General features: G+C 48.9%; 1 protein-coding gene across 1 annotated transcript; it reads right to left on the reverse strand.

Moving 5' to 3' along the window:
* Positions 1–19910: 19910 nt before the first annotated feature.
* Positions 19911–60411, reverse strand: LOC135532863 (receptor expression-enhancing protein 3-like). Its single transcript, XM_064960293.1, has 9 exons — positions 60321–60411; positions 57666–57888; positions 53624–53696; positions 50828–50904; positions 43588–43708; positions 43206–43323; positions 35480–35638; positions 27239–27375; positions 19911–21349 (listed from the first exon to the last, which is right to left on the reverse strand). The coding sequence occupies exons 1-9, from the start codon at positions 60409–60411 to the stop codon at positions 21275–21277; spliced, it is 1074 nt and encodes a 357-aa protein (XP_064816365.1). The 3' UTR covers positions 19911–21274.
* Between the last annotated feature and the right edge of the window lie 6128 nt (positions 60412–66539).

Here is a 66539-nt window from a genome sequence, read left to right on the forward strand (position 1 = left end):
CAAGCAGTACCGATGCACCAAGGCAAGCAGTACCTAGCACCAAGGCAAGCAGTACCGATGCACCAAGGCAAGCAGTACCTAGCACCAAGGCAAGCAGTACCTAGCACCAAGGCAAGCAGTACCGATGCACCAAGGCAAGCAGTACCGATGCACCAAGGCAAGCAGTACCTAGCACCAAGGCAAGCAGTACCGATGCACCAAGGCAAGCAGTACCGATGCACCAAGGCAAGCAGTACCGATGCACCAAGGCAAGCAGTACCTAGCACCAAGGCAAGCAGTACCGATGCACCAAGGCAAGCAGTACCTAGCACCAAGGCAAGCAGTACCTAGCACCAAGGCAAGCAGTACCGATGCACCAAGGCAAGCAGTACCTAGCACCAAGGCAAGCAGTACCGATGCACCAAGGCAAGCAGTACCGATGCACCAAGGCAAGCAGTACCTAGCACCAAGGCAAGCAGTACCGATGCACCAAGGCAAGCAGTACCTAGCACCAAGGCAAGCAGTACCTAGCACCAAGGCAAGCAGTACCGATGCACCAAGGCAAGCAGTACCGATGCACCAAGGCAAGCAGTACCTAGCACCAAGGCAAGCAGTACCGATGCACCAAGGCAAGCAGTACCGATGCACCAAGGCAAGCAGTACCTAGCACCAAGGCAAGCAGTACCGATGCACCAAGGCAAGCAGTACCGAGCACCAAGGCAAGCAGTACCTAGCACCAAGGCAAGCAGTACCTAGCACCAAGGCAAGCAGTACCTATGTCCCAAGGCAAGCAGTACCTAGCACCAAGGCAAGCAGTACCGATGCACCAAGGCAAGCAGTACCGATGCACCAAGGCAAGCAGTACCTAGCACCAAGGCAAGCAGTAACGAGCACCAAGGCAAGCAGTACCTAGCACCAAGGCAAGCAGTACCGATGCACCAAGGCAAGCAGTACCTAGCACCAAGGCAAGCAGTACCGATGCACCAAGGCAAGCAGTACCTATGCGCCAAGGCAAGCAGTAACTAGCACCAAGGCAAGCAGTACCGATGCACCAAGGCAAGCAGTACCGATGCACCAAGGCAAGCAGTACCTAGCACCAAGGCAAGCAGTACCTAGCACCAAGGCAAGCAGTACCTAGCACCAAGGCAAGCAGTACCTAGCACCAAGGCAAGCAGTACCAAGCACCAAGGCAAGCAGTACCGATGCACCAAGGCAAGCAGTACCGATGCACCAAGGCAAGCAGTGCCTAGCACCAAGGCAAGCAGTACCGATGCACCAAGGCAAGCAGTACCTAGCCCCAAGGCAAGCAGGACCTAGCACCAAGGCAAGCAGTACCTAGCACCAAGGCAAGCAGTACCGATGCACCAAGGCAAGCAGTACCGATGCACCAAGGCAAGCAGTACCTAGCCCCAAGGCAAGCAGTACCGATGCACCAAGGCAAGCAGTACCTAGCACCAAGGCAAGCAGTACCTAGCGCCAAGGCAAGCAGTACCGATGCACCAAGGCAAGCAGTACCTAGCCCCAAGGCAAGCAGTACCGATGCACCAAGGCAAGCAGTACCTAGCACCAAGGCAAGCAGTACCGATGCACCAAGGCAAGCAGTACCTAGCACCAAGGCAAGCAGTACCGATGCACCAAGGCAAGCAGTACCTAGCGCCAAGGCAAGCAGTACCAATGCACCAAGGCAAGCAGTACCTAGCGCCAAGGCAAGCAGTACCGATGCACCAAGGCAAGCAGTACCGATGCACCAAGGCAAGCAGTACCTAGCTCCAAGGCAAGCAGTACCTAGCACCAAGGCAAGCAGTACCTAGCACCAAGGCAAGCAGTACCTAGCACCAAGGCAAGCAGTACCTAGCCCCAAGGCAAGCAGTACCGATGCACCAAGGCAAGCAGTACCTAGCACCAAGGCAAGCAGTACCTAGCACCAAGGCAAGCAGTACCTAGCCCCAAGGCAAGCAGTACCGATTCACCAAGGCAAGCAGTACCTAGCACCAAGGCAAGCAGTACCTAGCGCCAAGGCAAGCAGTACCGATGCACCAAGGCAAGCAGTACCTAGCCCCAAGGCAAGCAGTACCGATGCACCAAGGCAAGCAGTACCTAGCGCCAAGGCAAGCAGTACCGATGCACCAAGGCAAGCAGTACCTAGCCCCAAGGCAAGCAGTACCGATGCACCAAGGCAAGCAGTACCTAGCACCAAGGCAAGCAGTACCTAGCACCAAGGCAAGCAGTACCAAGCCCCAAGGCAAGCAGTACCGATTCACCAAGGCAAGCAGTACCTAGCACCAAGGCAAGCAGTACCTAGCACCAAGGCAAGCAGTACCGATGCACCAAGACAAGCAGTACCTAGCCCCAAGGCAAGCAGTACCGATGCACCAAGGCAAGCAGTACCTAGCACCAAGGCAAGCAGTACCGATGCACCAAGGCAAGCAGTACCTAGCACCAAGGCAAGCAGTACCGATGCACCAAGGCAAGCAGTACCTAGCACCAAGGCAAGCAGTACCTAGCACCAAGGCAAGCAGTACCGATGCACCAAGGCAAGCAGTACCTAGCGCCAAGGCAAGCAGTACCTAGCGCCAAGGCAAGCAGTACCAATGCACCAAGGCAAGCAGTACCTAGCACCAAGGCAAGCAGTACCTAGCACCAAGGCAAGCAGTAACTAGCACCAAGGCAAGCAGTACCTAGCACCAAGGCAAGCAGTACCTAGCACCAAGGCAAGCAGTACCGATGCACCAAGGCAAGCAGTACCTAGCACCAAGGCAAGCAGTACCTAGCACCAAGGCAAGCAGTACCTAGCACCAAGGCAAGCAGTACCTAGCACCAAGGCAAGCAGTACCGATGCACCAAGGCAAGCAGTACCTAGCACCAAGGCAAGCAGTACCTAGCACCAAGGCAAGCAGTACCTAGCACCAAGGCAAGCAGTACCTAGCACCAAGGCAAGCAGTACCGATGCACCAAGGCAAGCAGTACCGATGCACCAAGGCAAGCAGTACCTAGCACCAAGGCAAGCAGTACCTAGCACCAAGGCAAGCAGTATCGATGCACCAAGTCTGGAACCAACAGGACCCTGAACAGCTTCTATCCCCAAGACATAACACTGATAAATAGTTAGTTAAATAGTTAACCAAATAGCTACCTGGACTTACAACTGACCCTGCATCTGCGTTGTTGGGAAGGACACATAAGTCAGCATTCACACCCGTTGTTTACCAAGCATGTGACAAATAAAAATTGATTTATTTATTTTATTTCACCTTTATTTAACCAGGTAGGCAAGTTGAGAACAAGTTCTCATTTACAATTGCGACCTGGCCGAGATAAAGCAAAGCAGTTCGACACATACAACGACACAGAGTTACACATGGAGCAAAACAAACATACAGTCAATAATACAGTAAATTTGATTTGATCTCGGTGTCAGACTGGTAAACTGGGCCCTTTATGGTTGGTGTCCATCACTAGGGACAGAAACTGGGCCCTTTATGGTCAGTATTCATCACTAGGGACAGAAACTGGGCCCTTTATGGTCAGTATTCATCACTTGGGACAGAAACTGGGCCCTTTATGGTCAGTATTCATCACTAGGGACAGAAACTGGGCCCTTTATGGTTGGTGTCCATCACTAGGGACAGAAACTGGGCCCTTTATGGTTGGTGTCCATCACAAGGGACAGAAACTGGGCCCTTTATGGTCAGTATTCATCACTAGGGACAGAAACTGGGCCCTTTATGGTTGGTGTCCATCACTAGGGACAGAAACTGGGCCCTTTATGGTCAGTATTCATCACTAGGGACAGAAACTGGGCCCTTTATGGTCAGTATTCATCACTAGGGACAGAAACTGGGCCCTTTATGGTCAGTATTCATTACTAGGGACAGAAACTGGGCCCTTTATGGTCAGTATTCATTACTAGGGACATAAACTGGGCCCTTTATGGTCAGTATTCATCACTAGGGACAGAAACTGGGCCCTTTATGGTCAGTATTCATCACTAGGGACAGAAACTGGGCCCTTTATGGTCAGTATTCATTACTAGGGACAGAAACTGGGCCCTTTATGGTCAGTATTCATCACTAGGGACAGAAACTGGGCCCTTTATGATCAGTATTCATCACTAGGGACAGAAACTGGGCCCTTTATGGTCAGTATTCATCACTAGGGACAGAAACTGGGCCCTTTATGGTCAGTATTCAAAACTAGTCCTAATTGAGATGTAGATTATTTTCAACCACAGATTAATTGGGGGGCAACACTTGTGCACTTCTACACCGATATACATCACTTCCATGCACCAATAGCTTCCCAGATGGTACTGAAACAGAATGTTCCGGTACTATGAGAGGTGAGGAGGTCTCCTGTTGACAGATTGAGAGGGATGGGATGACTCAAGGTGAATCAGAGGGCAGACGTGTGAGAATCCAAGGGCCTCTTTTCAAAACAGAGCATGCACCGACCACGACACGTCCGCTAGCTACTGGTTCTTCACAGTACCTCTCTCTCTCTCTGTCTTTCTCCCCCTCCTCTCGCTCTCCCTCCCCTTCTCTCTCCCCCTCTCTATATCTCTCTCTCCACCTTCCCTCTCTCTCTCTTTCTCCCTCCCCCTTCTCTCGCTCTATGTTCTCTCCCCCTCCCTCCCCTTTCTCTCTCTGTCCCCCTCTCCATCTCTGTCTCTGTCTCGCTCTCCACCTACCCTCACTCTCCCCCTCTCTCTTTCTTCCTCTCCCTCACTCTTCTCTCTCCCTCTCTCCTCCACTCTCTCTCTCTCTCTCCATCTCTCCCTGCTTGCCTTCCTGCCCATACATTTATCATGCAGTTTCACTTTTGTTAAGGCCATACATCATGTGATCACTCATAGCCCGGTGTTGGTTGGACTGTCAGCCATCTTTCATTGTCACCATCAAAGAGGGGAGAAAAGAGAGAAAGAGGGGGTAGGTGACAATGAAAGATGGCTGACAGTTCAACTAACACCGGGCTATGAGTGATGAATGTATGGGCAGGAAGGCAAGCAGGGAGAGGAGGCAGGGAGACGGGGAGGGAGACAGGGAGGGAGACAGACAGGGAGGGAGGCAGGGAGGGAGGAGGGAGACAGGGAGGGAGACAGGGAGGGAGGGAGACAGGGAGGGAGGCAGGCAGGGAGGGAGGGAGACAGGGAGACAGGGAGGGAGGAGACAGGGAGGGAGACAGACGGGGAGGGAGACAGGGAGGGAGGGAGACAGGGAGGGAGACAGACAGGGAGGGAGGCAGGGAGGGAGACAGGGAGACAGGGAGGGAGACAGACGGGGAGGGAGACAGGGAGGGAGACAGACAGGGAGGGAGGCAGGCAGGGAGGGAGGCAGGGAGGCAGACAGGGAGGGAGACAGGGAGGGAGGCAGGGAGGGAGTGAGGGAGACAGGGAGAGGAGGCAGGGAGGGAAGCAGGCAGGGAGGGAGGGAGACAGGGAGGGAGGCAGGCAGGGAGGGAAGGAGACAGGGAGGGAGACAGGGAGGGAGGGAGGGAGGCAGGGAGAGAGGGAGGGAGGGCAGGGAGGCAGACAGGGAGGGAGGCAGGCAGGGAGGGAGGGAGACAGGAAGGGAGACAGGCAGGGAGGCAGGCAGGGAGGGAGGGAGACAGGGAGGGAGGCAGGGAGGGAGGCAGGGAGGGAGGGAGACAGACAGGGAGGGAGACAGGGAGGGAGGCAGGCAGGCAGGGAGGGAGGGAGGGAGGGAGACAGGGAGGGAGGCAGGGAGGGAGGCAGGCAGGGAGGGAGACAGGGAGGGAGGCAGGGAGACAGGGAGGGAGGCAGGGAGGGAGGCAGGGTGGGAGGGAGACAGGGAGGGAAGCAGGGAGACAGGCAGGCAGGCAGGCAGGAAGGTAGGGAGGGAGGGAGGGAGGTAGGCAGGCAGGTAGGGAGGCAGGCAGGCAGGCAGGCAGGAAGGTAGGGAGGGAGGGAGGTAGGTAGGCAGGCAGGCAGGCAGGCAGGCAGGCAGGCAGACAGGCAGGCAGGCAGGGAGGGAGGGAGGGAGGGAGGGAGGGAGGGAGGCAGGCAGGCAGGGAGGGAGGCAGGTAGGCAGGTAGGGAGGCAGGCAGGCAGGCAGGCAGGAAGGTAGGGAGGGAGGGAGGAGGTAGGCAGGCAGGTAGGGAGGCAGGCAGGCAGGAAGGTAGGGTGGGAGGGAGGGAGGGAGGGAGGGAGGGAGTGAGGTAGGGAGGGAGGGAGGGAGACAGGCAGGGAGGGAGGCAGGTAGGGAGGCAGGCAGGCAGGAAGGTAGGGAGGGAGGGAGGGAGGTAGGCAGGCAGGTAGGGAGGCAGGCAGGCAGGAAGGTAGGGAGGCAGGGAGGTAGGCAGGCAGACAGGCAGACAGACAGGCAGGCAGACAGGCAGACAGGCAGGCAGGCAGGCAGGGAGGGAGGTAGGTAGGCAGGGACGGCTGGGAGGTCCTCTTCAACCCAGAACAGCTAATGGAAGTTCCAAAGCCACACCGTGTCTCAACGTTGCCTGGAGATCACTACAGTTTCTACTGGTTCATGGAGGGAATGACTCCATCAGCATGGAATCACTACAGTTTCTACTGGTTCATGGAGGGGAATGACTCCATCAGCATGGAATCACTACAGTTTCTACTGGTTCATGGAGGGAATGACTCCATCAGCATGGAATCACTACAGTTTCTACTGGTTCATGGAGGAATGACTCCATCAGCATGGAATCACTACAGTTTCTACTGGTTCATGGAGGGGAATGACTCCATCAGCATGGAATCACTACAGTTTCTACTGGTTCATGGAGGGGGAATGACTCCATCAGCATGGAATCACTACAGTTTCTACTGGTTCATGGAGGGGAATGACTCCATCAGCATGGAATCACTACAGTTTCTACTGGTTCATGGAGGGAATGACTCCATCAGCATGGAATCACTACAGTTTCTACTGGTTCATGGAGGGGAATGACTCCATCAGCATGGAATCACTACAGTTTCTACTGGTTCATGGAGGGGAATGACTCCATCAGCATGGAATCACTACAGTTTCTACTGGTTCATGGAGGGGAATGACTCCATCAGCATGGAATCACTACAGTTTCTACTGGTTCATGGAGGGGAATGACTCCATCAGCATGGAATCACTACAGTTTCTACTGGTTCATGGAGGGGAATGACTCCATCAGCATGGAATCACTACAGTTTCTACTGGTTCATGGAGGGGAATGACTCCATCAGCATGGAATCACTACAGTTTCTACTGGTTCATGGAGGGGAATGACTCCATCAGCATGGAATCACTACAGTTTCTACTGGTTCATGGAGGGGAATGACTCCATCAGCATGGAATCACTACAGTTTCTACTGGTTCATGGAGGGGAATGACTCCATCAGCATGGAATCACTACAGTTTCTACTGGTTCATGGAGAATGACTCCATCAGCATGGAATCACTACAGTTTCTACTGGTTCATGGAGGGGAATGACTCCATCAGCATGGAATGGTGGATTCCTGAAGTGCAGCAAAGCTTTCATCGTCTGCCACTTTATACCACTAACACCCTCATCTAAACTGTTTGTCCTTAACAAAGGAAGAACAACATCCTACTGGTCCTAGTGTATCTGGGAGGTGTTGCCCCCCCCGGGCCTGTAGTGTTCTGTTATCCCTCTCCCCCTCTGCCTGTCTCCCAGCATCGCTCTCCTTTCAGCTCCCTCTGACCGAGTCGTTGTCTCATAAAGAGGAGTTTATCAAGGTGTGTTTATGAAGGAGAGCCTCTTTGATCCCACTGCCTTTATAACGCTTAAAACCTGCACCTTCTGTCCCGACCAGAATCCAGTCCCACAGAGGACTGTTCTCCCTGAAGACCTGACTAACACTGTCTGTCCCGACCAGAATCCAGTCCCACAGAGGCCTGTTCTCCCTGAAGACCTGACTAACACTGTCTGCCCCGACCAGAATCCAGTCCCACAGAGGACTGTTCTCCCTGAAGATCTGACTAACACTGTCTGTCCCGACCAGAATCCCACAGAGGCCTGTTCTCCCTGAAGACCTGACTAACATGGCAGCTCTCTACGGCATAAACTCACCGACAACCTGGTAATGTTTGAGACTGAAAGAAAGTTTCCAAATAATGTCGAAACGTCACATGTATCTGAGACCCAGGTGAGACCTGTTGACCAGAAATCTATTATGCTCCCACAAAATGTCCATTGTCAAAGATTGACAGCTATTGTCGACCTTCAAATGTTTTAGGATATTTTCTCCCCATTAACCTGATATGTTGTGCTGCTGGTCGAGTTTGACCCATAGCCCCGTTTATAACTGCCACAAACATGCCTCCCTTGTCCTAATCTTGTTGTCACGCCCTGGTCTTAGTATTTTGTGTTTTCTTTATTTATTTGGTCAGGCCAGGGTGTGACATGGGTTTTGGTATGTGGTTTGTTTTGTCTTGGGGTTTTTCATAGGTATTGGGATTGTAGCTTAGTGGGGTTTTCTAGTTTAGTCTATGGCTGTCTGAAGTGGTTCTCAATCAGAGGCAGGTGTTTATCGTTGTCTCTGATTGGGAACCATATTTAGGCAGCCATATTCTTTGAGTGTGTGGTGGGTGATTGTCCTTGTTTCTGTCACTATGTTACTTTGCACCAGTATAGGCTGGTTCGGGTTTCGTGTTACGTTTCTTGTTTTGTAGTGTTTGTGTTTAGTTGTTTTCATTAAACATGAATCTAAATAGCCACGCCGCATTTTGGTCCGACTCTCTTTCACATCAAGAAAGCCGTTACAGAATCACCCACCACAACAGGACCAAGCGGCGTGACAACAAGCAGCAGCAGCAAAATAAAAACTTCTGGACTTGGGAAGAAATCCTTGACGGGAGAGGACCCTGGGCTACACCAGGGAGTGTAGCCGCCCCAAGGTGCAGCAGGAGACGAGGCAACAGGAGCAGCTCAAAGAGGAGCTGGAGGCAGCGAAGGTAGAGAGGCTCTGGTATGAGGAGGCAGCACGGCGGCGTGGATAGAAGCCCGAGAGTCAGCCCCAAAAATTTCTTGGGGGGGGCTCACAGGAAGTATGGCGAAGCTAGGTAGGAGAACTGCGTCGACTTCTTGTGGTGACCGGGGGGGTAGAGAGACCGGGCAGAGGCACCGTGTTATGCTGTGAAGCGCACGCTGTCCCCAGTCCGGGTGCATAGCACTAACATGCCACCCTTGTCCTAATCTTGTCCACATTCTGCTTGTCCCCACATTTTCAGAAACGTGTCTGCACATGGCGTTATAACGTGTCTCCTATCCGTTCGGCATTGTGACCACATTGTGGTGGTCCCTCCTTGTATACAAATGATTTAACAGCTATTCTTTCAAAACAATATTTATTTATTTTAAGGTAAATACTGATGCCATACGTCAATGGTGTCACCTGTCAATGATCTGTTTGTTTACTCCATGTGTAACTCTGTGTTGTTGTGTTTACTCCATGTGTAACTCTGTGTTGTTGTGTGTTTACTCCATGTGTAACTCTGTGTTGTTGTATGTTTACTCCATGTGTAACTCTGTGTTGTTGTGTGTTTACTCCATGTGTAACTCTGTGTTGTTGTGTTTACTCCATGTGTAACTCTGTGTTGTATGTTTGTTTACTCCATGTGTAACTCTGTGTTGTATGTTTACTCCATGTGTAACTCTGTGTTGTATGTTTACTCCATGTGTAACTCTGTGTTGTATGTTTACTCCATGTGTAACTCTGTTGTATGTTTACTCCATGCCTAACTCTGTTGTATGTTTACTCCATGCCTAACTCTGTTGTATGTATGTTTACTCCATGCCTAACTCTGTTGTATGTTTGTTTACTCCATGTCTAACTCTGTTGTATGTTTGTTTACTCCATGTCTAACTCTGTTGTATGTTTGTTTACTCCATGTCTAACTCTGTTGTATGTTTGTTTACTCCATGTCTAACTCTGTTGTATGTTTGTTTACTCCATGTGTAACTCTGTGTTGTTGTGTTTACTCCATGTGTAACTCTGTTGTGTTTGTTTACTCCATGTGTAACTCTGTTGTTGTATGTTTGTTTACTCCATGTGTAACTCTGTTGTTGTATGTTTGTTTACTCCATGTGTAACTCTGTTGTATGTATGTTTACTCCATGCCTAACTCTGTTGTATGTATGTTTACTCCATGCCTAACTCTGTTGTATGTATGTTTACTCCATGCCTAACTCTGTTGTATGTATGTTTACTCCATGCCTAACTCTGTGTTGTTTGTGTCGAACTGCTTTGCTTTATCTTGGCCAGGTCACAGTTGTAAATGAGGACTTGTTCTCAACTTGCCTATCTGGTTAAATAGAGGTAAAAAAAAAAAAATGTATTAAAAAATGTAGAGGGCAGGATAATGACGAGTAAGATGGTTTCACTGTCCAGCTCCGTCTATATGTGTAAAGATATCCAGACACAATGTGTGCCTGATGACCTTATGACGTGGGCAGGAAGATCAGATCACAATGTGTCTTTTACACATCTACAGCTGTCTAATAATGTGGCTACAATCACAATTTGCACCAGGGTATAAACGGGGCTATTGACAATATGTATCTGTATTGTATGTGTTAAGTTGGGATGAATCTGGTCATTAATCAGTGGGTCATTGAACCGAGTGAAGCATTAGGCCTTAATAGGTAATACATAAGAGTTAAGGTCACAGGAGTTGAGTTGGGGTCGGGACAGGGTCTATAGTTACTTAAATAGTTCTTGCACTAACGTCTTAGACTGATCACACTGCTACTGTTTATTATCTATCCTGTTGTCTAGTCATTTTATTCCTATTTATATCATAACTACTGTATCACCTCATGCTAAATCTTGCAGAATTTCTATATAAAAAAAATAGGTTTTAGGTTTCACCTAATGCTAGCTAGCTAACGTTTCCTAACTAACGTTTCCTAGCCAGCTAACGTTCCCTAGCTAGGTAGGTAGGGACAGAGGAGCGTGTGAAATCATCCAGTCATCATGTCCAAAAGTGAAAATAATCGTATACAGAATTTACCCGCTCTCTCCTCTGTCAACATATTTCACTTGTGAACAACGTATCTTTTGCACAATCTCTTCTGTCTGGCCTTTGCACACTTGCCATAGCTACGTCCATCCTGATTCTTCACGACGTCACGTTATGTCAGTTTAAACACAACATTCTGGGCACGTTCCAGGTGGTCTTTATGTCACAGTTGGGCTGATCTCACAAAATTGGGGAAATTCTCAGAAACCAGCGAACCACCCCAGTAATATGACTTGGGATCTTCAGATGAGGCCTTCATTCCTGGAATAAATAAATCCACCGATGCATCATTAGGGTTTCAAACGTAGGGCAAGAGGCATCATGGGAGATGACTGTGGCTCTGGAAACTCCCATTACAGTCCCTGGGACAGAGCAACAATGCATCACACTCAAACGTGACAAAATAACTATAGTTTAACTGTGCAACCATTGAAAATGAGGTTGAATGATACAATGGTTCAATATTAGACGCATTTGTAAGTGCATTAATAAATGTCTAACAGCTGGAGGTAAATAGTGTCTCACTATTTGGCAAGCACTGACTGGCTATTTCACTATTTTGACCAATTTGTTATAACCCATTTATTAATGGTTTATAATAATTTACTAATGATTAAATAACCATTAATAACATAATAACAAATCCTCTATAAACCCTTTACAAATGGAACCTCATTGTAAAGAATTACCAACATTTGATTTGACAACCTATGTGCCCCTACCCTCTTACTGAACCCTGGGTTGCCCTGCTTCCTGAGTCTCCACACACACAATTACCCTGTGGTTACCCTCCCGTTACCCTGGGTGAACTACAGATGAACCCTGCTCTCTCTCTCTCTCTCTCTGAACCAGGCAGCTGCTCATACATCTGAATCCATGGTTCATTTCCAGCCCCAATTCATCAGCACAACCTCTCTCTCCTCTATGATGTAACATCTCAACTGGCATCACCTCGCTCTGATCACTTCACGCTTGGAGGACCGGATTCTGCTGTGTTATGTCACAGGAAATGACTGTCAGTGTCAATTCACCCCCCTTAATCAATTCTTTGAAGCTCAGCTCAACCTCAGTCATACCCCCACCAGATATCTCTAGTCACACCCCCACCAGATATCTCCAGTCACACCCCCACCAGATATCTCCAGTCACACCCCCACCAGATATCTCCAGTCACAACACCACCAGATATCTCCAGTCACAACACCACCAGATATCTCCAGTCACAACACCACCAGATATCTCCAGTCACAACACCACCAGATATCTCCAGTCACAACACCACCAGATATCTCCAGTCACAACACCACCAGATATCTCCAGTCACGCCACCACCAGATATCTCCAGTCACACCACCACCAGATATCTCCAGTCACACCACCACCAGATATCTCCAGTCACACCACCACCAGATATCTCCAGTCACACCACCACCAGATATCTCCAGTCACACCACCACCAGATATCTCCAGTCACACCACCACCAGATATCTCCAGTCACACCCACCACCAGATATTATCTTCTCAACATGCACACACACACACAGCTGGAGATTGCTAATCTTTGGTTTCCTTCAAAATATCTGTTATGGTGTGGATTCAACTGTGTGTGAAACAGTGCAATACTTAGATCAGTTGAAACAAGTTTTTTTTGCCTTCTGCTATTGTTGTCTCCTGGCTGACCAATCGGTTGTTTGTATCTTATTCCAGGAATCTAACAATGCTCTCATCTGATCCGTTACAGGATCTGACTGCACCTGCACTACTGGGCCAGGAGCCAAGAAGCCAATATCCAGCCAGCGAGCTGCGGAGGGAGCAGTCTGTTTTACGGTCACTGGGTTAATACACGGCCACCAGGGTAGAGATGTCAGCTGCACAGTCAGAGCCTGGGAGACACTCTGGCGGGGCAGGAGAGAAGAGAAGGGGGCAGCAGGGAGGGAGGGAGGCAGAGTCACTGGAAAGGAAGGGGGATATGCTGGAGGTGCTGGAAGAAACTAACCCTAACCCTGGAGGATCCCCTCCCTGCTCCCCTAACCCTGGAGGATCCCCTCCCTGCTCCCCTAACCCTGGAGGATCCTCCCTGCTCCCCTAACCCTGGAGGATCCCCAACCCTGGAGGATCCCTCCCTGCTCCCCCTAACCCTGGAGGATCCCCTCCCTGCTCCCCTAACCCTGGAGGATCCCCTAACCCTGGAGGATCCCCTCCCTGCTCCCCTAACCCTGGAGGATCCCCTCCCTGCTCCCCTAACCCTGGAGGATCCCCTAACCCTGGAGGATCCCTCCCTGCTCCCCCTAACCCTGGAGGATCCCTCCCTGCTCCCCCTAACCCTGGAGGATCCTCCCTGCTCCCCTAACCCTGGAGGATCCCCTAACCCTGGAGGATCCCCTCCCTGCTCCCCTAACCCTGGAGGATCCCCTAACCCTGGAGGATCCCTCCCTGCTCCCCTAACCCTGGAGGATCCTCCCTGCTCCCCTAACCCTGGAGGATCCCCTCCCTGCTCCCCTAACCCTGGAGGATCCCCTCCCTGCTCCCCTAACCCTGGAGGATCCCCTAACCCTGGAGGATCCCTCCCTGCTCCCCTAACCCTGGAGGATCCTCCCTGCTCCCCTAACCCTAGAGTATCCTGCCTGCTTCCCTAACTGATGGAGGGAGGCAGGGATGGAGGGACTGAGGGAGAGACTGATGGAGGGAGGCAGGGATGGAGGGACTGAGGGAGAGACTGATGGCGGGAGGGATGGTGGGACTGAGGGAGAGACTGATGGAGGGAGGGATGATGGGACAGAGGGAGAGACTGATGGAGGGAGAGAGGGATGATGGGACAGAGGGAGAGACTGATGGAGGAAAGAGGGATGATGGGACAGAGCGAGAGACTGATGGAGGGAGGGACTGACTATGTACCGAGTGTGAAAACAATAGATAACATCAGGTCACCCACTGAGCAGGAGATCACCCAGAGCAGCAGCAGGCCAAATCACCCTCAGACCCCCAAACATGTTGTCTTTGGCCCGGTCAGCCCACACATCTCCAGTCGACAGGCCCCATGCCTTGGCCACACCACAGAGTGTCCTGGGCCCCTGACACAGACCTCAAGCCTCTTCACACAGGAACCCTCCTAGAACCCAGACCTTGATCCTAGAAGGTAAAACCTGCTGTCGCAGGGACATGGCTGGAGCGGACAGAACAGACAGAGGAACCAGGAAGTAAAGCGTCCGAACACACACCCTGTCATTGATCTGTGGAGGCGGTAGGGAGGTCGCAGGGAGGACAGATCAGACAGGCAGCCTCTGCCCTTGCTTTAAACTCTCACCCCCTCACCTCCACCTCCTCCTCGCCTCATCCCTTCCCTTTCCTCCCCCGACTCCCAGCCCCAAAGACACGAGCTGATTCAATCAGATTTGTCCGTTTTTAAGGTCCTGACCCCTGTGCCTTCGGGAATGTGAACTTTTCCTGTTTGTTGATGCTCGTCAGGCCAACGCTTGTGGATAACAGCTGTGTGTGTGTTTGTGAGAGAAAACGAACTCCATCTGTGGATAGCTCCTGTTCAGCCAATCACAAGCCCCGTCTCTGCATTTCCCCTCTGCCAGTCCAAGTTTCACACTTTATAAACACACAGTAACAGGTGTTTACTACCACCTCAAACATCCAAAGGAAAGAGATGGAAACCTGTTGGTTGACACCGGCCCTGGGTGAATACCTGAGACACCAGCCCTGGGTGAATACCTGTTGGTTGACACCGGCCCTGGGTGAATACCTGTGACACCGGCCCTGGGTGAATACCTGAGACACCGGCCCTGGGTGAATACCTGAGACACCGGCCCTGGGTGAATACCTGTGACACCAGCCCTTGGTGAATACCTGTGACACCGGCCCTGGGTGAATACCTGTGACACCAGCCCTGGGTGAATACACCGGCCCTGGGTGAATACCTGTGACACCGGCCCTGGGTGAATACCTGTGACACCGGCCCTGGGTGAATACCTGTGACACCGGCCCTGGGTGAATACCTGAGACACCGGCCCTGGGTGAACACCTGAGACACCGGCCCTGGGTGAACACCTGTGACACCGGCCCTGGGTGAACACCTGAGACACCGGCCCTGGGTGAACACCTGTGACACCGGCCCTGGGTGAATACCTGTGACACCAGCCCTGGGTGAATACCTGAGACACCGGCCCTGGGTGAATACCTGAGACACCGGCCCTGGGTGAATACACCGGCCCTGGGTGAATACCTGAGACACCGGCCCTGGGTGAATACCTGTGACACCAGCCCTGGGTGAATACCTGTGACACCGGCCCTGGGTGAATACCTGAGACACCGGCCCTGGGTGAATACACCGGCCCTGGGTGAATACCTGTGACACCGGCCCTGGGTGAATACCTGAGACACCGGCCCTGGGTGAATACCTGAGACACCGGCCCTGGGTGAATACCTGTGACACCGGCCCTGGGTGAATACACCGGCCCTGGGTGAATACCTGTGACACCGGCCCTGGGTGAATACCTGTGACACCGGCCCTGGGTGAATACACCGGCCCTGGGTGAATACCTGTGACACCGGCCCTGGGTGAATACCTGTGACACCGGCCCTGGGTGAATACACCGGCCCTGGGTGAATACCTGTGACACCGGCCCTGGGTGAATACCTGAGACACCGGCCCTGGGTGAATACCTGAGACACCGGCCCTGGGTGAATACCTGAGACACCGGCCCTGGGTGAATACCTGAGACACCGGCCCTGGGTGAATACCTGAGACACCGGCCCTGGGTGAATACCTGTGACACCGGCCCTGGGTGAATACCTGAGACACCGGCCCTGGGTGAATACCTGTGACACCGGCCCTGGGTGAATACCTGTGTATCGTCCCACTGTCCTGCTGTTGGCTGTTTGCGCTGAAGGCCTAACATGTGACAGGCAAGGAGGAGCCCAGGCAGTCGAGGGGGGCAGTAGAGTCAGTCTGCTGTCAGCAGAACAGATTTATGACGCCTCCTGTCACTTTGAACACTGCTCCTGTTTGCTTAATTAAAGACCCCTAACTACTCTACATGGTCTGTCTCAGCCCCTCAGCCCTCTGGTTCTCTACCCTGTCTCAGCCCCTCAGCCCTCTGGTTCTCTACCCTGTCTCTCTGGCTCAGCCCCTCAGCTCTCTGGTTCTCTATCCTGTCTCTCTGTCTCAGCCCCTCAGCCCTCTGGTTCTCTACCCTGTCTCTCTGGCTCAGCCCCTCAGCCCTCTGGTTCTCTATCCTGTCTCAGCCCCTCAGCCCTCTGGTTCGCTACCCTGTCTCAGCCCCTCAGCCCTCTGGTTCTCTACCCTGTCTCTCTGGCTCAACCCCTCAGCCCTCTGGTTTTCTATCCTGTCTCAGCCCCTCAGCCCTCTGGTTCTATACCCTGTCTCAGCCCCTCAGCCCTCTGGTTCTCTATCCTGTCTCAGCCCCTCAGCCCTCTGGTTCTCTATCCTGTCTCTCTGGCTCAGCCCCTCAGCCCTCTGGTTCTCTATCCTGTCTCAGCCCCTCAGCCCTCTGGTTCTCTATTCTGTCTCAGCCCCTCAGCCCTCTGGTTCTCTATCCTGTCTCAGCCCCTCAGCCCTCTGGTTCTCTACCCTGTCTCAGCCCCTCAGCCCTCTGGTTCTCTACCCTAGCCCCTCAGCCCTCTGGTTCTCTACCCTGTCTCAGCCCCTCAGCCCTCTGGTTCTCTATCCTGTCTCTGTCTCAGCCCCTCAGCCCTCTGGTTCTCTATCCTGTCTCAGCCCCTCAGCCCTCTGGTTCTCTATCCTGTCTCAGCCCCTCAGCCCTCTGGTTCTCTACCCTGTCTCTCTGTCTCAGCCCTCTGGTTCTCTATTCTGTCTCAGCCCCTCAGCCCTCTGGTTCTCTATCCTGTCTCAGCCCCTCAGCCCTCTGGTTCTCTACCCTGTCTCAGCCCCTCAGCCCTCTGGTTCTCTAGTCTCAGCCCCTCAGCCCTCTGGTTCTCTACCCTGTCTCTCTGTCTCAGCCCTCTGGTTCTCTATTCTGTCCAGCCCCTCAGCCCTCTGGTTCTCTATCCTGTCTCAGCCCCTCAGCCCTCTGGTTCTCTACCCTGTCTCTCTGGTTCTCTACCCTGTCCTGTCTGGTTCTCTACCCTGTCTCAGCCCTCTGGTTCTCTACCCTGTCTCAGCCCTCTGGTTCTCTACCCTGTCTCTCTGGCTCAGCCCTCTGGTTCTCTACCCTGTCTCTCTGTCTCAGCCCCTCAGCCCTCTGGTTCTCTACCCTGTCTCTCTGTCTCAGCCCCTCAGCCCTCTGGTTTTCTACCCTGTCTCAGCCCCTCTTTCATCCCCCATCCCTTCACCCCCATCCCTACACCCCCATCTCTTCATCCCCATCTCTTCATCCCTTCATCTATCATCCCTTCACCCCATCCCTTCATCCTCCATTTCTTCATCCCTTCATTCCCCATCCCTTCACTTCATCCCTTCATCCTTCATCTCCCATCACTTCATCCTTCATCCCCCATACCTTCATCCACCATCCCCCATCCACATCCCTTCATCCCCCATCCCTTCATACTTCATCCCTTCATCCACCATCCCTTCATCCTTCATCTCCCATCCCTCCTTTCCCTTCATCCTTCATCCCCCATCCCTTCATCCTCCATTCCCCATCCCTTCACTTCATCCCTCCATCCCCCATCCCTTCACTTCATCCTCCATCCCCATCCCTTCATCCACCATCCCTTCATCCTTCACCCACCATCCCGTCATCCTTCATCCCTTCATCCTTCATCCACCATCCCCCATCTTCATCCCCCATCCCTTCATCCCCCATACACTGCTCTTCATCATCTCATCACACTGCTCTTCATCATGTCAACACTCATCACACTGCTGTGAATAACACTGTCAATGAACCTCTTCTTTACTAATTGTTTTGTGTTGTTGATCGTACATCATCCCTCATAGTCCAGCATCAATCAGCACTCTAAACACGTGGTGGGTGTGTTTTAGTAATCAACAATATTTAATAAATCATTGACTGTTCCTCTGAATGAACTGATTTAGTGAAGGTTAACTCATGGAAGGATGTTGCTATAATCAATATAAATATAGTTAGCTGCACCATGTCATGTTTTAACAATTTGACTCTGTTTTATTCAAACCATGTTAAATGTGTTTCTGGTCAAGTTGGTGTACTATGGGAAATGTGGAATCCCAAAATTCGTTGCATTGAATACCAAAGTCCTCTCTTTTTTCTGATTTGAATGTTCCACAGCGACCCCTGGTGGAGGCGATTAGAACTGGGGAAATGAAATCCGTTGTGAGTGCCTTGAAGAGAACTGGCCAGAGAAGGGTACTTACCTCCCGTAATAACAACAACAGGATGACAAAGGAATATTCACACACAATACAAGTATAATAATAATAATATATAAATATTATATGGGGGGGGGCCCATTGAGGTGAGGAGGGAAATGTCCTAGGTGGCAAAGGTTCGGATGGATATCGTTATTTATCGGCGTAGTAACAAACCCACACCTCACAACCTATTTGACCCCAAACATGTTCAAACTATTTACACCCTTCCTGTTTGCAGAGAGAACATTTTGCCGTTTTAAAACAAATTTCCTGTAATTCTCCACATTCCACTATGTGTTGTGTTTGTATGATACCAGGGGTCGAAGCCCGACCAAGTTGGCTCCGTTCTGGTTCCGGACCGCGGTCTGCCAGCAGAGTATGGGGGCTCAATATAGTAAGCAGATACACCCTAAGGCTGGATGGTCTATGTGCTTGTTAATTAAGAGCATTGAGCTAGTAACCGGAAGGTTGCAAGTTCAAACCCCGAGCTGACAAGATACAAATCTGTCGTTCTGCCCCTGAACAGGCAGTTAACCCACTGTTCCTAGGCCGTTATTGAAAATAAGAATGTGTTCTTAACTGACTTGCCTAGTTAAATAAAGGTAAAATAAAAAATATGAATTTAAATAATGATTCCCAGATAGGTTGTCTGTAATACAGACATCCCCCCACCTCCAGACTTTTTGTGGCCAGAGCAGGCCTGAATCCTCATCTAGGCCTCAGCCAGGCCCCAGCCTGTGTCCTCAGCCAGGCCCCAGCCTGTGTCCTCAGCCAGGCCCCAGCCTGTGTCCTCAGCCAGGCCCCAGCCTGTATCCTCAGCCAGGCCCCAGCCTGTGTCCTCAGCCAGGCCCCAGCCCGTGTCCTCAGCCAGGCCCCAGCCCGTGTCCTCAGCCAGGCCCCAGCCTGTGTCCTCAGCCAGGCCCCAGCCTGTGTCCTCAGCCAGGCCCCAGCCTGTGTCCTCAGCCAGGCCCCAGCCTGTGTCCTCCAGCTAGGCCCCAGCCTGTGTCCTCAGCCAGACCCCAGCCTGTGTCCTCAGCCAGGCCCCAGCCTGTGTCCTCAGCCAGGCCCCAGCCTGTGTCCTCAGCCAGACCCCAGCCCGTGTCCTCAGCCAGGCCCCAGCCCGTGTCCTCAGCCAGGCCCCAGCCCGCGTCCTCAGCCAGGCCCCAGCCCGCGTCCTCATCTAGGCCCCAGCCCGCGTCCTCAGCCAGGCCCCAGCCTGTGTCCTCAGCCAGGCCCCAGTCTGAGTCCCAAATGGAACCTTATTACCTATATAGCGCACTACTTTTATCCCATAGGGCTCCATTTGGGACACACCTAGGCTGGGTGATACACCAAACCGTCTCTCCCGACAGATGAGGCCGGGAGGGTTTTCTGTGATTGTGGTCTGACCTTAGAATGGCCGTCATCATTCAGGGTCATGACTCTGTGTCGTTGGGAAAGAGCTTGTCAGTCAGAATGTCACTAAGGTCTACATCGGTTATAATCTGCAGGTGACAAATGAAATGTGACGACTAGAAGTCCCATCAGAGGAATCCCTATCAGCTGTTGATTGGTAGTAATGCATTATATTCCACTTGTTGCCATTGTTTTGTTGAAAACCACATGATCATGCAGACATTTTTGAATGTATAAATTTATTTACAACACCTCTATGATACATTCCCACACGAATCAGACCGAGGTCACTGGTTTAGTAGATAAAGCTTTGGTATTAAATAGATTTCATCACATGGTTAAAAGCATCCCAGAATGCAGCAGGACACATTCTGAAACAGATGACATCAAAGCCTTACAAAAGGACATCGTTTTGGAAGAGAGGGTGCAAAAAACATTGGTTATGAGAAAAAAAAAAGCTTTGTTCCAAAATCTAAAACAGGAAATACAGTCATTCAAACATACATCAACATTGGGTTTGCATCCCTAATGGCACCCTATTCCCTACGTAGTGCACTACTTTAGAGCAGGGCCCATTGGGTAGTGCCCTGTATAGGGAATGATGCCATTTGGGACACATCTAACAGGCTTCTCTGTTCCTTTCTCTCATCATTGGTTTATTCCTCCGGAAGGATTAAGGGACACTTTTGGTCAGCTGTTACTTGGTAACAATCTTTTTAAGTGTGCCAGAATGATCACTATTATAAATGTATTCTACTATTTAAATAGGCTAAACTCAAAATACAGGGCAGCATATATGACAAATTGAAGATAAATGAATTATATAACCCCTCAACAAAATAAAGCCAAGATCCTAAAAGTCCACATCCGAACATTAAAACGACCACCCCAGAAAATAAGACCCATGCAACAAAAAGACTTGTGACTAAAAGACCTTTAAGATTCTTTCTGTACAGCTACCGCTGTACGATGTTTTACAGACACACACAGTCACAATAACGTAATAAATATAGGGAGTTGATGGTTCATTTAAAAAAAAGACAGACGCTCCCAGCGTGAATAGAATTAGACCCCAGGACAGTTTTAAAAAGACAGACGCTCCCAGCGTGAATAGAATTAGACCCCAGGACAGTTTTAAAAAGACAGACGCTCCCAGCGTGAATAGAATTAGACCCCAGGACAGTTTTAAAGGCCCAGGAGAACAGTTCCACAGCATCGTTCTCCACGGAATGGACAGCCAAACATGTCCGTGCGAGTCACTGATATGGATGTTGGAGCCGTCAGTCGTCCTTCCTGAATTGTTGACTGATTTCCTGGTCCGTCCCAAAAGCCTATTCCCATTCTAGTGCACTACTGTTGGCCAGGGCCCATAATGCACTACTGTTGGCCAGGGCCCATAATGCACTACTGTTGGCCAGGGCCCATAACGCACTACTGTTGGCCAGGGCCCATAATGCACTACTGTTGGCCATAATGCACTACTGTTGGCTACTTTTAGCCAGGACCCACCGTGCTCTGGTCAACAGTAGAGCACTACAGAAGGAAACCCATCCATGGCACCAGCCAGCAGTCACGTCTCCTGGACATTACATGGCACTGTAGGTCGCAGCAGTCAGAACCGGCCTCCGCTTCCCTTTGATCTTCAGAGATCCATAACGGGCCTGTTGGACAGAACGGATGAGACAACGATGTATTTATCATCAGACTGGTGTAACTCTGACCTCGTTAATATACTATAACAAGCATTACAGACTGGTGTAACTCTGACCTAGTTAATATACTATAACAAGCATTACAGCCTCCTGAACCAGACCAGACTGGTGTAACTCTGACCTAGTTAATATACTATAACAAGCATTACAGCCCCCTGAACCAGACCAGACTGGTGTAACTCTGACCTAGTTAATATACTATAACAAGCATTACAGCCCCCTGAACCAGACCACCAGACTGGTGTAACTCTGACCTAGTTAATATACTATAACAAGCATTACAGCCCCCTGAACCAGACCATCAGACTGGTGTAACTCTGACCTAGTTAATATACTATAACAAGCATTACAGACTGGTGTAACTCTGACCTAGTTAATATACTATAACAAGCATTACAGACTGGTGTAACTGACCTAGTTAATATACTATAACAAGCATTACAGACTGGTGTAACTGACCTAGTTAATATACTATAACAAGCATTACAGACTGGTGTAACTCTGACCTAGTTAATATACTATAACAAGCATTACAGCCTCGTGAACCAGACCATCAGACTGGTGTAACTCTGACCTAGTTAATATACTATAACAAGCATTACAGACTGGTGTAACTCTGACCTAGTTAATAGACTATAACAAGCATTACAGCCTCGTGAAACAGACCATCAGACTGGTGTAACTGACCTAGTTAATATACTATAACAAGCATTACAGACTGGTGTAACTCTGACCTAGTTAATATACTATAACAAGCATTACAGCCTCGTGAACCAGACCATCAGACTGGTGTAACTCTGACCTAGTTAATATACTATAACAAGCATTACAGCCCCCTGAACCAGACCAGACTGGTGTAACTCTGACCTAGTTAATATACTATAACAAGCATTACAGCCCCTGAACCAGACCAGACTGGTGTAACTCTGACCTAGTTAATATACTATAACAAGCATTACAGACTGGTGTAACTCTGACCTAGTTAATATACTATAACAAGCATTACAGCCCCCTGAACCAGACCATCAGACTGGTGTAACTCTGACCTAGTTAATATACTATAACAAGCATTACAGCCTCGTATAACCAGACCATCAGACTGGTGTAACTCTGACCTAGTTAATATACTATAACAAGCATTACAGCCTCGTGAAACAGACCAGACTGGTGTAACTCTGACCTAGTTAATATACTATAACAAGCATTACAGCCTCGTGAACCAGACCATCAGACTGGTGTAACTCTGACCTAGTTAATATACTATAACAAGCATTACAGCCTCCTGAACCAGACCATCAGACTGGTGTAACTCTGACCTAGTTAATATACTATAACAAGCATTACAGACTGGTGTAACTCTGACCTAGTTAATATACTATAACAAGCATTACAGACTGGTGTAACTCTGACCTCGTTAATATACTATAACAAGCATTACAGACTGGTGTAACTCTGACCTAGTTAATATACTATAACAAGCATTACAGCCTCCTGAACCAGACCATCAGACTGGTGTAACTCTGACCTAGTTAATATACTATAACAAGCATTACAGCCTCCTGAAACAGACCAGACTGGTGTAACTCTGACCTAGTTAATATACTATAACAAGCATTACAGACTGGTGTAACTCTGACCTAGTTAATATACTATAACAAGCATTACAGCCCCCTGAACCAGACCAGACTGGTGTAACTGACCTAGTTAATATACTATAACAAGCATTACAGACTGGTGTAACTCTGACCTAGTTAATATACTATAACAAGCATTACAGCCCCCTGAACCAGACCAGACTGGTGTAACTCTGACCTAGTTAATATACTATAACAAGCATTACAGCCCCCTGAAACAGACCAGACTGGTGTAACTCTGACCTAGTTAATATACTATAACAAGCATTACAGCCTCCTGAACCAGACCATCAGACTGGTGTAACTCTGACCTAGTTAATATACTATAACAAGCATTACAGCCTGGTGAAACAGACCATCAGACTGGTGTAACTCTGACCTAGTTAATATACTATAACAAGCATTACAGCCTCCTGAACCAGACCATCAGACTGGTGTAACTCTGACCTAGTTAATATACTATAACAAGCATTACAGACTGGTGTAACTCTGACCTAGTTAATATACTATAACAAGCATTACAGACTGGTGTAACTCTGACCTAGTTAATATACTATAACAAGCATTACAGCCTCCTGAACCAGACCATCAGACTGGTGTAACTCTGACCTAGTTAATATACTATAACAAGCATTACAGACTGGTGTAACTCTGACCTAGTTAATATACTATAACAAGCATTACAGCCTCGTGAACCAGACCATCAGACTGGTGTAACTCTGACCTAGTTAATATACTATAACAAGCATTACAGACTGGTGTAACTCTGACCTAGTTAATATACTATAACAAGCATTACAGCCTCCTGAACCAGACCATCAGACTGGTGTAACTCTGACCTAGTTAATATACTATAACAAGCATTACAGACTGGTGTAACTCTGACCTAGTTATTATACTATAACAAGCATTACAGCCTCGTGAACCAGACCAGACTGGTGTAACTCTGACCTAGTTAATATACTATAACAAGCATTACAGACTGGTGTAACTCTGACCTAGTTAATATACTATAACAAGCATTACAGCCCCCTGAACCAGACCACCAGACTGGTGTAACTCTGACCTAGTTAATATACTATAACAAGCATTACAGACTGGTGTAACTCTGACCTAGTTAATATACTATAACAAGCATTACAGCCCCCTGAACCAGACCAGACTGGTGTAACTCTGACCTAGTTAATATACTATAACAAGCATTACAGACTGGTGTAACTCTGACCTAGTTAATATACTATAACAAGCATTACAGCCCCCTGAAACAGACCATCAGACTGGTGTAACTGACCTAGTTAATATACTATAACAAGCATTACAGACTGGTGTAACTCTGACCTAGTTAATATACTATAACAAGCATTACAGCCTCCTGAACCAGACCATTAGACTGGTGTAACTCTGACCTAGTTAATATACTATAACAAGCATTACAGACTGGTGTAACTCTGACCTAGTTATTATACTATAACAAGCATTACAGCCTCCTGAACCAGACCATCAGACTGGTGTAACTCTGACCTAGTTAATATACTATAACAAGCATTACAGCCTCCTGAAACAGACCAGACTGGTGTAACTCTGACCTAGTTAATATACTATAACAAGCATTACAGACTGGTGTAACTCTGACCTAGTTAATATACTATAACAAGCATTACAGACTGGTGTAACTCTGACCTAGTTAATATACTATAACAAGCATTACAGCCTCCTGAACCAGACCATCAGACTGGTGTAACTCTGACCTAGTTAATATACTATAACAAGCATTACAGACTGGTGTAACTCTGACCTAGTTAATATACTATAACAAGCATTACAGACTGGTGTAACTCTGACCTAGTTAATATACTATAACAAGCATTACAGCCTCCTGAACCAGACCATCAGACTGGTGTAACTCTGACCTAGTTAATATACTATAACAAGCATTACAGCCTCCTGAACCAGACCATCAGACTGGTGTAACTCTGACCTAGTTAATATACTATAACAAGCATTACAGACTGGTGTAACTCTGACCTAGTTAATATACTATAACAAGCATTACAGCCTGGTGTAACTCTGACCTAGTTATTATACTATAACAAGCATTACAGCCTGGTGTAACTCTGACCTAGTTAATATACTATAACAAGCATTACAGCCTGGTGAAACAGACCATCAGACTGGTGTAACTCTGACCTAGTTAATATACTATAACAAGCATTACAGCCTCCTGAAACAGACCAGACTGGTGTAACTCTGACCTAGTTAATATACTATAACAAGCATTACAGCCCCCTGAACCAGACCATCAGACTGGTGTAACTCTGACCTAGTTAATATACTATAACAAGCATTACAGCCTCCTGAACCAGACCATCAGACTGGTGTAACTCTGACCTAGTTAATATACTATAACAAGCATTACAGACTGGTGTAACTCTGACCTAGTTAATATACTATAACAAGCATTACAGCCCCCTGAAACAGACCAGACTGGTGTAACTCTGACCTAGTTAATATACTATAACAAGCATTACAGCCCCCTGAACCAGACCAGACTGGTGTAACTCTGACCTAGTTAATATACTATAACAAGCATTACAGCCTCCTGAACCAGACCATCAGACTGGTGTAACTCTGACCTAGTTAATATACTATAACAAGCATTACAGACTGGTGTAACTCTGACCTAGTTAATAGACTATAACAAGCATTACAGCCTGGTGAAACAGACCATCAGACTGGTGTAACTCTGACCTAGTTAATATACTATAACAAGCATTACAGCCCCCTGAACCAGACCATCAGACTGGTGTAACTCTGACCTAGTTAATAGACTATAACAAGCATTACAGACTGGTGTAACTGACCTAGTTAATATACTATAACAAGCATTACAGCCCCTGAAACAGACCATCAGACTGGTGTAACTCTGACCTAGTTAATATACTATAACAAGCATTACAGCCTCCTGAACCAGACCAGACTGGTGTAACTCTGACCTAGTTAATATACTATAACAAGCATTACAGACTGGTGTAACTCTGACCTAGTTAATATACTATAACAAGCATTACAGCCTGGTGAAACAGACCATCAGACTGGTGTAACTCTGACCTAGTTAATATACTATAACAAGCATTACAGCCCCCTGAACCAGACCATCAGACTGGTGTAACTCTGACCTAGTTAATAGACTATAACAAGCATTACAGACTGGTGTAACTGACCTAGTTAATATACTATAACAAGCATTACAGCCCCCTGAAACAGACCATCAGACTGGTGTAACTCTGACCTAGTTAATATACTATAACAAGCATTACAGACTGGTGTAACTCTGACCTAGTTAATATACTATAACAAGCATTACAGCCTCGTGAACCAGACCCTTTGAAAAGGCTGAAGAATAAGACCCTTGTATAGAGACTGTAGAGGTGATCACCAGTCTCTCCTCAGTCCAGATCACTTTCAGTGGCAAAACGCAGATTTATTTAAACATTCAATGTAACTTTAACCCAATAAAAACAGTTCTGGAGGAATGTGGTTTGGGCAGTAGCCCTAATACATTATCACAGCATAGTGTCTGGTCTAATACATTATCACAGCATAGTGTCTGGTCTAATACATTATCACAGCATAGTGTCTGGTCTAATACATTATCACAGAATAGTGTCTGGTCTAATACATCATCACAGCATAGTGGCTATATGCCTGGTCTAATACATTATCACAGCATAGTGTCTGGTCTAATACATTATCACAGCATAGTGGCTATATGCCTGGTCTAATACATTATCACAGCATAGTGTCTGGTCTAATATATTATCACAGCATAGTGTCTGGTCTAATACATTATCACAGCATAGTGGCTATATGCCTGGTCTAATACATTATCACAGCATAGTGGCTATATGCCTGGTCTAATACATTATCACAGCATAGTGTCTGGTCTAATACATCATCACAGCATAGTGTCTGGTCTAATACATCATCACAGCATAGTGGCTATATGCCTGGTCTAATACATTATCACAGCATAGTGGCTATATGCCTGGCCTAATACATCATCACAGCATAGTGGCTGTATGCCTGGCCTGTCAATGTAGTTATTCAGACAGACATCTTTACAGCGTGTTATAGACAGACAGACATCTCTACAGAGTGTTATAGACAGACAGACATCTCTACAGCGTGTTATATTCAGACTTACATCTTTGCGGGCTTTAGAGCGCACGATCTTGACACTCTGGGACCTCCTCAGACCTCTCTGGGTGACGGCCTCGTCCTCTGAGAAAAGTTGTTCCCCCTCCTCGTCTGTCCTGTCCTCCTGATCATAGACGGGGTACTCTGGGGAGACATGTCCACATCAGTTAGACAGGGTACTCTGGGGAGACATGTCCACATTAGTTAGACAGGGTGCTCTGGGGAGACATGTCCACATCAGTTAGACAGGGTGCTCTGGGGAGACATGTCCACATCAGTTAGACAGGGTGCTCTGGGGAGACATGTCCACATCAGTTAGACAGGGTACTCTGGGGAGACATGTCCACATCAGTTAGACAGGGTACTCTGGGGAGACATGTCCACATCAGTTAGACAGGGTACTCTGGGGAGACATGTCCACATCAGTTAGACAGGGTACTCTGGGGAGACATGTCCACATCAGTTAGACAGGGTACTCTGGGGAGACATGTCCACATCAGTTAGACAGGGTACTCTGGGGAGACATGTCCACATCAGTTAGACAGGGTACTCTGGGGAGACATGTCCACATCAGTTAGACAGGGTACTCTGGGGAGACATGTCCACATCAGTTAGACAGGGTACTCTGGGGAGACATGTCCACATCAGTTAGACAGGGTACTCTGGGGAGACATGTCCACATCAGTTAGACAGGGTACTCTGGGGAGACATGTCCACATCAGTTAGACAGGGTACTCTGGGGAGACATGTCCACATCAGTTAGACAGGGTACTCTGGGGAGACATGTCCACATCAGTTAGACAGGGTACTCTGGGGAGACATGTCCACATCAGTTAGACAGGGTACTCTGGGGAGACATGTCCACATCAGTTAGACAGGGTACTCTGGGGAGACATGTCCACATCAGTTAGACAGGGTACTCTGGGGAGACATGTCCACATCAGTTAGACAGGGTACTCTGGGGAGACATGTCCACATCAGTTAGACAGGGTACTCTGGGGAGACATGTCCACATCAGTTAGACAGGGTACTCTGGGGAGACATGTCCACATCAGTTAGACAGGGTACTCTGGGGAGACATGTCCACATCAGTTAGACAGGGTACTCTGGGGAGACATGTCCATATCAGTTAGACATAGTACAACTAAACCAGAAGAAGGTTAACTTGGTCTTCTGACCAGACTCCTAGGTCGTGTCCTCATGGTAGAAGTGCTGAGTCCGAGGGGCTGACTGACATTCTGACTGGTGTGTTGGAGAGAGAGAGAGAGACAGGCTGCCTGGGGACGGAGCCAATCACTGGGGACGGATTCCACAGCTGAGGCCACAACAACCAACAGATTGCTATAACATCCACTACATGACCTAAAGTATGTGTAAACTGTGCAGGACAGTCAAGTTCTTCCACACTGATCTCCACAAACCATTTCTGATTGGACCTCACTTGGGTCCATGGGGGCATTGTCATGGTGAAACAGGAAATGGCCTTCCCCCCAAACGGTTGCCACAAAGTTGGAAGCACAGAATCATCTAGAATGTCATTGTATACTGTAGTGTTAATATTTCCCTTCACTGGAACTAAGGGGCCTTGAACCATGAAAAACAGCCCCAGACAGTTATTCCTCCTTTACAGTTGGCACTGTGCATTGGGGAAGGTAACGTTCTCCTGGCATCCACCAAACTCAGATCCGTCCATCAGACAGCCAGATGGTGAAACATGATTCATCACTCCAGAGAACAAGTTTCCACTGATCCACAGTCCAATGGTGGCGAGATTTACACCACTACTAACTGACTGGGGCTGTTCTGTAATATCATCACTGGGCTATGACCCCTACTAACTGACTGGGGCTGTTCTGTAATATCATCACTGGGCTATGACCCCTACTAACTGACTGGGACTGTTCTGTAATATCACTGGGCTACGACCCCTACTAACTGACTGGGGCTGTTCTGTTATATCACTGGGCTACGACCCCTACTAACTGACTGGGGCTGTTCTGTAATATCATCACTGGGCTACGACCCTACTAACTGACTGGGACTGTTCTGTAATATCACTGGGCTACGACCCCTACTAACTGACTGGGGCTGTTCTGTAATATCATCACTGGGCTACGACCCCTACTAACTGACTGGGACTGTTCTGTAATATCACTGGGCTACGACCCCTCCTAACTGACTGGGGCTGTTCTGTAATATCATCACTGGGCTATGACCCCTACTAACTGACTGGGGCTGTTCTGTAATATCACTGGGCTATGACCCCTACTGACTGACTGGGGCTGTTCTGTAATATCATCACTGGGCTACGACCCCTACTAACTGACTGGGGCTGTTCTGTAATATCACTGGGCTATGACCCCTACTAACTGACTGGGACTGTTCTGTTCTGTAATATCATCACTGGGCTGTGACCCCTACTAACTGACTGGGGCTGTTCTGTAATATCATCACTGGGCTATGACCCCTACTAACTGACTGGGGCTGTTCTGTAATATCACTGGGCTATGACCCCTACTAACTGACTGGGACTGTTCTGTTCTGTAATATCATCACTGGGCTCGACCCCTACTAACTGACTGGGGCTGTTCTGTAATATCATCACTGGGCTATGACCCCTACTAACTGACTGGGGCTGTTCTGTAATATCATCACTGGGCTACGACCCCTACTAACTGACTGGGGCTGTTCTGTAATATCATCACTGGGCTACGACCCCTACTAACTGACTGGGGCTGTTCTGTAATATCATCACTGGGCTACGACCCTACTAACTGACTGGGGCTGTTCTGTAATATCATCACTGGGCTATGACCCCTCCTAACTGACTGGGGCTGTTCTGTAATATCATCACTGGGCTATGACCCCTACTAACTGACTGGGACTGTTCTGTAATATCATCACTGGGCTACGACCCCTACTAACTGACTGGGGCTGTTCTGTTATATCACTGGGCTACGACCCCTACTAACTGACTGGGGCTGTTCTGTTCTGTAATATCATCACTGGGCTACGACCCTACTAACTGACTGGGGCTGTTCTGTTCTGTAATATCACTGGGCTACGACCCCTACTAACTGACTGGGACTGTTCTGTTCTGTAATATCATCACTGGGCTACGACCCTACTAACTGACTGGGACTGTTCTGTTCTGTAATATCATCACTGGGCTCGACCCCTCCTAACTGACTGGGACTGTTCTGTTCTGTAATATCATCACTGGGCTACGACCCTACTAACTGACTGGGGCTGTTCTGTTCTGTAATATCATCACTGGGCTACGACCCCTACTAACTGACTGGGGCTGTTCTGTTCTGTAATATCATCACTGGGCTACGACCCCTACTAACTGACTGGGACTGTTCTGTTCTGTAATATCATCACTGGGCTACGACCCCTACTAACTGACTGGGACTGTTCTGTAATATCATCACTGGGCTACGACCCTACTAACTGACTGGGGATGTTCTGTAATATCATCACTGGGCTACGACCCCTACTAACTGACTGGGACTGTTCTGTTCTGTAATATCATCACTGGGCTCGACCCTACTAACTGACTGGGGCTGTTCTGTAATATCATCACTGGGCTATGACCCCTACTAACTGACTGGGACTGTTCTGTAATATCATCACTGGGCTATGACCCCTACTAACTGACTGGGGCTGTTCTGTAATATCATCACTGGGCTATGACCCCTACTAACTGACTGGGGCTGTTCTGTAATATCATCACTGGGCTACGACCCCTACTAACTGACTGGGGCTGTTCTGTAATATCATCACTGGGCTACGACCCCTACTAACTGACTGGGGCTGTTCTGTAATATCATCACTGGGCTACGACCCCTACTAACTGACTGGGGCTGTTCTGTAATATCATCACTGGGCTATGACCCCTCCTAACTGACTGGGGCTGTTCTGTAATATCATCACTGGGCTATGACCCCTACTAACTGACTGGGACTGTTCTGTAATATCATCACTGGGCTCACGACCCTACTAACTGACTGGGGCTGTTCTGTTATATCACTGGGCTACGACCCTACTAACTGACTGGGGCTGTTCTGTTCTGTAATATCATCACTGGGCTACGACCCCTCCTAACTGACTGGGACTGTTCTGTTCTGTAATATCATCACTGGGCTCGACCCCTACTAACTGACTGGGACTGTTCTGTTCTGTAATATCATCACTGGGCTACGACCCCTCCTAACTGACTGGGACTGTTCTGTTCTGTAATATCATCACTGGGCTACGACCCCTACTAACTGACTGGGACTGTTCTGTTCTGTAATATCATCACTGGGCTATGACCCCTACTAACTGACTGGGGCTGTTCTGTAATATCATCACTGGGCTCGACCCCTACTAACTGACTGGGGATGTTCTGTTCTGTAATATCATCACTGGGCTACGACCCCTACTAACTGACTGGGGCTGTTCTGTAATATCATCACTGGGCTACGACCCTACTAACTGACTGGGGATGTTCTGTTCTGTAATATCATCACTGGGCTACGACCCTACTAACTGACTGGGGCTGTTCTGTAATATCATCACTGGGCTATGACCCCTACTAACTGACTGGGGCTGTTCTGTTCTGTAATATCATCACTGGGCTACGACCCTACTAACTGACTGGGGCTGTTCTGTAATATCATCACTGGGCTACGACCCCTACTAACTGACTGGGGCTGTTCTGTAATATCATCACTGGGCTATGACCCCTACTAACTGACTGGGGCTGTTCTATAATATCATCACTGGGCTACGACCCCTACTAACTGACTGGGACTGTTCTGTTCTGTAATATCATCACTGGGCTACGACCCCTACTAACTGACTGGGGCTGTTCTATAATATCATCACTGGGCTACGACCCCTACTAACTGACTGGGGCTGTTCTGTAATATCATCACTGGGCTGTGACCCCTACTAACTGACTGGGGCTGTTCTATAATATCATCACTGGGCTACGACCCCTACTAACTGACTGGGGCTGTTCTGTAATATCACTGGGCTACGACCCCTACTAACTGACTGGGGCTGTTCTGTAATACCATCACTGGGCTTCCCTACTAACTGACTGGGACTGTTCTGTTCTGTAATATCACTGGGCTACGACCCCTTACTAACTGACTGGGACTGTTATGTGTTGAGTCACAACAGCTGCCATTCTACCAGCCTCCACCAGGGGCAGCAGTAACATAGTAACTGCCTCCAGTCCTCCTTTCCTTTGTTCCTGTAGTCACATCTGCTCTCCATTCTAGAAAGATCCTTGGGATCTGGAGCCACTATTAACTCTTAACTCTACAAGGCTGTTCATATTTGTTTGAGGATTTAAACTTTCTGCAACCTAAGAAATTTGTTTTTTATGCTAGCCTTCACACAGTCCAAGGCAAACTGATGAAGCTATTGAGCCCTATTGGTTGACAGCTGTTTTAGGAGAAACGTCTAATTCTCCACATCAGATATCATTTTCCTAGTATGACAAAGGTGAGGAGCCCATTCCATTCATCCCACTAATGATCTATTTATCTGTCTTCTGGCATACCTCTGACTGGTCATGGCTGAGCTAGTCCAGTCCAGAACAGTCCAGCCCAGCCCAGAGCATACTGGCGTGATGACGAGTAATGTGACTATCCTTCCCTGAGAACAGAACCAACCCCTCCCTGTACTGATCCTCTGTCAACCTGAGAACAGAACCAACCCCTTCCTGTACTGATCATCTGTCAACCTGAGAACAGAACCAACCACTCCCTGTACTGATCCTCTGTCAACATGAGAACAGAACCAACCCCTCCCTGTACTGATCCTCTGTCAACCTGAGAACAGAACCAACCCCTTCCTGTACTGATCATCTGTCAACCTGAGAACAGAACCAACCAACCCCTCCCTGTACTGATCCTCTGTCAACCTGAGAACAGAACCAACCCCTTCCTGTACTGATCATCTGTCAACCTGAGAACAGAACCAACCAACCCCTTCCTGTACTGATCATCTGTCAACCTGAGAACAGAACCAACCAACCCCTCCCTGTACTGATCCTCTGTCAACCTGAGAACAGAACCAACCCCTCCCTGTACTGATCCTCTGTCAACCTGAGGAGAACAGAACCAACCAACCCCTCCCTGTACTGATCCTCTGTCAACCTGAGGAGAACAGAACCAACCCCTCCCTGTACTGATCCTCTGTCAACCTGAGGAGAACAGAACCAACCAACCCCTCCCTGTACTGATCCTCTGTCAACCTGAGAACAGAACCAACCCCTCCCTGTACTGATCATCTGTCAACCTGAGAACAGAACCAACCCCTCCCTGTACTGATCCTCTGTCAACCTGAGGAGAACAGAACCAACCAACCCCTCCCTGTACTGATCCTCTGTCAACCTGAGAACAGAACCAACCCCTCCCTGTACTGATCTGTCAACCTGAGAACAGAACCAACCCCTCCCTGTACTGATCTTCTGTCAACCTGAGGAGAACAGAACCAACCCCTCCCTGTACTGATCCTCTGTCAACCTGAGTAGAACAGAACCAACCCCTCCCTGTACTGATCATCTGTCAACCTGAGGAGAACAGAACCAACCAACCCCTCCCTGTACTGATCCTCTGTCAACCTGAGAACAGAACCAACCCCTTCCTGTACTGATCCTCTGTCAACCTGAGAACAGAACCAACCCCTCCCTGTACTGATCCTCTGTCAACCTGAGGAGAACAGAACCAACCAACCCCTCCCTGTACTGATCCTCTGTCAACCTGAGAACAGAACCAACCCCTCCCTGTACTGATCATCTGTCAACCTGAGGAGAACAGAACCAACCCCTCCCTGTACTGATCATCTGTCAACCTGAGAACAGAACCAACCCCTCCCTGTACTGATCATCTGTCAACCTGAGAACAGAACCAACCCCTCCCTGTACTGATCCTCTGTCAACCTGAGGAGAACAGAACCAACCAACCCCTCCCTGTACTGATCCTCTGTCAACCTGAGAACAGAACCAACCCCTCCCTGTACTGATCATCTGTCAACCTGAGAACAGAACCAACCCCTCCCTGTACTGATCCTCTGTCAACCTGAGGAGAACAGAACCAACCAACCCCTCCCTGTACTGATCCTCTGTCAACCTGAGGAGAACAGAACCAACCCCTCCCTGTACTGATCCTCTGTCAACCTGAGTAGAACAGAACCAACCCCTCCCTGTACTGATCCTCTGTCAACCTGAGGAGAACAGAACCAACCAACCCCTCCCTGTACTGATCCTCTGTCAACCTGAGGAGAACAGAACCAACCCCTCCCTGTACTGATCCTCTGTCAACCTGAGTAGAACAGAACCAACCCCTCCCTGTACTGATCCTCTGTCAACCTGAGGAGAACAGAACCAACCAACCCCTCCCTGTACTGATCCTCTGTCAACCTGAGGAGAACAGAACCAACCCCTCCCTGTACTGATCCTCTGTCAACCTGAGAACAGAACCAACCAACCCCTTCCTGTACTGATCCTCTGTCAACCTGAGAACAGAACCAACCACTCCCTGTACTGATCCTCTGTCAACCTGAGAACAGAACCAACCCCTCCCTGTACTGATCCTCTGTCAACCTGAGAACAGAACCAACCCCTCCCTGTACTGATCCTCTGTCAACCTGAGAACAGAACCAACCCCTCCCTGTACTGATCATCTGTCAACCTGAGGAGACACTACATAGGGAATAGGGTGCAGAATGGAACCACCACACCTGACCTTGCAGCTGATCACACTACATAGGGAATAGGGTGCACTACATAGGGAATAGGGTGCAGAACGGTTGTCTTGCAGTGATCAACAACCAATTCGAAAGAGCATGAAGAAGTTTGAAAATAATAGAAATGGGCAAATGTTGTACAATCCAGGTGTGCAAAGCTCTTAGAGACGAACAGCTGGAATCACTGGCTCATAGGCACCCTACATCCTATAGAGGACACTGCTTTAGACCAGGGCTCATAGGGAGGGTTAACCCGTGTTACTCACAGGGAGGGTTAACCCGTGTTACTCACAGGGAGGGTTAACCCGTGTTACTCAACACAGACCCAGCTATAGAGGATGTTTGAGGAAGGTGGAGACCAGAGTCTTACTGTGGTATAATTGGCTCCCTCTTCAGATCAATGATTAACAGACCAGTGGAAGGTACGAGGTGATGGGTTCATGTATGGACCTGTGTGTGTGTGTGTGTGTGTGTGTGTGTGTGTGTGTAAAACATGTCCTACCTGTTCTGTCGGTCGAGTTTGCGGCGAGCGCCCTCCTGCTCACGGCAGGGTTGCCGGCATGGGCCGTATAGATCTGATTGGCTGCTGCGTCGTCGAGGGGTATCTGAGTCAGGTCGTGCATACTGAAGCTCCTCAGCTTCTCTGTGATCGCCCCTGGCCCTATACACACACACACACACACACACACACACACACACACACACACACACAGTTAGTGTCACCACAGGGATAACACTGTCCTCTAAACGCCTCCCCTCTCCTCATGACATCATGGCTCCAGTATCTCCGACAAAATACAGTAACATGCTGAGGGAGTGTTGTGTTCTGACAGACAGTAACAGGCTGAGGGAGTGTTTGTGTTGTTGTGTTCTGACAGACAGTAACATGCTGAGGGAGTGTTTGTGTTGTTGTGTTCTGACAGACAGTAACATGCTGAGGGAGTGTTTGTGTTGTTGTGTTCTGACAGACAGTAACAGGCCGAGGGAGTGTTTGTGTTGTCGTGTTCTGACAGACAGTAACATGCTGAGGGAGTGTTTGTGTTGTTGTGTTCTGACAGACAGTAACATGCTGAGGGAGTGTTTGTGTTGTTGTGTTGTGATACAGTAACATGCTGAGGGAGTGTTTGTGTTGTTGTGTTCTGACAGACAGTAACAGGCTGAGGGAGTGTTTGTGTTGTTGTGTTCTGACAGACAGTAACATGCTGAGGGAGTGTTTGTTGTTGTGTTCTGACAGACAGTAACATGCTGAGGGAGTGTTTGTGTTGTTGTGTTCTGACAGACAGTAACAGGCTGAGGGAGTGTTTGTGTTGTTGTGTTCTGACAGACAGTAACATGCTGAGGGAGTGTTTGTGTTGTTGTGTTGTGATACAGTAACATGCTGAGGGAGTGTTTGTGTTGTTGTGTTCTGACAGACAGTAACATGCTGAGGGAGTGTTTGTGTTGTTGTGTTGTGATACAGTAACAGGCTGAGGGAGTGTTTGTGTTCTGATACAAACTACTACATAAGTTAAATTCCTAGAATCTATTCAGTGTTTATCATCGTGTTTTCAAACAGCTTATGACAACGCAGAACCTTTTCCATAACAGAACTGGGGAACAGACCGGATGTGTACTATCATAAAGGGAACATTAGTGGTCGTGTGTGCAGCACAGCTTGACAACATCACAGAAAATACCAAAAAGATAACAGACTAGCAAACGCCATAAAAACCGATGAATAGGTGAATCTATGAATGATCTGAGTCGGGCTGGGCGGTATACTGTGTTCAGCGATATACCGGTACTGGTGCACGGACTGGTTGGGGTTTTAACTTTACCTTCTATCCCAGGTATTTGAATGTTTGACTTGTTAAATGTGACGGCAGTGTGTAATGTCCATGTGTTCCTCTCTTTTATGACGCCTTCCGCACACACCTAGCCCCGCCCCCTGTCACTCAAGGAGCGCATTGGATGTTCCTCAACCACGTGACCCATGTGTTCAGTCCGTCTGGTCAATGCAGCACAAGTAACACTGTTGACGACAACAATGTTGCTTTCCCTTTGCTTCTTAATATATACATCTACTAGCGTTCTATAATTACACTATTAGCTTGTTTGTCTTTTCTTAGTAAGTTGTTCCTAAATCTTAGCCGCTAATTGTTAGCCACTAATGCTAATCGCTAGCTAGCTAATAAATGTACTGCGTAAGAGCAAACGTAACTTAGCTAATACAGCCTGATAATATCAGTGATTGTGTAGGCCTGAATCAGCATGTTGTTTGTGCAACAGTGTCTTATAAATTAAAGAGGTAAACTCAAAGCAAGAATATGTTAGCTACATGAAGTATGACAACACGTTCAATCGAGCCAAAGATCATAGTTCCTACCCTGTCACAACAACTCCTCCTCCCTGGCAATTTCATTCGTTGTCTCAGTCAAACACTGTATTAAAAGTGCCCAATTATATTTTTACTATATAATTATAATATACATTCTATTCCCATGATTCCAACAGTTAACCCAAGTGTTTCGCTCTAAATCTCATGTCAAATTGCAACATTTGGTTCAAAATAAGGCCCAGATGACTAGCCCATATAATGCAGGCCTACGGGACAGTGTGGAAATTCTCAATATGCAGAAATCGAATTTACAATTTTTTTTTGCTATAATCGTGATATGTGTCATTATCGGGATATGTGAGATTTTGGCCATAATCGCCCAGCCCGAGATCTGAGGCATTTCTTCATGCTCCAGTAAATTATATCTCTATCATTATTACCTCAGAGAGCTGCCACTAGTAGTGCTGTGCCCCTAGAGACAGACTGCATGGCAGACAAGATTGGTAGAAAGACAGATCAACACCAACGTTAGAACACAGTCAGGAGGACAGAACAACAAGAAGAGGAGGAGGGGAAAGTAGAGCCATAGAAGACCTGATCAATTGGCTGGTTTGATAGAGGCAGAGTAGAGACATAAAATATTTGTCTTTACAAGCTCCAGGAAGAGACAGTGAGAGAGGCTGCTGGATGCAGAGTCAAGGTTATATGCGGTTTCTGACTTTGTGTTGAGAGATAGGACATAGAAAGAAGGCAGTCTATTGTTGCTTTATCCAGGCCTGGACCGAGACTGTCTCAGCTAGCATGCTCAGGTTGTTTATCCAGGCCTGTCCCAGCTAGCATGCTCAGGTTGTTTATCCAGGCCTGGACCGAGGCTCTGTCTCAGCTAGCATGCTCAGGTTGTTTATCCAGGCCTGGACCGAGGCTCTGTCTCAGCTAGCATGCTCAGGTTGTTTATCCAGGCCTGGACCGAGGCTCTGTCCCAGCTAGCATGCTCAGGTTGTTTATCCAGGCCTGGACCGAGACTCTGTCACAGCTAGCATGCTCAGGTTGTTTATCCAGGCCTGGACCGAGGCTCTGTCCCAGCTAGCATGCTCAGGTTGTTTATCCAGGCCTGGACCGAGGCTCTGTCCCAGCTAGCATGCTCAGGTTGTTTATCCAGGCCTGGACCGAGGCTCTGTCTCAGCTAGCATGCTCAGGTTGTTTATCCAGGCCTGTCCCAGCTAGCATGCTCAGGTTGTTTATCCAGGCCTGGACCGAGGCTCTGTCTCAGCTAGCATGCTCAGGTTGTTTATCCAGGCCTGGACCGAGGCTCTGTCCCAGCTAGCATGCTCAGGTTGTTTATCCAGGCCTGGACCGAGGCTCTGTCTCAGCTAGCATGCTCAGGTTGTTTATCCAGGCCTGGACCGAGACTCTGTCCCAGCTAGCATGCTCAGGTTGTTTATCCAGGCCTGGACCGAGACTCTGTCTCAGCTAGCATGCTCAGGTTGTTTATCCAGGCCTGGACCGAGGCTCTGTCTCAGCTAGCATGCTCAGGTTGTTTATCCAGGCCTGGACCGAGGCTCTGTCCCAGCTAGCATGCTCAGGTTGTTTATCCAGGCCTGGACCAAGACTCTGTCCCAGCTAGCATGCTCAGGTTGTTTATCCAGGCCTGGACCGAGGCTCTGTCCCAGCTAGCATGCTCAGGTTGTTTATCCAGGCCTGGACCGAGGCTCTGTCTCAGCTAGCATGCTCAGGTTGTTTATCCAGGCCTGGACCGAGACTCTGTCCCAGCTAGCAAGCTCAGGTTGTTTATCCAGGCCTGGACCGAGGCTCTGTCTCAGCTAGCATGCTCAGGTTGTTTATCCAGGCCTGGACCGAGACTCTGTCTCAGCTAGCATGCTCAGGTTGTTTATCCAGGCCTGGACCGAGGCTCTGTCTCAGCTAGCATGCTCAGGTTGTTTATCCAGGCCTGGACCGAGGCTCTGTCTCAGCTAGCATGCTCAGGTTGTTTATCCAGGCCTGGACCGAGACTCTGTCCCAGCTAGCAAGCTCAGGTTGTTTATCCAGGCCTGGACCAGCTAGCATGCTCAGGTTGTTTATCCAGGCCTGGACCGAGGCTCTGTCCCAGCTAGCATGCTCAGGTTGTTTATCCAGGCCTGGACCGAGGCTCTGTCCCAGCTAGCATGCTCAGGTTGTTTATCCAGGCCTGGACCGAGACTCTGTCCCAGCTAGCATGCTCAGGTTGTTTATCCAGGCCTGGACCGAGGCTCTGTCTCAGCTAGCATGCTCAGGTTGTTTATCCAGGCCTGGACCGAGGCTCTGTCTCAGCTAGCATGCTCAGGTTGTTTATCCAGGCCTGGACCGAGGCTCTGTCTCAGCTAGCATGCTCAGGTTGTTTATCCAGGCCTGTCCCAGCTAGCATGCTCAGGTTGTTTATCCAGGCCTGTCTCAGCTAGCATGCTCAGGTTGTTTATCCAGGCCTGGACCAGCTAGCATGTTCAGGTTGTTTATCCAGGCCTGGACCGAGACTCTGTCCCAAATCTGTTTCCCCACCCCAGGTTTCAGATTTCTGCCTATTTTCTTCTCGCAAAAATCACACTGATAAAAAAACAACTTTTGGATGTCCTTAGTCCATAATGTGGAGACCACTTTGGAGGTCTGGAAAAAATCTAAGATATATGTCAATTTTGGGGTGTTGATACGCTTTAATTCAAGTGCAAGAAACTTGTATGGTTAGCGGTGTTCCTGTAGCACGTGATGGCCGAGTTTGCTAAAAAAAAAAAAAAAAAAATGGCCACTTGATCGACGCAAATAATCATCTCATTCTGGCAGGTAGGCAGAGGCTACTTTGTAGTTAACATTTAATAGAAACAGTTTTTTTTTGAAAGCCTTTCCATCTACCAGAAGACGGTTATCATGAATTGCATCATCGCTAACTGGTAGACAAACACACACAGGCATTCCTGTGTCCTTTCAGAAAGTTGTAGGGAAAATACCAAATCCCTGATACATTTTGTTCATATGTTTTGATTAACTGGGTTCAAACTAATATATGTTTTCTAATAAATTCAATACATTTGTTGATTTCCTACTAAGGTCAACACATTTTAGAATATTGTTGAATTCCGTTTTAAAATGCCTGGATTCCGTCCTCATGGCAGACTTTATAGGGCTCCACACTAGCATGTTCCTATTGTTAGTCACAAACAGTCAGCACCCGGACACAATACCAGCACATCAATCAGATCCGTCTGGCTTCAACAGACAAGACCGATGCCTCCATGGAACTGTCTCTGAAGCAACAAAAGTCCTATTAAGAGTAGAGGAGAACAAACACTAGTCCCTCTGTGTTGAATCCTGATGACACAGCCCAGGGACTGGCACGTGCTGCTCTGTGCATGGCTGTGAGCCCAGGGACTGGCACGTGCTGCTCTGTGCATGGCTGTGAGCCCAATGACTGGCACGTGCTGCTCTGTGCATGGCTGTGAGCCCAGGGACTGGCACGTGCTGCTCTGTGCATGGCTGTGAGCCCAGGGACTGGCACGTGCTGCTCTGTGCATGGCTGTGAGCCCAGGGACTGGCACGTGCTGCTCTGTGCATGGCTGTGAGCCCAGGGACTGGCACGTGCTGCTCTGTGCATGGCTGTGAGCCCAGGGACTGGCACGTGCTGCTCTGTGCATGGCTGTGAGCCCAGGGACTGGCACGTGCTGCTCTGTGCATGGCTGTTAGCCCAGGGACTGGCACGTGCTGCTCTGTGCATGGCTGTGAGCCCAGGGACTGGCACGTGCTGCTCTGTGCATGGCTGTGAGCCCAGGGACTGGCACGTGCTGCTCTGTGCATGGCTGTTAGCCCAGGGACTGGCACGTGCTGCTCTGTGCATGGCTGTTAGCCCAGTGACTGGCACGTGCTGCTCTGTGCATGGCTGTGAGCCCAATGACTGGCACGTGCTGCTCTGTGCATGGCTGTGAGCCCAGGGACTGGCACGTGCTGCTCTGTGCATGGCTGTGAGCCCAGGGACTGGCACGTGCTGCTCTGTGCATGGCTGTGAGCCCAGGGACTGGCACGTGCTGCTCTGTGCATGGCTGGGTGCCCAGGGACTGGCACGTGCTGCTCTGTGCATGGCTGTTAGCCCAGGGACTGGCACGTGCTGCTCTGTGCATGGCTGTTAGCCCAGTGACTGGCACGTGCTGCTCTGTGCATGGCTGTGAGCCCAGGGACTGGCACGTGCTGCTCTGTGCATGGCTGTGAGCCCAATGACTGGCACGTGCTGCTCTGTGCATGGCTGTGAGCCCAGGGACTGGCACGTGCTGCTCTGTGCATGGCTGTGAGCCCAGGGACTGGCACGTGCTGCTCTGTGCATGGCTGTGAGCCCAGGGACTGGCACGTGCTGCTCTGTGCATGGCTGTGAGCCCAGGGACTGGCACGTGCTGCTCTGTGCATGGCTGTGAGCCCAATGACTGGCACGTGCTGCTCTGTGCATGGCTGTGAGCCCAGGGACTGGCACGTGCTGCTCTGTGCATGGCTGTGAGCCCAGGGACTGGCACGTGCTGCTCTGTGCATGGCTGTGAGCCCAGGGACTGGCACGTGCTGCTCTGTGCATGGCTGTGAGCCCAGGGACTGGCACGTGCTGCTCTGTGCATGGCTGTGAGCCCAGGGACTGGCACGTGCTGCTCTGTGCATGGCTGTGAGCCCAGGGACTGGCACGTGCTGCTCTGTGCATGGCTGTGAGCCCAGGGACTGGCACGTGCTGCTCTGTGCATGGCTGTGAGCCCAGTGACTGACACGTGCTGCTCTGTGCATGGCTGTGAGCCCAGGGACTGGCACGTGCTGCTCTGTGCATGGCTGTGAGCCCAGGGACTGGCACGTGCTGCTCTGTGCATGGCTGTTTGCAGTTACACCCAATAGAGAATCTCACAGACACGTTTCCACGTCAGTCCTTGAAACAGACTCTTTATCCAGAGCGACTTATTTAGGGCATTCATCGTAAGATAGCGGAGGGACAACCACATATCACAGTAGTTAGTATATTCAGATAGCTAGGAGGGACAACCACATATCACAGTAGTTAGTATATTCAGATAGCTAGGTGAGACAACCACATATCACAGTAGTTCGTATATTCAGATAGCTAGGTGGGACAACCACATATTACAGTAGTTAGTATATTCAGATAGCTAGGTGAGACAACCACATATCACAGTAGTTAGTATATTCAGATAGCTAGGTGGGACAACCACATATCACAGTAGTTAGTATATTCAGATAGCTTGGTGAGACAACCACATATCACAGTAGTTAGTATATTCAGATAGCGAGGAGGGACAACCACATATCACAGTAGTTAGTATATTCAGATAGCTAGGAGGGACAACCACATATCACAGTAGTTAGTATATTCAGATAGCGGGAGGGACAACCACATATCACAGTAGTTAGTATATTCAGATAGCTAGGAGGGACAACCACATATCACAGTAGTTAGTATATTCAGATAGCTAGGTGAGACAACCACATATCACAGTAGTTAGTATATTCAGATAGCTAGGTGGGACAACCACATATCACAGTAGTTAGTATATTCAGATAGCTAGGTGGGACAACCACATATCACAGTAGTTAGTATATTCAGATAGCTAGGAGGGACAACCACATATCACAGTAGTTAGTATATTCAGATAGCTAGGAGGGACAACCACATATCACAGTAGTTAGTATATTCAGATAGCTAGGTGGGACAACCACATATCACAGTAGTTAGTATATTCAGATAGCTAGGTGGGACAACCACATATCACAGTAGCTAGTATATTCAGATAGCTAGGTGAGACAACCACATATCACAGTAAGTACATTTTCCCTCAAAGTATCATATTAGCAAAGTCAGCGCCAGTAACAAGGGGTGGGGTGGGGGGGGGGGGGGCTCGTGCAGTACTTGCCTTGACAGCTGCGGAGACAGCTGCAGTAGCAGCTATACTTAGGCCCTGCTTGCCGAAGGTCACCATGGTCTCGTAGCTGCGCTCCTTGGCCTGGACAATGTACTCATCTATCTCCTGGTGACAACGACCGTCACAGAGACAAACAGAGAGTCAGTGCACAGAACAACAACTATAGTATGCAACAACGTGTCAAAACCCATGACAACACAGAAGCTGAATATCCTGTCATGAACAGGTCATTTTACGCGTCAGCTGCTTTCTTCGTAGAAGGAATACAAACAGGGATAGGACTCAAACCTATTCTTCTGTTGCTTGACGAGGCTTCATATTCAAAACACATTCAATACACAGTTACAGTGCTCAGTCAGTCGGTCTTACCCTCTCTCTTGAGGACAGTAGAGGATGGAGACACTTCCTGTAGATGAGACTAGCTCCTCTGGTGTAGGGAGACAGCAACCAGATAACAAATGCGATCTTAATCTCATAGTACAGGGGGAACCTAGAGAGAGACACCACATTACAGTATTAACCTAGAGAGACCAGATATCTCATAGTACAGGGGGAAGGAACCTAGAGAGAGAGACCAGATATCTCATAGTACAGGGGAAGGAACCTAGAGAGAGACCAGATATCTCATAGTACAGGGGAAGGAACCTAGAGAGAGAAACCAGATATCTCATAGTACAGGGGGAAGGAACCTAGAGAGAGAGACCAGATATCTCATAGTACAGGGGAACCTAGAGAGAGACCAGATATCTCATAGTACAGGGGGAAGGAACCTAGAGAGAGACACCAGATATCTCATAGTACAGGGGAAGGAACCTAGAGAGAGAGACCAGATATCTCATAGTACAGGGGGAAGGAACCTAGAGAGAGAGACCAGATATCTCATAGTACAGGGGGAAGGAACCTAGAGAGAGAGACCAGATATCTCATAGTACAGGGGGAAGGAACCTAGAGAGAGAAACCAGATATCTCATAGTACAGGGGAAGGAACCTAGAGAGAGAGACCAGATATCTCATAGTACAGGGGAAGGAACCTAGAGAGAGAGACCAGATATCTCATAGTACAGGGGGAAGGGACCTAGAGAGAGAGACCAGATATCTCATAGTACAGGGGAAGGAACCTAGAGAGAGACCCCAGATATCTCATAGTACAGGGGAAGGAACCTAGAGAGAGACCAGATATCTCATAGTACAGGGGGAAGGAACCTAGAGAGCGAGACCAGATATCTCATAGTACAGGGGGAAGGAACCTAGAGAGAGAAACCAGATATCTCATAGTACAGGGGAAGGAACCTAGAGAGCGAGACCAGATATCTCATAGTACAGGGGAAGGAACCTAGAGAGCGAGACCAGATATCTCATAGTACAGGTGAGCGTTAGGAACAAGGGTCAGATTAAGGTTAGGCATAGATTCAGGTAAGCGTTAGGGAAAGGCTTAGCGTTAGGGAAAGGCTTAGCGTTAAGAAAAGGCTTAGCGTTAAGAAAAGGCTTAGCGTTAAGAAAAGGCTTAGCGTTAAGAAAAGGCTTAGCGTTAAGAAAAGGCTTAGCGTTAAGAAAAGGCTTAGCGTTAAGAAAAGGCTTAGCGTTAAGAAAAGGTTTAGCGTTAAGAAAAGGCTTAGCGTTAAGAAAAGGCTTAGCGTTAGGAAAGGCATTGGGTTACGGTTAGGGAAAGGCATTGGGTTACGGTTAGGGAAAGGCATTGGGTTACGGTTGGGAAAGGCATTGGGTTACGGTTAGGGAAAGGCATTGGGTTACGGTTAGGGAAAGGCATTGGGTTACGGTTAGGGAAAGGCATTGGGTTACGGTTAGGGAAAGGCATTGGGTTACGGTTAGGGAAAGGGTTAGCGTTAGGGAAAGGCATTGGGTTACGGTTAGGGAAAGGCTTAGCGTTAGGAAAGGCATTGGGTTACGGTTAGGGAAAGGCTTAGCGTTAGGGAAAGGCATTGGGTTACGGTTAGGGAAAGGCTTAGCGTTAGGGAAAGGCTTAGCGTTAGGGAAAGGCTTAGCGTTAGGGAAAGGCTTAGCGTTAGGGAAAGGCTTAGCGTTAGGGAAAGGCTTAGCGTTAGGGAAAGGCTTAGCGTTAGGGAAAGGCTTAGCGTTAGGGAAAGGCTTAGCGTTAGGGAAAGGCTTAGCGTTAGGGAAAGGCTTAGCGTTAGGGAAAGGCTTAGCGTTAGGGAAAGGCTTAGCGTTAGGGAAAGGCTTAGCGTTAGGGAAAGGCTTAGCGTTAGGGAAAGGCTTAGCGTTAGGGAAAGGCTTAGCGTTAGGGAAAGGCTTAGCGTTAGGGAAAGGCTTAGCGTTAGGGAAAGGCTTAGCGTTAGGGAAAGGCTTAGCGTTAGGGAAAGGCTTAGCGTTAGGGAAAGGCTTAGCGTTAGGGAAAGGAAAGGCTTAGCGTTAGGGAAAGGCTTAGCGTTAGGGAAAGGCTTAGCGTTAGGGAAAGGCTTAGCGTTAGGGAAAGGCTTAGCGTTAGGGAAAGGCTTAGCGTTAGGGAAAGGCTTAGCGTTAGGGAAAGGCTTTGTGTTAGCGTACCGTCGTCCACTGCTATTCATTTTCTGCCATTCAAATATACACAAATATACAATCCTATTAACAAGCCAACATGACACTCCTCATTAAATCTGAACAACAAATTATAAATCTTAATGAGATTTAATTGAGATTCAGCCTGGATTATTTTCGGCATAGTGTGTTGATCAAAGACAACACGGAAAACTACAGTGAGGTCTGTATTCAGGCTACAGTGAGGTCTGTATTCAGGCTACAGCGAGGTCTGTACCCAGGCTACAGCGAGGTCTGTACCCAGGCTACAGCGAGGTCTGTACCCAGGCTACAGCGAGGTCTGTACTCAGGCTACAGCGAGGTCTGTACTCAGGCTACAGCGAGGTCTGTACTCAGGCCACAGCGAGGTCTGTACTCAGGCCACAGCGAGGTCTGTACTCAGGCCACAGCGAGGTCTGTACTCAGGCCACAGCGAGGTCTGTACTCAGGCCACAGCGAGGTCTGTACTCAGGCCACAGCGAGGTCTGTACTCAGGCCACAGCGAGGTCTGTACTCAGGCCACAGCGAGGTCTGTACTCAGGCTACAGCGAGGTCTGTACTCAGGCTACAGCGAGGTCTGTACTCAGTCTGTACTCAGGCTACAGCGAGGTCTGTATTCAGTCTGTACTCAGGCTACAGCGAGGTCTGTACTCAGGCTACAGCGAGGTCTGTACTCAGGCTACAGTGAGGTCTGTATTCAGTCTGTACTCAGGCTACAGCGAGGTCTGTACTCAGGCTACAGCGAGGTCTGTACTCAGTCTTACCAGGCTACAGCGAGGTCTGTACTCAGGCTACAGCGAGGTCTGTACTCAGGCTACAGCGAGGTCTGTACTCAGGCTACAGCGAGGTCTGTACTCAGGCTACAGCGAGGTCTGTACTCAGGCCACAGCGAGGTCTGTACTCAGGCTACAGCGAGGTCTATACTCAGGCTACAGCGAGGTCTGTACTCAGGCTACAGCGAGGTCTGTACTCAGTCTTACCAGGCTACAGCGAGGTCTGTACTCAGGCTACAGCGAGGTCTGTATTCAGGCTACAGCGAGGTCTGTATTCAGGCTACAGCGAGGTCTGTATTCAGGCTACAGCGAGGTCTGTACTCAGTCTGTACTCAGGCTACAGCGAGGTCTGTACTCAGGCTACAGCGAGGTCTGTACTCAGGCTACAGTGAGGTCTGTATTCAGTCTGTACTCAGGCTACAGCGAGGTCTGTATTCAGTCTGTACTCAGGCTACAGCGAGGTCTGTTATCAGGCTACAGCGAGGTCTGTTATCAGGCTACAGCGAGGTCTGTACTCAGTCTTACCAGGCTACAGCGAGGTCTGTACTCAGGCTACAGCGAGGTCTGTACTCAGTCTTACCAGGCTACAGCGAGGTCTGTACTCAGGCTACAGCGAGGTCTGTACTCAGGCTACAGCGAGGTCTGTACTCAGGCTACAGCGAGGTCTGTACTCAGGCTACAGCGAGGTCTGTACTCAGGCTACAGCGAGGTCTGTACTCAGGCTACAGCGAGGTCTGTACTCAGGCTACAGCGAGGTCTGTACTCAGGCTACAGCGAGGTCTGTACTCAGTCTTACCAGGCTACAGCGAGGTCTGTATTCAGGCTACAGCGAGGTCTGTATTCAGTCTTACCAGGCTACAGCGAGGTCTGTACTCAGGCTACAGCGAGGTCTGTACTCAGGCTACAGCGAGGTCTGTACTCAGGCTACAGCGAGGTCTGTACTCAGGCTACAGCGAGGTCTGTACTCAGGCTACAGCGAGGTCTGTACTCAGGCTACAGCGAGGTCTGTACTCAGGCTACAGCGAGGTCTGTACTCAGGCTACAGCGAGGTCTGTACTCAGGCTACAGCGAGGTCTGTACTCAGGCTACAGGGAGGTCTGTACCCAGGCTACAGGGAGGTCTGTACCCAGGCTACAGGGAGGTCTGTACTCAGGCTACAGCGAGGTCTGTACTCAGGCTACAGCGAGGTCTGTACTCAGGCTACAGCGAGGTCTGTACTCAGGCTACAGCGAGGTCTGTACTCAGGCTACAGCGAGGTCTGTACTCAGGCTACAGCGAGGTCTGTACTCAGGCTACAGCGAGGTCTGTACTCAGGCTACAGCGAGGTCTGTACTCAGGCTACAGCGAGGTCTGTACTCAGTCTTACCAGGCTACAGCGAGGTCTGTATTCAGGCTACAGCGAGGTCTGTATTCAGGCTACAGCGAGGTCTGTATTCAGGCTACAGCGAGGTCTGTATTCAGGCTACAGCGAGGTCTGTACTCAGGCTACAGCGAGGTCTGTATTCAGTCTGTACTCAGGCTACAGCGAGGTCTGTACTCAGGCTACAGCGAGGTCTGTACTCAGGCTACAGTGAGGTCTGTATTCAGTCTGTACTCAGGCTACAGCGAGGTCTGTATTCAGGCTACAGCGAGGTCTGTACTCAGTCTGTACTCAGGCTACAGCGAGGTCTGTATTCAGGCTACAGCGAGGTCTGTACTCAGTCTGTACTCAGGCTACAGTGAGGTCTGTATTCAGTCTGTACTCAGGCTACAGCGAGGTCTGTACTCAGGCTACAGTGAGGTCTGTATTCAGTCTGTACTCAGGCTACAGCGAGGTCTGTATTCAGTCTGTACTCAGGCTACAGCGAGGTCTGTTATCAGGCTACAGCGAGGTCTGTTATCAGGCTACAGCGAGGTCTGTACTCAGTCTTACCAGGCTACAGCGAGGTCTGTACTCAGGCTACAGCGAGGTCTGTACTCAGGCTACAGCGAGGTCTGTACTCAGTCTTACCAGGCTACAGCGAGGTCTGTACTCAGGCTACAGCGAGGTCTGTACTCAGGCTACAGCGAGGTCTGTACTCAGGCTACAGCGAGGTCTGTACTCAGGCTACAGCGAGGTCTGTACTCAGGCTACAGCGAGGTCTGTACTCAGGCTACAGCGAGGTCTGTACTCAGTCTTACCAGGCTACAGCGAGGTCTGTATTCAGGCTACAGCGAGGTCTGTATTCAGTCTTACCAGGCTACAGCGAGGTCTGTACTCAGGCTACAGCGAGGTCTGTACTCAGGCTACAGCGAGGTCTGTACTCAGGCTGGCGAGGTCTGTACTCAGGCTACAGCGAGGTCTGTACTCAGGCTACAGCGAGGTCTGTACTCAGGCTACAGCGAGGTCTGTACCCAGGCTACAGGGAGGTCTGTACCCAGGCTACAGGGAGGTCTGTACCCAGGCTACAGCGGGTCTGTACCCAGGCTACAGGGAGGTCTGTCCTCAGGCTACAGCGAGGTCTGTCCTCAGGCTACAGCGGGTCTGTACTCAGGCTACAGCGAGGTCTGTACTCAGGCTACAGCGAGGTCTGTACTCAGGCTACAGCGAGGTCTGTACTCAGGCTACGAGCTGTAGGCTCTCTGTACTCAGGCTACAGCGAGGTCTGTACTCAGGCTACAGCGAGGTCTGTACTCAGGCTACAGCGAGGTCTGTACTCAGGCTACAGCGAGGTCTGTACTCAGGCTACAGCGAGTCTGTACTCAGGCTACAGCGAGGTCTGTACTCAGGCTACAGCGAGGTCTGTACTCAGGCTACAGCGAGGTCTGTACTCAGGCTACAGCGAGGTCTGTACTCAGGCTACAGCGAGGTCTGTACTCAGGCTACAGCGAGGTCTGTACTCAGGCTACAGCGAGGTCTGTACTCAGGCTACAGCGAGGTCTGTACTCAGGCTGTGGCTAGCGAGGTCTGTACTCAGGCTGGCGAGGTCTGTACTCAGTCTTACCAGGCTACAGCGAGGTCTGTATTCAGGCTACAGCGAGGTCTGTATTCAGGCTACAGCGAGGTCTGTATTCAGGCTACAGCGAGGTCTGTATTCAGGCTACAGCGAGGTCTGTACTCAGGCTACAGCGAGGTCTGTATTCAGTCTGTACTCAGGCTACAGCGAGGTCTGTACTCAGGCTACAGCGAGGTCTGTACTCAGGCTACAGTGAGGTCTGTATTCAGTCTGTACTCAGGCTACAGCGAGGTCTGTATTCAGGCTACAGCGAGGTCTGTACTCAGTCTGTACTCAGGCTACAGCGGGTCTGTATTCAGGCTACAGCGAGGTCTGTACTCAGTCTGTACTCAGGCTACAGTGAGGTCTGTATTCAGTCTGTACTCAGGCTACAGCGAGGTCTGTTATCAGGCTACAGCGAGGTCTGTTATCAGGCTACAGCGAGGTCTGTACTCAGTCTTACCAGGCTACAGCGAGGTCTGTTATCAGGCTACAGCGAGGTCTGTACTCAGTCTTACCAGGCTACAGCGAGGTCTGTATTCAGGCTACAGCGAGGTCTGTACTCAGGCTACAGCGAGGTCTGTACTCAGGCTACAGCGAGGTCTGTACTCAGGCTACAGCGAGGTCTGTACTCAGGCTACAGCGAGGTCTGTACTCAGGCTACAGCGAGGTCTGTACTCAGGCTACAGCGAGGTCTGTACTCAGGCTACAGCGAGGTCTGTACTCAGGCCACAGCGAGGTCTGTACTCAGTCTTACCAGGCTACAGCGAGGTCTGTACCCAGGCTACAGCGAGGTCTGTACTCAGGCTACAGCGAGGTCTGTACTCAGGCTACAGCGAGGTCTGTACTCAGGCTACAGCGAGGTCTGTACTCAGGCTACAGCGAGGTCTGTACTCAGGCTACAGCGAGGTCTGTACTCAGGCTACAGCGAGGTCTGTACTCAGGCTACAGCGAGGTCTGTACCCAGGCTACAGTGAGGTCTGTACCCAGGCTACAGCGAGGTCTGTACCCAGGCTACAGCGAGGTCTGTACTCAGGCTACAGCGAGGTCTGTACCCAGGCTACAGCGAGGTCTGTACCCAGGCTACAGCGAGGTCTGTACCCAGGCTACAGCGAGGTCTGTACCCAGGCTACAGCGAGGTCTGTACCCAGGCTACAGCGAGGTCTGTACCCAGGCTACAGCGAGGTCTGTACTCAGGCTACAGTGAGGTCTGTATTCAGGCTACAGTGAGGTCTGTATTCAGTCTTACCAGGCTACAGCGAGGTCTGTATTCAGTCTACAGGGAGGTCTGTATTCAGGCTACAGTGAGGTCTGTATTCAGGCTACAGGGAGGCCTGTATTCAGTCTTACCAGGCTACAGTGAGGTCTGTGATTGTCTCCACTACGGTGTAGAGAGCAAACACAATCCAGTACATCATCCAACGGACCTGTTGGAACAGAGCAAGAGAGAGATAATCAACACCTCCTACATGTTACAGTATGCTAGACATACACCTGTTGGAACAACAAATAGATATACTTTGGAGCAGATTTCTTAAATTAAAAATCACTTGGAGCTGATTGGTTGGTGTTTTACAGTGTTATGTCCAAAAGAAGCACCAGGGAACTCTGCAATAAGGTGTGAGAAGCTCAGTACAGGACTACAGACTAACAGGCTCCAGGCTAACAGGCTAACAGGCTGCCAGGCTAACAGGCTGCCAGGCTAACAGGCTGCCAGGCTACAGGCCAACAGGCTACAGGCCAACAGGCTACAGGCCAACAGGCTACAGGCCAACAGGCTACAGACCTACAGGACTACAGGCCACAGACCTACAGGCCAACCGGCCAACAGGCCACAGGCCAACCGGCCACAGACCTACAGGCCACAGACCTACAGGCCACAGACCTACAGGCCACAGGCCAACAGGACTACAGGCCACAGACCTACAGACCTACAGGCCAACCGGCCACAGGCAAACAGGCAAACAGGCCACAGACCTACAGGCCACAGACCTACAGGCCACAGACCTACAGGCCACAGACCTACAGGCCAACCGGCCACAGGCAAACAGGCCACAGACCTACAGGCCACAGACCTACAGGCCAACCGGCCAACAAGCTACAGGCCTACAGACCAACAGGCTACAGGCCAACAGGCTACAGGCCAACAGGCCAACCGGCTACAGGCCAACAGGCCTACAGACCTACAGGCCAACAGGCCAACAGGCCAACAGGCTACAGGCCAACAGGCTACAGGCCAACAGGCTACAGGCCAACAGGCTACAGGCCACAGACCTACAGGCCAACAGGCCACAGACCAACAGGCTACAGGCCAACAGGCTACAGGCCAACAGGCCAACAGGCTACAGGCCAACAGGCTACAGGCTACAGGCCTACAGGCTACAGGCTACAGGCTACAGGCTACAGGCCAACAGGCCAACAGACCATCAGGCTAACAGGACAACAGGCTAACAGGACAACAGGCTACCATCCAAAGCAAGCATTCCTCCCTCTTAGACCGACTCAGAGAGGAGATATCTAGCCAACAAGCCATGGGCTCTGAGAAATGACATGTCAACTTGTTCTAGCTAAATTATTCCTCATGTCTAACTAAAGCCTTGTTCACACAGCAGGAATTAAGGCTAAAACCAGTTTGGTAGGCAGTCTCTCTCTCAAATACAGCTGTTGAAAATGTTATTTTTATTATAACACACAAAGCAAAAGAAAATAAGCATCATTGTTGCTTGTGCTGCATTGACCATGCAGACTGAACGCATGCGTCTCGTGGTCAAGAGACAACAAATGCGCTCCTTGAGTGACAGGGGGCGGGGCTAGGAGAGCGAGAGAGAAGACTCAAGTAGTGTAGTAAACTATAAAAGATGGATGTTACACAAGGTGCATCACATTTAACAAACCAAACTTTCAAATACCGGTATAGAAGGTAAAGTAAAAACTCAGTGCTCTGTGCATCAATACCTGTCTATAGTCATATACCGCCCAGCCCTATCTACGTGGAATGAAGGAAAACATGTTTAAAAAGAGAAGGAGGAGAGGAGGGAGAGACGAGGGAGAGAGACAGAGGAAGAGGGAGAGAGAGAGACAGAGGAAGAGGGGAGAGAGAGAGACAGAGGAAGAGGGAAGAGAGAGAGACAGAGGAAGAGGGAAGAGAGAGAGAGACAGAGGAAGAGGGAAGAGAGAGACAGAGGAAGAGGGAAGAGAGAGACAGAGGAGAGGAGAGAAGAGAGACAGAGGAGAGGAGAGAGAGAGACAGAGGAGAGGGAGAGAGAGAGACAGAGGAGAGGAGAGAGAGAGACAGAGGAGAGGAGAGAGAGAGACAGAGGAGAGGAGAGAGAGACAGAGGAGAGGAGAGAGAGAGACAGGGAGAGGGAGAGGAGAGACAGAGGAGAGGAGAGACAGAGGAGAGAGAGAGAGAGAGACAGAGGAGAGGAGAGAGAGAGACAGAGGGAGGGAGAGAGAGACAGAGGAGAGAGAGACAGAGACAGAGGAGGAGAGAGACAGAGGAGAGGAGAGGAGAGAGAGAGACAGAGGAGAGGAGAGAGAGAGAGACAGAGGAGAGGAGAGAGAGAGACAGAGGAGAGGAGAGAGAGAGACAGAGGAGAGGAGAGAGAGAGACAGAGGAGAGGAGAGGGAGAGAGGAGAGGAGAGAGAGAGAGAGAGACAGAGGAGAGGAGGGAGAGAGAGGAGAGGAGAGAGAGAGAGACAGAGGAGAGGAGAGGAGAAGAAAGGGCTGAGGAGAGGAGGGAGAGAGAGGGGAGAGACAGAGGAGAGGAGAAAGGACTGAGGAGAGGAGAAAGGGCTGAGGAAAGGAGACAGAGCAGAGGAGACCGATGATATTCTCATAAAGAACCTCTCCTAAACCTGTTGGCCACACACTCAATATAGCATTCCTGTAAAGCACCTGCTTGGAGCCCATCCTTCACAGTGCCCTGCTGCACGTCTCCACAAATCGGCATGTCAATGTGTTTGTTCCAGTCATAGGCAGTTAACTCTCATTCACATGCCTGGACATGTCCTCAATACCTTCAGACCAGACATGGGCTGCTTTTCAAACTCATAAAAGACACACCCTCGGGGGAACCCCACACACACACACACACACACGTATGATGAAATCAATGATGTTGAAATAAGGGTTTGTGTACTTACATATTCCTTGACATTTTTGGTTTTCACTGCTTTGTAGGAATAGTATGCAGGATACAGGGTCCCGAAGACGAGCCTGTGTAGAGACCAGAGAAAAATGAAACTATCAGCGTCAAATCATTTACCACCAAGAGAGAACATATAGGAGGACACATTCAGTTAAACTAAAGCAGCAACAAGCCAGACACACCGAAAGCATCATAATCACAGGCTGCTAAGAGCTGCTGTCCTGAACCAGACTCCTGAGTTTCCTGTAGTCCTCTATGTAGCCTGGTGTTAGGATGCACTACCACTCCCTACACATGGGGGGAGCTGCCAGTCCTGAAACCAGACTCCTGAGTTTCCTGTGCGTCCTCTATGTAGCCTGGTGTTAGGATGCACTACCACTCCCTACACATGGGGGGAGCTGCTGTCCTGAACCAGACTCCTGAGTTTCCTGCCGTCCTCTATGTAGCCTGGTGTTAGGATGCACTACCACTCCCTACACATGGGGGGGAGCTGCTGTCCTGAACCAGACTCCTGAGTTTCCTGCCGTCCTCTATGTAGCCTGGTGTTAGGATGCACTACCACTCCCTACACATGGGGGAGCTGCTGTCCTGAACCAGACTCCTGAGTTTCCTGCCGTCCTCTATGTAGCCTGGTGTTAGGATGCACTACCACTCCCTACACATGGGGAGCTGTTGTCCTGAACCAGACTCCTGAGTTTCCTGTGGTCCTCTATGTAGCCTGCTGTTAGGATGCACTACCACTCCCTACACATGGGGGGAGCTGCTGTCCTGAACCAGACTCCTGAGTTTCCTGTAGTCCTCTATGTAGCCTGGTGTTAGGATGCACTACCACTCCCTACACATGGGGGGAGCTGTGTCTTTCACAACAGCCTCCTGGGTTTCCTGTAGTCCTCTATGTAGCCTGGTGTTAGGATGCACTACCACTCCCTACACATGGGGGAGCTGCTGTCCTGAACCAGACTCCTGAGTTTCCTGTGGTCCTCTATGTAGCCTGGTGTTAGGATGCACTACCACTCCCTACACATGGGGGGAGCTGCTGTCCTGAACCAGACTCCTGAGTTTCCTGTCGTCCTCTATGTAGCCCTGTAGCCTGGTGTTAGGATGCACTACCACTCCCTACACATGGGGGGAGCTGTGTCTTTCACAACAGCCTCCTGGGTTTCCTGTAGTCCTCTATGTAGCCTGGTGTTATGATGCACTACCACTCCCTACACATGGGGGGAGCTGTGTCTTTCACAACAGCCTCCTGGGTTTCCTGTAGTCCTCTATGTAGCCTGGTGTTAGGATGCACTACCACTCCCTACACATGGGGGAGCTGTGTCTTCAACAAGAGATTTGATCCAACATGCTCTTAATTTACATCCTGGTGTCCAAGCTTGTCTGGGGGGTTCAGTGGGGTTCTCCGGGAGAGAACACAACCCAGCATGCCCCAGTGAGTGGATGACCCACACCAGATGTAGAGCCTACACATGGTTGTATACCAAATGGCATCCTATGCACTACACATAAGCCCTCGTCAAAAAGTAGTCCACTGCCCCGTGAGCCCTCGTCAAAAAGTAGTGCACTGCCCCGTGAGCCCTCGTCAAAAAGTAGTCCACTGCCCCCATGAGCCCTCGTCAAAAAGTAGTGCACTGCCCCGTGAGCCCTCGTCAAAGTAGTGCACTGCCCCCTGAGCCCTCGTCAAAAAGTAGTGCACTGCCCCCTGAGCCCTCGTCAAAAAGTAGTGCACTGCCCCTGAGCCCTCGTCAAAAAGTAGTGCACTGCCCCTGAGCCCTCGTCAAAAAGTAGTCCACTGCCCCCTGAGCCCTCGTCAAAAAGTAGTCCACTGCCCCCTGAGCCCTCGTCAAAAAGTAGTGCACTGCCCCCTGAGCCCTCGTCAAAAAGTAGTGCACTGCCCCCTGAGCCCTCGTCAAAAAGTAGTGCACTGCCCCCTGAGCCCTCGTCAAAAAGTAGTGCACTGCCCCATGAGCCCTTGTCAAAAAGCAGTCCACTGCCCCATGAGCCCTCGTCAAAAAGCAATCCACTATATAGGGAATGCTGCCATCTGGGATGTACTCTGTGTGTTATATATAGGCCCTATAGGATTCTCTCTGCTCTGAGACTGGGCTGCAGTGAGGAGTCACTATGCATGTATGTACATACAATGCAGGTGAAAAATATTCAGACCCCTTGACTTTTTCCACATTTTGCTACGTTACAGCCGCATAAAAAATATATATACGTCCCCCCTTCACTTCAATCTACTCATTCCAGGGTTTTTATTCAAGGTCCCTTTATAAAAATGTAGCAAATTGATTCCCTGAAGAATTCACAGTGTTCTGGAGGCAAAGGTGGATCCAACCCAGAACTAGATGGGTGTACCTAATAAACTGGCCAACGAGCGTATAAGAGTGAAATTCTCTTCCTGTTCGTTTTATGTTTCATGGCCTCTGTCCAGGGATCCACCTCACTCGCCTCCATGACAGAGTTGATTGTGCTGTTGCCATAGAAACAGCAGAGGACTATACAGGGTCTCCAAGAATAGCCGTGGTTGGCTGCAGTCAGACAGTCCTTTCTCTAAGCCTCCAACAGGGAAGGAAGAAAGGAAGGGTGTAATTTGTAAAAGTCCTTCCATGTAACAGCTACTTGTTGAATTAAAAACGGTGGTCTGCTTAGTTAATAGGTGCCATTTTTCCTTAGATTTGTCTGCTGTTCTTAAATCAGCTTAATCTAGCGCCACCCACAACACAGACAGCAGGCAGTAGACACACCACAGAAGTAGATTTACACTGGGAAGAAAACGCCAACATCCCTTCCCACTGGACAGCAACGACTTCGTCCACCATTTAAAGTAAACATAATGATAAAGCATATCCATATTATCACAGCTCATCTCGTTCTTCCGTTTGAACAGGAGCTGCCCTGTAGGATATCAATAGGCTACCTACAGTATATTCAACTGTATTAGGTTGTGTAAGGAAACGGCTGTTGAGAGAGCATCGAGTTCAGTCAGCACTCCCAGACCATCACACCCCCAGGTAGCAGTAGATGAGCTATACTCTCAAGGATACTCGGGAAGCAATTTCATGTTTGGAGATGATTAAATCGATTCGGTAAAACAACAGGTGTAGACTAACAGTGAAATGCTGACTGACTGGCCGTTCCCAACAATGCAGAGAGAAAGACAGAAATAATAAATAAGAATATATACACAATGAGTAACGATAACATGGCTACACACAGGAAGTACCAGGTAATAAAATGGCTATATACAGGAAGTACCAGGTAATAACAGGGCTACATACAGGGAGTGTCAAGTAATTGAGGTAGATCTGTACATATAACTAGGAATATAGTGACTGATCAGAGTAGCAGCGTATGTGATGAGTCATACAAGTTTGTGCATTTTCACTTAGTTGAATAGTTCAAATAGCTTCCTGCACTAACTAGTCTAATGGGAAGGTAAAACCTTGTCAGTTGTACAACAACGCATTCAACCGAAATGAGTCTTCCGCATTTAACCCCTCTGACTCAGAGTTAAGGCCTTAAAAACCCACGCTGTCGGCGCCCGGGGAGTGGTTGTTGTGCCAACACTTAACCCCTAGGCTACCTGCCACCCTCAGGGGTAGAAGCTGTTCAGGGTCCTATTGGTTCCAGACTTGGTGTATCAGTACCACTTGCCGTGCGGAAACAGAGAACAGTCTTTGACAGGCGTGGCTGGAGTCTTTGACAATCTTTAGGGCCTTCCTCTGACACTCCCTGGTATAGAGGTCCTGGATGGCAGGAAGCTTGGCCCCAGTGTGTACTGGGCTGTACTCACTACCCTCTATAGAGGTCCTGGATGGCAGGAAGCTTGGCCCCAGTGATGCTCTGGGCTGTACTACCCTCTGTGGTGCCTTGTGGTCGGGTGTCAAGCAGTCAGTCAAGACTCTCAATGGTGAAGAACTTTGAGGATCTGAAGGTACCATCTTCACGACTGCGTAGGTGTGTTTGGACCACGATAGATTGTTATTGATGTGAACACAGAGGAACTTGACACTTTCGACCCGCTCCACTACAGCCCCATCGATGTGAACGGGGGCGTGGCTCGGCCCTGTGTTTCCTGTAGTCCACCGTCAGCTCCTTTGTTGACGTTGAAGGAGAGGTTGTTGTCCTGGTACCCCGTCAGCTCCTTTGTCTTGCTGACGTTGAAGGAGAGGTTGTTGTCCTGGTACCCCACCGTCAGCTCCTTTGTTGGCATTGAAGGAGAGGTTGTTGTCCTGGAACCCCACCGTCGGGTCTCTGGGACACAATCATTGGGTCACGCATTATTTGGACAATCCGGATTTTCCATCGGTAGATGCTTTAAAGGATGGTCATACTATCAACAAACTACCTGTTGATTAGCAATTACTTGCTAAGGTTAGGGTTAACGTTAAGGCTAGGGTTAAGTTCAGGCTTAGGATAAGGGTTAAGAGGTCAGGGTTAAGTCTAGGCTTAGGATAAGGGTTAAGAGGTCAGGGTTAAGATAAGGGTTGAGGTCAGGGTTAAGTTTAGGCTTAGGATAAGGGTTAAGAGGTCAGGGTTCATGTTAAGGGTTCATGTTAAGGGTTAAGAGGTCCGGGTTCATGTTAAGGGTTAAGAGGTCAGGGTTCATGTTAAGGGTTAAGAGGTCAGGGTTCATGTTAAGGGTTAAGAGGTCAGGGTTCATGTTAAGGGTTAGGAGAAGGATAACGTTAGCGCTAGTGTTAGTAGTTAGTCTACAGATGGACAATCCAAATAAAACATAACTAATTGTTGGCCTGCAGAAATAGACCCTGTCCGCGCTCGGGGCAGGCTGGAGTATTTTCACACAGGAAGGAGGAATATTTCTCCAGAAACCTTGACCATGAAGGAGACAGAGCCTGCAGAGAGGCTTCTTGAAACCATTGTGTGAAATGGGGCCTCTCTAGCAGTATGCAGCAGGAAAACATGATACACAAGCCTTGACATTCTGTTTTAGATCAACTTTCCCAGTTCTGGTAAAAAAAATAATACATGTAATGTCTGACAGTACACCCACTGCTCGCTCACGGCTCCTAGCATGAAGCCTGGGAGAGAGTCAGGACGTAGAGTTACTGGGATAAAGACGGAGGAAGGACTTTAAGATCCAGGCAGAGATCTCAACTCCAACATCTGGTTTCAGCTACAGGGGTAAAGGGCTGATGGCTTCCCCTGTGGAAATACACATCTGGTTTCAGCTACAGGGGTAAAGGGCTGAGGGCTTCCCCCTGTGGAAATACACATCTGGTTTCAGCTACAGGGGTACAGGGCTGAGGGCTTCCCCCTGTGGAAATACACATCTGGTTTCAGCTACAGGGGTAAAGGGCTGATGGCTTCCCCCTGTGGAAATACACTCTGGTTTCAGCTACAGGGGTAAAGGGCTGATGGCTTCCCCCTGTGGAAATACACATCTGGTTTCAGCTACAGGGGTAAGGGCTGAGGGCTTCCCCCTGTGGAAATACACATCTGGTTTCAGCTACAGGGGTAAAGGGCTGAGGGCTTCCCCCTGTGGAAATACACATCTGGTTTCAGCTACAGGGGTAAAGGGCTGAGGGCTTCCCCTGTGGAAATACACATCTGGTTTCAGCTACAGGGGTAAAGGGCTGAGGGCTTCCCCTGTGGAAATACACATCTGGTTTCAGCTACAGGGGTAAAGGGCTGATGGCTTCCCCCTGTGGAAATACACATCTGGTTTCAGCTACAGGGGTAAAGGGCTGAGGGCTTCCCCCTGTGAAAATACACATCTGGTTTCAGCTACAGGGGTAAAGGGCTGAGGGCTTCCCCCTGTGAAAATACACATCTGGTTTCAGCTACAGGGGTAAAGGGCTGAGGGCTTCCCCCTGTGGAAATACACATCTGGTTTCAGCTACAGGGGTAAAGGGCTGAGGGCTTCCCCCTGTGGAAATACACATCTGGTTTCAGCTACAGGGGTAAAGGGCTGAGGCTTCCCTGTGGAAATACACATCTGGTTTCAGCTACAGGGGTAAAGGGCTGATGGCTTCCCCCTGTGGAAATACACATCTGGTTTCAGCTACAGGGGGTAAAGGGCTGATGGCTTCCCCTGTGGAAATACACATCTGGTTTCAGCTACAGGGGTAAAGGGCTGATGGCTTTCTATATATATTTATTTAAGAATACGCTATGACTACAGCCATTGACTGTCTGAGCGTTAAGGGATGTTAATGGTTAGTTCGGTCCACCACTTTATGTTGTTATATTTTTCAATCTTGAAATACAAGGACAAACGTTATTAATCGGTGACTGAAATGTCCCGCTACGTGAACGTGGAGACTTGGAGAGCGCTCAAAGCGTTGTAGAACGGCCCTCTGAATAAACGGGGCTTGGTTTTGGATTTAACAAGTTGGGAGAAAGAAAGATGCGTTAAAAATGACAGGCATTTCTAATCTGTCCTGGTCATTATCCGAACTAAAATTACAACGTTCCAGTATAAACAATAGAAAAACAAAGTGTTGGTCCCATGAGCCAAAATAAAAGATCCCAGACATTTTCCATATGAACAAAAAGTTTATTTTTGTGCACAATTTGTTTTTCCTGTTAGGGAGCATTTCTCCTTTGCCAAGGTAAGATGACAGAGCGTGCAGTTGGCATGCTGACTGCAGGAATGTCCACCAGAGCTTCTGCCAGAGAAGCCGCCTCAAAGTCCATTTAGATCATTTGTCATTACATCCAACCGGCCTCAACCACAGACCACATGTAACCACGCCAGCCCAGGACCTCTAGATCGGCTTCGCCACCTGCGGGATCGTCTGAGACCAGCCACATGTCTAGTAGAGTGGGCCAGGCGGAAGCCACTCCTCAGTAAAAAGGCACATGACAGCCCGCTTGGTTGCCAAAAAGGTACCTAAGACTCTCAAACCATGAGAAACAAGATTCTCTGGTCTGATTAAACCAAGATTGAACTCTTTGTCCTTAAGGCCAAGCATCAGGTCTGGAGGAAACCTGGCACCATCCCTACGGTGAAGCATGGTGGTGGAAGCATCATGCTGTGGGGATGTTTTTCAGTGGTGAGAACAAAGAGAATAGTCAGGATCGGGGAAAATAGCTACGCAACGACGTTCCTCATCCAACCTGACAGAGGGTGAGAGGATCTGCAGAGAGGAATGGGAGAAACTCCCCAAATACAGGAGAGCCAAGCTTGTAGCGTCACACCCAAGAAGACTCAAGGCTGTAATCACTGCCAAAGGTGCTTCAACAAAGTACTGAGTAAATAAGTTTAAATATAAATTAACAACCATTTCTTAAAACCCATTTTTACTTTGTCATTATGTGGTATTGTGTGTAGATTGATGAGGGTGGGGAAAAAGTAATTTTAGATTAACCTGTTGAAACTCCCCATCCCGGATCCGGGATCGTGACTAAACCTTAGGCTCATTAGCATAACGCAACGTTAACGATTTCTGAAAATCGCTTAAATAAAATGAAATAATGCGCCTGCTCTCAAGCTAGCCTTTTCTTAACAACACTGTCATCTCAGATTTTCAAAATATGCTTTTGAACCATAGAAATTGACTAATTTGTGTAAGAGTATGCTAAGCTAGATTAGCATTTTGAGTAGCATTTGTACGCAACATTTTCACAAAAACCAGATAACCAAATAAATAAAATAATTTACCTTTGAAGAGCTTCGGATGTTTTCAATGAGGAGACTCTCAGTTACATACCAAATGCGCAGTTTTTCCTGAAAGCATCTGTGTGTAGGAGAAATCGTTCCGTTTTGTACATCACATTTGGCTACCGAAAGCAACCGAAAATTCAGTCACCTACAACGTCAAACTTTTCCGAATTAACTCCATAATATCGACCGAAACATGGCAAACGTTGTTTGGAATCAATCCTCAAGGTGTTTTTTCACATATCTCTTCATTGATATATCGTTCGTGGAAGCCTGCATTCTCCTCTGAATTCCGTGGAAAAATACTTGCAGCTGACTTTTTTATGCACCAATTTCGGCGCAGGACACAAGGCGGACACCTGGTAAATGTGGTCTCTTATGGTCAATCTTCCAATGATATGCCTACAAATACGTCAATGCTGCAGACACCTTGGGAAACGACAGAAAGGGCAGGCTCATTCCTCTTCATTCACAGCCATATGAGGAGACAATGGAAAACAGAGCCTCAAAAATGCTGCTCATTTCCTGGATGCCGTCTCATCTTGGTTTTGCCTGAAGCTCACGTTCTAGGGCACGCACAGAAAATATCTTTGCAGTTCTGGACACGTCAGAGTGTTTTCTTTCGAAAGCTATCAATTATATGCATGGTCGAGCATCTTTTTGTGACAAAATATCTGCGTTTAAAACGGAACGTTTTTCATCCAAAAAAATGAAATTGCGCCCCTAGAGTTAACAGGTTAAAGCTGTGACATAAAAATGTGGGAAAAGTCAAGGAGTCTGAATACTTTCCGAAGGCCCCTGTATCTGTGACCAAGAGCGCATTCCCAGTCACGTGGTGTATCTGTGACCAACAGAGCGTTTCCCAGTCACGTGGTGTATCTGTGACCAACAGAGCGTATTCCCAGTCACGTAGTGTATCTGTGACCAACAGAGCGTATTCCCAGTCACGTAGTGTATCTGTGACCAACAGAGCGTATTCCCAGTCACGTGGTGTATCTGTGACCAACAGAGCGTATTCCCAGTCACGTGGTGTATCTGTGACCAACAGAGCGTATTCCCAGTCACGGTGTATCTGTGACCAACGGGCGTATTCCAGTCACGTGACCAACAGAGCGTATTCCCAGTCACGTGGTGTATCTGTGACCAACAGAGCGTATTCCCAGTCACGTGGTGTATCTGTGACCAACAGAGCGTATTCCCAGTCACGTAGTGTATCTGTGACCAACAGAGCGTATTCCCAGTCACGTGGTGTATCTGTGACCAACAGAGCGTATTCCCAGTCCCGTAGTGTATCTGTGACCAACAGAGCGTATTCCCAGTCACGTAGTGTATCTGTGACCAACAGAAACATTCCCAGTCACGTGGTGTATCTGTGACCAACAGAGCGTATTCCCAGTCGCGTGGTGTATCTGTGACCAACAGAGCGTATTCCCAGTCCGTGGTGTATCTGTGACCAACAGAGCGTATTCCCAGTCACGTAGTGTATCTGTGACCAACAGAGCGTATTCCCAGTCACGTGGGGTATCTGTGACCAACAGAGCGTATTCCCAGTCACGTGGGGTATCTGTGACCCCAGTCACGAGGTATTCCCAACATCACCCAGTCCGTGGGGTATCTGTGACCAACAGCGTATTCCCAGTCCACGTGGGGGAGTATCTGTGACCAACAGAGCGTATTCCCCAGTCACGTGGTGTATCTGTGACCAACAGAGCGTATTCCCAGTCACGTGGTGTATCTGTGACCAACAGAGCGTATTCCCAGTCACGTGGTGTATCTGTGACCAACAGAGCGTATTCCCAGTCACGTAGTGTATCTGTGACCAACAGAGCGTATTCCCAGTCACGTGGTGTATCTGTGACCAACAGGCGTATTCCCAGTCACGTGGTGTATCTGTGACCAGCAGAGCGTATTTCCCAGTCACGTGGTGTATCTGTGACCAACAGAGCGTATTCCCAGTCACGTGGTGTATCTGTGACCAACCGAGATTCCCAGTCACGTGGTGTATCGCTGACCAACAGTCACGTGGTGCATCTGTGACCAACAGAGCGTATTCCCAGTCCGTGGTGTATCTGTGACCAACAGGTATTCCCAGTATGGTGCATCTGTGACCAACAGAGCGTATTCCCAGTCACGTCGTTGTATCTGGACCAACAGGCGTATTCCCAGTCCACGTATGTATCTGTGACCAACAGACTGTATTTCCAGTCATGTGAAATCCATTTCAATTAATTGATTTCCATATATAAACTGTCACTTTGAAATTGTTGCATTTTGCGTTTATATTTGTGATCACATAAACAGCGAGTTCATTGTATATTACACAACTAATTTCACATTCCTATTCCACGCGCAAAAAACAAATCAATCATGAACACACTTATAATGGCAACCTATGGAAAGGACCCAGCCAACACAGCAGTCTGGAAAAACTGGTTTTACACATGCTTATAAGGTTCACCGTGACTCGGGAGACAAGATAATCCACTAAACCAGAACGTGCTTAAATAACTGTAATAACCACCTAAAGAAGGCTGTACAACACATGCCACAGTACATTTGAAAGTTATTTTTGTCATTGGTGAATTAAATCATGTGATCAGCCACACGATCAGGTTAATTTGATTAGGTGAAACCAGAGCGACGTCAGAATCAGTGCAGGAGCCTCGTTCTGCCTCAAGACTTCAGACTAAGAACCTTAAACGCTTAACGTGGATACAGGCAGACCATAACTGCCAAGTTAACTTGTCTGCAGCGTAACGTGGCTACTAGCCCTGTAGACGAGAACATGTTGTCTAATGCATATGGCTACTAGCCCTGTAGACTAGAACATGTTGTCTAATGCATATGGCTACTAGCCCTGTAGACTAGAACATGTTGTCTAATGCATATGGCTACTAGCCCTGTAGACTAGAACATGTTGTCTAATGCATATGGCTACTAGCCCTGTAGACTAGAACATGTTGTCTAATGCATATGGCTACTAGCCCTGTAGACTAGAACATGTTTGTCTAATGCATATGGCTACTAGCCCTGTAGACTAGAACATGTTGTCTAATGCATATGGCTACTAGCCCTGTAGACTAAGAACATGTTGTCTAATGCATATGGCTACTAGCCCTGTAGACTAGAACATGTTGTCTAATGCATATGGCTACTAGCCCTGTAGACTAGAACATGTTGTCTAATGCATATGGCTACTTAGCCCTGTAGACTAGAACATGTTGTCTAATGCATATGGTTACTAGCCCTGTAGACGGAAATGTTGTCTAATGCATATGGCTACTAGCCCTGTAGACGAGAACATGTTTTGTCTAATGCATATGGCTACTAGCCCTGTAGACAGAATGTTGTCTAATGCATATGGCTACTAGCCCTGTAGACTAGAACATGTTGTCTAATGCATATGGCTACTAGCCCTGTAGACGAGAACATATTGTCTAATGCATGGCTACTAGCCCTGTAGACTAGAACATGTTGTCTAATGCATATGGCTACTAGCCCTGTAGACCAGAACATGTTGTCTAATGCATATGGCTACTAGCCCTGTAGAACAGAACAGGTTGTCTAATGCTTTCACTTATGCATTACTTTTAAATGAATTGTCTGATTGTTTTGAAGCATTGACAGGATGCCTTGACCAGTGACTCCTGCCCAGTCTAGGCTACAGTGGAAGAACAGGACACAGAGTAGACTGTAAATACGTAATCACACCTGAAGCAGTCTCCCTTCCATGTGGCTTGTAGCCTACAGGGACAGTTATGTAATTGTACTGGGCCATGAGTTGAGGGAGCTCCAGAGTAAAAACTGGGCGTTTTCTTTCTCTAAAAATGTACAAACTCATCCTTCATCTGATCGCACATACTTGTGGTCAGCAAAGCTAACTAGTAGTCATGGGACACAACATTAGAAGTCTGTATTAGTTGGGCTACTTGAAGTGTACATTATTCTGGAGGACGGCGACGGAAAATAACCCTACCACATTAAAGCCGGCTTTACCAAAATGCAAAGGCATATGAATTCTCTCGATTAACTCTACTTGATTTAAAGTGAAAAAGTGTTCTTCGCTATCAAATAAACATCTGAAACCAACTTTAGTCCGAACCGCACCACATTCCGTGTTTCCTTTCAACAACAAACTTCAGGCCTAAACATCCCACTGTATCTACCACAGTCCACACAGATGGGAAGTATTGCGGTTCCAAAGCTAACTAACTAACTCATTTAACTAACTAACTAACGAACTAGTTTCCAGAGAGCATAGCTCACTGAGCTGCCTCTAGTTAGTTGGAGACGTGGTTAAACATCCTTAGTTACAGGGACAAAAACGTAAACAACAGCAAGCTAACGTTAGCTAGCAAGGTAACTATTAGGTAATACTTCTCAATGTTATTAATGTAGGGTTGTTGTTGTTTTTGAAGTTTTTACAGAACTTCTACAGAACTTTTACAAATATAACTTCGAAATTAATACCATTACAATAAGCGACATTGCTTTGCTTAATTAAAAGTTAGTTGAAGTGCCATGCTAAATTAGCATTAGCTAGCTACTTGATTCGCTCTCCAGCTAGCTACAGAAAGTAGCTTTTAAAAGAACTCGTCTGATAATAATAATATCAGCAAAATACAAGATAAAATTCTCGTCTGTAACTTACACAACGCGCTTCTGGAGATCATCCACGACACCATCTTTCCTGAGATCGAGGTTAGCTTGAGAGAGAGAGACAGGGCCCGGGGGCTGGAGGGGTAACGGGTACACCGGGGTGGTGGTGGTAGACACCGTAAACACCGGTAACAAGTTAATAACTACGAGCGATCTTCTCAAACATGTCCGTGAACTTTGGAAAAAAAACGCGTTGTTTCACAAATCTAAGTTAAAAGCGAGAAGGTTACGATTTAGCCAGCTATGATTAAATTATGTTTTATTAAAGCTTGTCCAACTCTCCTTCGGGTCCAACTCTCCTTTGGGTACAACTCTCCTTTGGGTACAACTCTCTCCTTTGGGTCCAGCTCTCCTTTGGGCCCAACTCTCCTTTGGGTCCAACCTCTCACCTCTCTTCTGTCTGTGCTCCGCAGGCAGTGAAGGAGCTCCACACCAGGCGACCTGAGATCAGATAGACCTTCCTCCTGCTTTATCTCATTGGACAAGTACCTGTTTACACCAATGCCGCATAACTATTGGCTGTGAAGATGGTCCATGTGAAATAACGATGAAATATCATACTCAACTCTGATTGGTGTAGATTCGATGCGTGGCGAGTATGAACCAATCACGGTAAAAA

The sequence above is a fragment of the Oncorhynchus masou genome, unplaced genomic scaffold (genome assembly GCF_036934945.1).
Source record: "Oncorhynchus masou masou isolate Uvic2021 unplaced genomic scaffold, UVic_Omas_1.1 unplaced_scaffold_2070, whole genome shotgun sequence".
Taxonomy (NCBI): domain Eukaryota; kingdom Metazoa; phylum Chordata; class Actinopteri; order Salmoniformes; family Salmonidae; genus Oncorhynchus; species Oncorhynchus masou.

Coding starts and splice junctions, on each gene's coding strand:
- LOC135532863 (XM_064960293.1), bottom strand. CDS start 60,411: ATGTGGCTGGTCTCAGACGATCCCGCAGGTGGCGAAGCCGATCTAGAG. Junction 43,709..50,827: donor ACAGACCTCACTGTAGCCTG/GTAAGACTGAAT, acceptor GTCTCTCTCTAG/GTTCCCCCTGTACTATGAGA. Junction 35,639..43,205: donor CTCCGCAGCTGTCAAGGCAA/GTACTGCACGAG, acceptor GTGTGTGTATAG/GGCCAGGGGCGATCACAGAG.